The sequence below is a fragment of the Eucalyptus grandis genome, chromosome 11, assembly GCF_016545825.1.
Source record: "Eucalyptus grandis isolate ANBG69807.140 chromosome 11, ASM1654582v1, whole genome shotgun sequence".
NCBI lineage: Eukaryota > Viridiplantae > Streptophyta > Magnoliopsida > Myrtales > Myrtaceae > Eucalyptus > Eucalyptus grandis.
Window position 1 is genome coordinate 9,464,270 of NC_052622.1, and position 68,735 is coordinate 9,533,004.

Sequence of the window (68,735 nt, forward strand, 5' to 3'; positions counted from 1 at the left end):
ATGGGGAGATGATGATGACGGGTTTACAGCTGTGCCGACCTTGGTTTAATTTAATCTTGTTGAAAATCGACTGTACCTACCTAATCAATGTTCAACTATACATACATAAACAATTTACAAAGAGCATGCTTCTCTTTTCTTTACGTACAAACTAGTCAAAAGCAACATAGGGCACACGAAGTCTACCGTATTAATAAGAAATATAGATTTTGACCAATTCATTGTTACGAATAATAATCGAGACATGTGGTGATGGATGATAACATTACCAAAGTCAAAAGCGGGCTAAGCCATTTGCCATTTGATTGATAAGCGCATTGATCAAACCTTTATACTATTGATTTAGGGTCATATTAATTATACTTTTTAAGTCCACGGCGCACTTATGGAGAAGTTCTAATCGAGCTCTTATACTGTCAATTTAAGTGATGATAAAGAGATCCGAATTTCCGTTCTGACATTAGGGAATAGGTGGAAATGTTGTGGAGACATAGATTCCGATTTCCATTAACATGGCCCCCTAATATCTACTTCAATTTGACAGATCTTCTTGGACTGAAAATTCCTCATCTTTTTTTCTTATAAAATGATTATTTTGACAACCTTGTGAGCTGTGAACGGTAAGCCAGAGAAGAAGTTGCCATTAAAGGTGGAACCAGGCAAATGGGCAAGCAAAATAAGGTCCGAATAATCATAAGTTAGCTGTCTAATCAGATGTAAAAAGAGATCTCATCGATCCCTAGGTGGCCATAAAAGGAGGAGTGGGGGATTCGAATTACACGGGTCAACCGTTGACTTCTAGATGGTACGGAACGCTCAGAACCAACCAAGGTGATGATTTTCATTATTCTACAATAGCTGCTTTTATTCTCCTTTATTGTTTTCTTAGGTCATGTGGAATAAGAAGGTCAACTTCAACTCGGGTGGTTAGATTCCGTGTTATCTTTTATGCATTAATTTTATGTAATAAATAATTCATAAATTCATTTATATACAATATCTTACACTATATATATGATAGAATTTCGAAGATCAATAATGTAGATTATTTATGAAATCCTCCACTTAATGATATGCTATCTCAATAGATCAAAAACATATTGGAGTTATAATTACAACCCCACCTAGTTTCTTTTTCTTCATAACCTACATAAGTCTTGTAATTCACGATCCTCGCACGACCACGACATGAGAAGGTTAGTGGGGTTTGACCATATTGGGTCAGTGATAAGATCCTCAAAATCCTTCAATGTGGACATCCAAAACGTTGACTCTTCTTTTCCCCCTCTATGTCGCCCACCATGTTAGCAAGATTCACATTCAAATCGATCTTCCCTTCTGTTTCTTTTCTTATCTTGGTGTGGTATGTCGTCCCTTTATTTCACACGCACGACACGAATTCTCGTAGGGCATGATGACGGCTTTGAAATCACTTGATAATGATGCTGACTTTAAACTCTCTTTTATATGAATGGTAGGATGGCTAGGAGTAGGAGTTTGTAATTTAGAGAAATGATCCAATGATTAAAATTAGAAGTGCTTTTCTTTTCTTTTCTTTTCTTTTTTTGTCAAAAGTAACATTTTATTCATTTCCACAAGAAAAGAAAAACAATGCAATTCAATTGCAAATCAAGACAAATCACAAACAATTTTAAAGTGAAACAAGTTTTAGATAACAAGATGAATTATAGAACAAAGTTAGTAGTCACAGGCTCAAAGAGTAATTCTGTGACTTTTTAAATCAAAATCAGTGATTGATCATTAAATTTGTTTTCAATAATAAGCATGTACCAAGAATTCCATCTGTTGTTATAGCTTTACCCTTTGGCGGTGTGCTTCTAGATTCAACATTTTCAACACCATCATTACTTAGAGTAAAAAGGTTAACCAAACGTGGATTTGATTGTGAGACCAAAACCTTTATGAAGCTGCTATGATCTCTTACGATATTGGACTTGTACAATAACGAAACTTGGGGAAAGCGAAATTCCAAAACATAAACACAAAAATCCCTATATCTAAACTAGCTCGAGATGGAAGTCTTTCAGAAATGGGAGAAAGAAGTTTCTAGATCTAAGATTAGATCAAAAGGGAAAATCTCCTCCAATGGGAATAAAGTAAGGAAAAGAAAATAGAGAACCGAATTAGTCAAAAAAAAGAAGAAGGGAGGGGAGTGTGAGATCTAGTTCAAACTCTTTCCTCCATTGAGGTTGAAGAAGAAAGTTGCGTGGAGATGAAAGGAAGAGGAGAAGAGGAAGTTGACGGGTAGGGTTTGATGCAAGATTTGACCTAGGTAAATGAGAATTGCTTAATTATTCGGAAAAAAAAAAACGCTTATTTAAAATTCGAATGGTGCCATGAGACTTTTTACAAGAAAGCAATATCCGAAGTTTCATTAGATAGAAACGAGGCAACTTTCGTCGGACTGCGATCGGCTGTCGCGAACCGATTCATCACGTGACAAGGCATATGACATCTCCATAGTAGTAGATACTGCCCGGTCGAAATCTTTCTTCTTTATTTTTTGAATCATTCTATTAACTTGTGCTGTGGATTTAAAAGGCGATCATGGGTCGGATGGGCTTTTGGGCGGATTCATGTACATGATTTAGGCAGAATATCCACCTAGACCCGATTGTGAGGTCCATGGATATGGCAAGATCCATACAAAATCCCACATAGGCCCGATAAAATCTAATCGGACTTGGATCTAATGAAGGAGTAGGAATGCAATGGGCACCGATATAAAACCGGATGGTTTGGGACTAAACATCTAGGTAGCACGACCTTTTTCTGTTCTTCTATTTTTTTTTTTTTTTGTTATTTTGCTCTCCAAAATAAAAAAAAAACAAAAATCCGTTTGGTAACGTCAACTAATTTTTCTATTTTCGAAATAGAAAAGTAGTCGGGGAATATATTTGAAATATAAACGAGAAGTAGAATAAAGTAATTTTTCGTTCTTGGGAACAATTTTTAAAAATGAGTTTTTTTCCCCTTTTCTTTTCTTCTTTTTACTTGCCACTCCCCGCGGCTTGCCATCCACCGGCGACCGATCACTACCATCGCCAACCATTGGCCGCGACCGCCCGACCGCTGCTCGGTGTCGGTAGCTAACCACCGATGCTCACCGTCGACCAACGACGCCCATTGTCAATTGCCACTTGTTGCCACCTCCAGCCGATGGCAACAGTTGGTGGCAAGCATTGGCGAGCATAGGTTGGCGGCACTTGGCATTGGTATGCGACAATTGGCATCGAGCGACGGGCGATGGCAATGATCAAACACGTTAATATTTTTTTGTGAATCGTACCAAATGTATTCTTATTCCTTTTGTATTTCTAAGAATAGAAATTTTGTATAGTTACCAAACATATTATTTTACTCAAAAATAGTTTCGAGAAATAAAAATAAAAAAGAACTATTTTTGAAAATAAATTATTCTCCAAAACAGAAATGTTACCATTTACCCCCTAATTTCATCGTTCAACCCCACTTAAATGAGTTAGAGTGGGGCTTATTCAATCCAAAGTACGGTGGACATGTCTAAATAGGCTTTTACTTTTTGCTGTTTTTGGTTTAATCTATATTTTGTGATAAGATATTTCTCATGGTAGGAGCTTTCGAAACTTTATTGACACGTAAATTACATTTAATTTTTTCAAAAACTCTTATAATTTGAATAGTATTTGAACTTTGGGTGAAATTTCCAAAAGACGCCGGCCAGTATTCGTATGGGCGAAGATCCTTTGCTCCTGAATTCACTTTGAAATTTCCCGAAACATGATCCTTTCGAGGAAGTGTAAAAATCTCCTTTTCATCCTGATATGAAGTTTAAAAATTCATCGAGCCCCAAACACATTGAGCGGGTTTGGATTGACATTTTTATTTTCTCTTTTACATAATCAAAACAATTTCCGATACAAAGGAGAGAGAATAATATAGGGAAAATTCCCTAATTCCAACTAAATGTACAAGGTGCTATCATTTTTTTTCAAATAAAAGTTGACTCTTTGTCAAATAAGAGTTTAAAGTGACCATAATAGTTTTAAATAAAGTCTGACCTCACCGGTTGTCGATCAACTAGATATTCTAGCTAGTCAAGAGCATTTTCATCAAAGGACAACTTTAATTTTAAATTTTTTGTCTTTTCTTTTTTCTTTCTAGTGAGGGCCCAATGACCCTCTATGATATCCGTTCCCAACTGTTCTAACAATTTAAGTTTTTAAAACAATTGGCAGTGATACCACAAAATCACTAGAGGTCCTAAGTTCGAATATTTCTAGACTTCATTTATCTTCCAAATTAAATTTCCATGCTTAGTACTAAGCAAAAAAGGACCAAACTAAGCGTGATGCTAGTCTTGGGACTCTCTCATCACAAATTTTAACTTGAAAGGTGACACTTTCCCCCACCCTCATACTTATAAAACAATCACTACTGAACAATCTTCCTCTCACACATTGAGTTTCAGTTGGAGTCACGACAACTTGTAACTCTCTTATGTGACTATTGGATCCAAATTTGTTGGCAACTTAGGCGCTGATATCAGCGTTCGATTGTCTTGGGCCTCTCTTATCTCAAAATCTAGCTCAAGAGTTGAGGCTCTTCCTCACACTTACAAATCAACCATTAATCCCCCCTCACACATAAGGCCTTGGGTCAGAGTAGCAACAACTTGTAACTCTCCCATTTGACTGTTGGGTCCAAACTTGTTGGCAACCTGGGCCTTGATACTAGCCTTAAAAGATAACTCAAAGGGCGAGATTTTCTCACATTTATAGATCGACCATCAACCCATTCCATAATTGATGTGCAACAACTTCAATACCTTGAATCTTACCTAAATCTGATGAGGGTTAGCCTCTCTTGTGGCCTTTGAAGGCTGCCTACCCGGAGGCGAGGGTGGTGACCCTTGCCCCACCCTCTTTGGGCATCGTCAATGGCCAACCATCGCTTGAGATTGGCCACGGTGGAGAGAATAGATAAAATTCAGAAAAAGAAAAAAAAAAAAAAGAGAAGAAGATAAATGATGAAAATACATTTGACCAACTGAAAAGTCAAGTCATTATTTAAAATTGACAGTCATTTAATACTTTTATTTGAAATAAGGTTCACTTTAAGTTTTTATTTGAAAAAATGAGGCTACTTCATGCTCTTATTTGAAATTTTCCCAAAAATATATACATCACCACCAAAGTAGTACCGACACCAATATGCGACATGCAACATGATACGACATGACATAATACGCTAACATGTTATTTTTCAAAAAACAGAAAATTCTAACATGTTGGGACATGCAATATATTAAATATATATTTTTATGTATACATAATAAATCATCTTTTTTATGATTATTTCAATCAAATTAATTTGATTCAAATTCACAAATAAATAAATAATAAAAAAGCCTAGAATGAATTTGCATTAAAAAAATTAATCTACCATTTATTAATACCATTCATTATTTTAATTTGAAAATTTTAATTTCATTCCAATAATCCATAAAATTTAGAGAAAAAAATGAGCAATTGACACTTGCACGTCAAACGTGTTAGAGGAAAAGAGAAAAAAATTTGGGAGATAAATCGTATATCACGAGAAGTGAAAGTTAAAACATAAGAGAATGTTATGTTTTTCTTCTTTTGACATTTATTATTTTTATTATTGTTTCTTATTTTTTAACATATATATTTTAACCCCTCATTTGTTAATAATTTTTAAAATTTACCTCACTGTTGGAATTACGTGTCAAAAACTCGAAGTCAAAATTCTGATTCGAGTGTTGGAGAATGCTAGGAAAGTCAATCAGGTGATAAATGTTTTGACATGTGTTGACCAATTGTCCAAGAATGTTTAAGAATGTAGACACATATCAAAGTTTACGATATAATATGAAGGGTCTAGAAAAGTATCGGTACTTCTTAAATTGCTGTCTCGTCCTGAAGTCCAAGTTCCAACCGACTTCAATATGAAAAGGAAAGATTGCCGACCGACGGAGCGGCTAGCCGGTTGGCTTTCTCATCATTTTCAAGGTAAAAGATCGTGGGCATCCTTTTCTATATCGCGTGGCTAAAAAGTAAAGTCCCACTTTGACCCAAACTCTTCCTCAGCGATTTAAAGAAGCCAACTTAGATTTTTTTTCCTCTTCAAACCCAAAATCAATATTTATCATTTGAAAACAATGGCCACCAAAGATAAAATCGGATGGTTTGGGAGTTGGGACTAGACACCTAATTTCAAAGCTCGAGTAAGGTTTATTCTACCCCAAAATAGAGTCGGCACGTCTAGATAGACCCTTACAGGCAAAAAAATTTCCTCATATCCGGAACTTCCAAAACTCACATTGGATATATATTGCTGTGTAGATTTATATAGAATTTTTCTCTGCATGAATTTCTAAAATTCAAATAGTGCTTGAACTCTGGTGAAATTCCTAGATACCCAAGTATTCATACGGGTGCAGAAGGATCTTTTGATCTGAATTCACTTCGAAGTTTTCAGCAAAACACGATCCCTTCGAGGAAGGAAGTTCACAAATCTCCTTTTTTTTAAGTCTGACCCGGCGCCATTTCTTCGCACCGTGGCCCTTACGGATGCTTTCCTCGATCCATCAGTGGCTGACAGCGCAAATCCAAGTCGACCCGGAATCCAAATCCAACTCGCAAAGTCAAAGAACAAACTCATTTCCGACGGCGACTCGTCGAGAAGTGGCCGAGAAAAGACAAGACAAGAGGGAAGAAAAAATCCCCCCCACCGCGATCCGGCTCTTCTCTTTCTACGGGGAGCCGCGCGCGTCTCCATCGGCGGTCGTGGCGTGCAAAGCGGACCGAGCGGGGTCTCCTTCACCTGATCTCAGCAGCGTCGCGTGGGCCATCGACGAAGCTTCCGACGCAAATCGCACGTCCTTTCGGTGCTAGGAAAAGGGCATTACGTTAAACAAGGGCTGTGATGTGAGTTGTCATGAATCACGAGCCGAACAATCTGCCCTTAACCCACCGCACGGGTCGAACTAAAAAGGGAAAAAAAGACATAGACGGTCCATGAACTTTGTTTTGGTATTATGTGGCCTGTGGATTTTTTATTCGTTTGATGCGGTTACCGAACTTTAGTTTGGTGTGCTATGTCATCACTAAACTTTTAAATTACTCTTAATATATATAAGGTTTAGTCACTAAACTACATGAAAATATTTAATGTTATCTTTGAATTTGGATAAATTGAAGGATAATATTAAACATTTTCATATAATTGAGATACTAAATTGAAAATATATTAAACAATTTAAAGATCACGGATCACATTGCATAGTAAAAAGTTCAATGCCCCATATTAAACAAACTAAAAGTTCTGACCATTCATGTCATTGTCCCAAAAAATATGGTACTTTCCCTTCCACTTGTCACATTTCAGAGGAGCAAAGACCCCATTGTGAAAGAAAGTTCTCTGCCCCTTTCTTGCTAAGATAGGGCAATATTGGATGGCGGTCCTTTCTTTCCTTTCAGTAAGTCTCTTACTCGACCGGATTTCTTCGATTTAGCGTCGACCTTTGATAGAAGAAAAAGAACAAAACAACATTCATGGAAATTCCGTGATGCAATCTCTTTTGAACCGAAATTGCTTATTACGTGATGCATCTCTTCTTTGCATCTCTTTTTGCCTCTTCCCGATATTTGCCCTCGATTTTAAGAATGAAGGAACGTCGCCCAATTGCCAATACTTTTATCTCAATAATGGCAATCACATGCACGAACATTGCCATTCCACCGTTTGTCAGCACAAGGCAAGTTGGCATTCTTTATTTGTCGATAGGAATCGTGGATCAGTCAAGAACCAAACAGGAGTAATGTAGTTTCATGACCAGGAACAAAATGCACACAGGTTTGAATTGGGCGATAAAGAAAAAGAAGGAAACTTCGAAACAATAATTAATTGCGAAAGAACTAAAATCCAAGAAAAATGCATCAGATTAGTAGATATAAGAGATTTTTCTTTCCATAGTTCATGTTACGAATAAGGTAGTCTCGTTGCTTTCAAAAGAATTTAAAGAGTTGCTTAGTTATTGAAAGCTCGTCTTGATTGACTTTCAATTATGATTTAATTCAAATCTTGCTGCTCAGGGCACTTTAATTATTGTCAAATCTGACTCTTCCAAAAAGTTTCATAATAACACGTAAACAAACTGGATTAGGTAAAGTTCTAGGATTTAATTCTCGAGTAAAAAAAATTAAATATTAAACATTTTCCCCATTATGCTAAGACAAGAGATTTAATAACATAATATAAGCAGAGGAGAAATAGAAGTGAAGGGAGATTTACGAATAACGCGCTAAATTAAAGGGCAAAAAATTAAAAACATTGAAAATAAAATGCTGACGTGATTAATTTAGGGGATCACAGTTTCCTTATAAGACAACAATAACCAAAAAAAACGAACTCTTAATAGATAAAGACGCCGAACAAAAAGTCAACTTTCGTGTTCTCTACTCTTTTACAAATATATACTCGCAGCATCTCGAAAATTTCGTAAACCAACAAGCGTGTAACCTCCCATCGTTTGAATTCTTAGAGTTTCTCTTGATCAACTCGGTTTTTTCTTGTTCGCCATGGAAGCTTGGAAAGAAGAAGACGAAGAAAAAAATTGCTTTCCAATCATGAGGAGGAGGAAGCGCTGGTCATTGAATTGGGAGAGCTTGACGTACCCCGGCAGAAAGAAGAAAGCGGCAGTCCCGAGCCCGAGCCAGCTCTCATCGAGGGGTGGCCGAGCCTCCACGACGTGGAGGCGATCCTGCAGTACACGTTCAATGACAAGAGGCTGCTGGAGGAAGCCCTCACCCACCATTCCTTTGCCGACAAGTCGTTCTGCTACGAGAGGCTGGAGTACATTGGCGACTCGGTGCTTAACCTGCTGTTTGCCAAGGAGCAGTACTTCCAATACCCGGGCATGCGATCGGGTTTGCTGACCAGGCTCCGGGCCGCCAACGTCGACACGAGAAACTCGCCCGTGTGGCGGTCCAGCACGGGCTGCACCGCTACCTCCGTCATAGGAAGCCCGTTTTTGAGGAACAGGTAAAGCCACATATATACAATCTTTCGATTAGGTAATTACGGATATTATAAACATGGGAGAAAAATTGGCGTAGGCAATTATTTCCGTAATCTTGACCGCATCTCAAACGATTTTATTTCCCATCAAGCACGTCGCCTTGGATTATATATTAAATAGCTGAAAATGTGGCAATGGAGGTGGTGAGAAGCCAAGTCAACACTTAATAATCATCTATAAGATTATCGGTGCATGGATGGATTTTACAAGTATCTTTCTTTTCTTTGGTTAATTAAATTTAGGGTGTTTCCCCAGATTGCAGAATTCAAAAGGGCTATTCTAGATTATCCATTGCATTCGAGCGGTCTGATTGATGTGCCCAAGGCCCTAGCCGATATTGTTGAGTCGACCATCGGTGCCGTCTTCATTGATTGCAATTTCTCGTTGGACATCGTGTGGAAGGTATAAATTCAAATTCTCATCTCTCGGACCATTTTCGTGCGCTCTATGTTCTCAAGTTTTGTCGAAAAAAAAATTTCCCTTGATTTATTTTGCTTATGATATCTCGGGTTAGGCCCGAAATTTTTGTGCAAGTGGGTGGGCCGGGCTTGCTCTATTCTAGAGCTTTTGTGAAGTAGAGTTTGCTATTCTTATTTTACTTATTTAATTTTAGACTTATACATTATTATTTTGCTTTCTGTACTTTTTACTGATCTACTATTTTTCAAGTTTATATAAATAAGTTGGAAATATCTACATTTGGCCCGTGTGGGTGAGGATGGCATGCCCTTGTTTTTTATGGATGGGCCTGGATGCTTGAGCTTGGGCCTAGTAGGGCCACATAAAATTAGGGCTGAATCGGTCCAATCAGGCTTGCTTAGGCCCACCCAATCTTTGCTCGTCCAATATAAAGAAAAGAAAAGGTGGTTTAAATATTCATTATTTTTCTTTTTGTTAATCCAAGTTGTTTTTGTGTTTTAAGACTAACTACTTGTGAAGTCCATGAAAATGTTGCTAACCAATTTGATGTTGTCCCCATTTATGGTTCGATAGGTATTTCAAAGGTTGTTGGAGCCAATAATTAGTCATTCAGCCCTTAAATTGCATCCGGTCACCGAGCTATATGAGCTATGCCAGAAGAAGAGTTTGAAGTTGAGATTTGGAGATCTATGGAATGAAAGCTCGAGTTTCATTGTGTTTGTGAACGATCGGCTTGTGGGAAAAGCCACGTACAAGCCCAAGAAGGACATTGCACTAAATAGAGCCGCCAAAGATGCTTTAGAGAACATTGGAAGTTTATTTGGCAAGGAAGAGAGTACCTATGAAGATGATCGTGGTTTGAAAAAACTAGAAAAAGACAATGAATTACAATGATCAAAATAATTGTTGATAAATGTCATTTCATTTCTCCTCGCTACCATAAAATAGGTAAAAGGAAAATGGCCAAGATTGTTCATATTAACATAAACTACCGTCTCAAATATTGTTTAGCTCGATGTGCTAGGGACGGTGAACAAACCGTTGCCTGTTGTCTCCTATAAGCAAGCCCCTACTAGTATATAGAAATTGTTTTCAATTAGCTGAATTACTTTAATATTTGACTAAAACAAGTTAAAGACTAGCTTTCATTCCTCGTAATTTATACCATCACTTAGGCAAAAGAGCTTTGACCACATTTTTTTAAAAAAAAAAGGCGAAAGAGCTACGAACCTTATGTTATCTCCAAGGAAAAGATGCACGCAACAGGAGAGACAAACTAAGAAGATCTAAGATCCTTCAATTCCATATTTTAGCTTGTAGTTTAATTGGACTCAACAAAAATAAACCCAAAGGAATGGAGTTGCAAACAATGTCAAATTAAGCTAGAAAGAACTTCCTATATGGCACTGTCTTCCTAACTCCCAACCCTAATAAATCATCAAATCTAGATTGGATTGCATTTAAACTTGCCCCAATTACCCTTATGATAAGCTTGTGTACTTTACCATGATGTAAAAGGTTACTCGGAGATATAGCACATATCAAATAATACCGGAAATTTAAAAGGGCTTAATGAAAATATTTGTTTGACAAGTGGGCATAACATGCTAGGGCAAATGCTACACTTGAAACCTCAAATCGATGAACATATCAGGGCGGAAATACTAGATATATGATGCGCAAAGTTAATTTCTTCAACTGATTCGAATTCCACAGCTATGGAAATTTAGATATATTTCTATATTGGTTCATTTCATGCTTACCTTCTTGGAATAAGCTCCTTTGTTCTCATTTGAACTCCAGTCGAATAAACGCCAATACAGCCTAGAAGATAGATGGTGGGTATAGCTGTCTTACAACTAAAATAATGCGTCTTGACCAACCAAATCAATAAAGAAAAATCTTGGATTTTCACAGGTTGAGGTACGTGTACGTTGTAAAATAAGTCATCAAAGAGCTCTTGACGCTAAATGTTGTCGACTCAAATGGATGATTTGGAGGTGTTTATTATGAGAAAGGTCGCATAGCTATTGAGCGAGATTTTGTCATATGGAAATTCAAGGGTGTGGTCTAAATACAAATTTAGATATGGTACACTAGACTTTCCTTACTAGTGGAATGAGTCATGTTTCTTTTAAAATCCCATAAGATATTTTACAAAAATTATGATAATTATGATTAGGCCACTAATTCAGAATCAACCCTATAGAGATTCAAGTAGATCCCATGCATGGTCACCTACGTTTAGCAGTCGAATAAACGCCAATACAGTCTACAAGGTAGATGGTGGGTATAGCTGTCTTACAACTAAAATAATGCATCTCGACCAATCAAATCAACAAACAAAAATCTTGGATTTTCAATTTTACTGCAGGTTGAAGTACGTGTACATGGTAAAATAAGTTATCAAAGAGCTCTTGATGCTAAATGTTGTCGGCTCAAATGGATGATCTGGAGACTTTTATTGTGAGAAGGATCGCATAGCTATTGAGCGAGATTTTGTCATATGGAAATTCAAGGATGTGGCCGAAGAAAAATTTAGATATAGTACACTAAACTTTCCTTATTTGCAGAATGAGTCATATTTCTTTTAAAATTCTATAAGATATTTGAGAAAAATAATGATGAGGCCACTAATTCAGAATCAATTCTATAGAGATTCGAGTAGAACCCACGCATGGTCACCTACGTTTAGTAGTATTTTAATCAAATCATTGGCACTTCCATTTCAATTTTATAGCCACCAAAGTATAGTGGTATTTTGACATTATGAAATTACAATTAGAATGTATACCGAGTAGATTTGAGCCTCTGATCTGAGCTCTCATGCCACGCAATCAATATGTAAATCCGTCGAGTGATAAAATGGTCGCTTTGGCTTATCTGTAACTCACCTTATAAGATGATCTTCTCTAGCTACATGGAAGATACATGAGTAACGGGGACTACAAAATATGCCACAGAACAGGAGAATAATCAAGGCACGTCGCCTTCTTCCGTTCTCTATTGATCGTATCAACGCAATGAGTTCACTCTTGAGTCAATTCAGTACTTAGCAAACATGTCACCGTCCTTAATAGCCTTTACATATTGTTTTCGGGTCGGTCGCCGGTTGGATTACTGGTGGCAGTCAAGCAGCCGTGGCTAAAATGTAGCTATTAGGGACGGTCATCCGTCCTTAAAGGACTTAGACAATGTGAAGCAACAGCTTCTAAGGAACTCCTCAATGAGGATGCATTAGTAAACTGATCCAACTCCTTTCGCAAGGCAACAGAACTTCGCAACCACAGTATACACAAGCACAACTCTTACCACATTGAATATACCATACAAGGATCGCATCACTCGAATCACATATCAATTGAATTGGCAAGTCAAAGCTGGTGGAAAAATCGACCAGAACTTCTAATTTAAATAGTAGCATAAGATATCCTCAAACCCTTTTTGACATTGAGCAAATTCTCAGATTAGAAAGTAATGATTTGATCTTTGGTCAGCCACGGTTTTCGGCATTGCAAAATCTTGACCAGGGAGTGAGCCATTGAGCTCTAAACCTTTTCATTTGTAAACATGGATCGAGACTCCTAAAATTCTATGAGTTCGTATGGCAGGATCCCGCATCTATACAAACTCACCATAGTAATAGAAATAAAGAGGAAATACTAACCTGACTATCGAAACAAAAATCAAATGACCACGAAAAAGCTCTCCATCCTCAGAGCAATGGCATGGCCTCAATCAGTACCTCCTTCCGGGTCCACCGCGGCCGAAAGCCTGGGCGGGCATCATGACCTGCGGCTGGACCTCGACGAGCCCCGGAATGTCGGACATGCCGAGGGAGGCGAGCATGTCGAGGGTCTCCTTGTCGACGTTGATCTCCTCGGTCTTGATGGCCGACACGTCGGGGACGAAGTCCATGCGGCGCTCGCGCTCCTCCTCCTGCAGCTTCAGCGAGATCCCGCGGACGGGGCCCTTCTGGATGCGCTTCATCAGGTGGGTGGAGAACCCGGCGATCTTGTTCCGGAGCCTCTTGGAGGGGATGATGGCGACTTCCTCCAGGACCTTCTTGTTTGTGTGGAAGTCCAGGGTCATGCGGGAGTAGTACCGCTCGATCACCTGGCGGGAGGACTTCTTCACGGTCTTGGTGCGGACGCGGCCCATGGCGGCGGCTCACCTGTTGCGGCGTAAGAAACCGGCGAAGTCAGATCCAATACAGGGACCAGGCTTAACTAAAAGGACATTGACAAACGCGAATAACCCATGAAAACCAAAGTCGCAGAAACCTCCGACCACCGCAAATTTGCAGTGGAATATAGCGAGAAGCAGCACGGGCTTACGATATTGCTAGATTATGCTCAGGCTGTCGGGAGGAGATGAAGAGCGAAGACGACGGTGGAACAGCGGAAGAGCAGCACCCGGCGACGGCGACGGCGACGAAACTGTGTTTGTACTTTGTAGTTATGAGGGAACGAGGTAGGGTTTCTTCCTATTGGGGTGGTTGTTATCAGGTGCGGCCGGTCTTAAGATAGGCTTGCTCCTAACGAATGGGGTTCTGCCACGTCCATCCGAGGGTTTTCCCCTTTGCTTCCTTTGGGTTGACTATTGGCTAAGCAACGGTTCTGATGTAAGTAATTCCTGATGCAAACGGGCTGGGCGGTCGGGGAACATTTTGGGCTCTGGTGGAATAAATGGGCTTGGCTCCTTTGGGCCCAGTATGTAGGCCTGGCCCTAAAGAAGAAAAATGGTCTTCATTCCCATCTGTATTTGCGTAATATGTAACTGATTCCTGAAGCAACAATTTCCTCCATTCCTATCTGTATTTGCATAGAATAATAAAATACCGGTAATTATCGTAAGTGGCTGGTTTGTATTTTGAAGCTCGACAATGTCCGATTAATTTGGAATACCATGTCATTAAGAGTAATCACATCATTGTGCATGAGATAGGATTTGCATTAGCTTTTGATGTCGAACCTGTTTTGAAGGGAAAAAAAATTCAGATATCGTACACTAAACACTCTTTAAAATATTTGAGAAAAATAATGATAAGTAGGGCACTAATTTAAAGTCAACCCTACATGGGTCTGAGTGAATTCCATTTATGGTCAACGAAGTTCAGAATAAATTTTTATCAAATCATTGAACTTTGTGATTTCAATTTTACCCAATGATTTCTAACTTTTAATTTTGTGCAATTGATGCGCGTTGACCAAAATCCAACCAATTTTTGATGAATAGACGATGTGGCAAATCACGTGGCTAATTTTAAAAATAACCTACAAATGAAACTCTAACGTTATCAATACGAGAAGCAATTGTGCTCGATTTGACAAAGGCGAAAAAGTTTCACTTTACAAACGAACTTTTAGGTGGAGGAAGCGCGTGTCCATCCCATCACAATGATTAATTAATAATTGATCATTTAAAAGACCATTGCTATACGATTAGACATAACCATGTGATGTACCACTGGCCCGAAGGCTGAAGATCCCCTCACTATCAAGCTTAAGGGAGCTTCCACGGGTGTGATCAACTTCATTTGTAGATTTTTACCCAAAAAAAAAAAAAAAAAATTCATTTGTAGATCACGCAATGTCCCCACTCACATGCCTATGGAATTAGAATCCTTACCTAACTACGGGTTGGGTTTCACTTTGCAAATGAAATTTAGGTAATAATGCAAATGCTAAAAGCCACAACCCTTTGATGAAATGCAAATTGTGTTTGGCAAAAAAAATTGTAAAGAGACTTTGGATTCAAGTAGTGTTTGATAAAAAGAAATTTATAATGAGCTTTAAATGTTATATATATAAATTTAAAACGACCTAAACTCTTCGTCAAAACCGACAAAAGGCTATAGTCACTGACGAGCTAGAACTGGAGGTGGTGATTGTCGGCCGAGGCCGCTTGACCTTTGGCGAGAGTCACGCGATTTAGGCAAGGTTTACCTAAGGTTGCGTGACCATGAGGGAGGGTCGCTTGAGGTCACAAGACCTAAGTGGTGATCGCCCAAGGTGGTGGTCGCTTGGGCCATCCGACTTTGGCTAGCCCTTCGCCAGCCACTTGCTAGCCATTCTCACATGAAGAAAATGAATAGTTACAATAAGGGGCAAAAAAAAAAAAAACTACAGGATTGGTGAAGGTAATTTTGGAAGGAAAAAAATATTTTAATCCTAGTTTCAACATTCCATAAATGCTACTTGGGGAAGTTGGGTGGGAGTAGCATTAGACTTTAAGTATTCTCAATGTTAGCATTTGGTCGAAACCTATTTCAAAATGCTTGTTAAATGCTTCAACCTTTTCTCGAGAGACTTTAGAGGCTGAAAGCCTCTTGAAAAAGATATCGAACGAACCCAAAGTGATTTGACGTGAATGCAGAGACCATTTTCTTAATAAAGACACTTCAGGAGTATTTTGAGCAGATGGATTTCATTTCCTCGTAAATAACATGATTCGGCATGTTGTGACTTAAAGAAGGAAAAACAAAAGGAACTGACATTTATAGTACAATACCAAACATAATAACTCAACCATCATGTTTGAGATATTTAGCATTTTTATAAGATATTTTTCTATGTTGGAAATAATTATAATATTTATGTTAATTATCTTTATCCGTCAAAATTACACTTCTATTTGCCTTTGATTGTGCATTTATTGATTTGATTGCCTTAAATAATCATTTGATAAAATCTATAAATAGGTTCGTTCTCTGTATCGGATTTCATATTCATCTCTTTCGCATATTTACACAAATTTCATATTCCTCTCTTGTATATATTATTTTCTTAGCTTATATATATATATATATATATATATATATATATATATATTTTTTTTTTTTTTTTGAGTTAGGATGACTTTTTACTGTAATTACTTTTAGCAGTCAAACCCATACATAGGGAGTATTTTTTTTTTTTATGTCAAATCATTACGCTCTTATGAGATTGTTGTGTGTACTTCCCACTGAGATAGAGTAATACTTTTCTTTCATTTGAAGTGGTCAATCGACAACTCAAGCAAATTTGTGCTTACTGAACTTAATCCAAATTGCGATCGTCCACAAGTCATAAATCAACTCGTGTCAATTACTAAGCTTCTCACGGCGACGCACCATCCCAATCATATAACAGTTTTTTTAGTAAACTTGGTCAATGAATGACGTGACAAATAAAAATCAATGACAGCCCATGATGTGCATAGGAAAAACTTTGGTTTTTTTTAATTAGAGCTAGTTCAATACTCAAACTAGTTTCTATGTGCAACCACCTTATTAAATAAAATGTAAATATTATAAGGGTGTGCAAAACGAACCGCCTTGATCGTGAATCGTCCAAATTGGACCGGTCAGTTTGGTCCGGTTTTCAGGAGAGTCATTTCGATATCAGATTGGACCGACTAAATATACTTCTTTATTTTATTATTTCTTAAAAAAGTAAAATGTAAACTAAATATTATCTTGATCCAATTTCAAGTAATGGGGAAAACAGTAATGGAAAACAAATAGTGGGAAAAAAAAAATGATCAGTTTCATTAGATTGGATTGGACCGATAGTTTGCTTTGGTTCCCAGTTCTAATTATTTTGGAACCGGTCCTCCTAGTCCCATTTTCACCTTGGAATCGAACCGAATGAAGAATTGATTATCCGTTATAATATCCTCAAATGCTTATCTATTCAACAAAAGTTCTACAAAAAGTGCCATAACTTTTTCGAACTATTTAAGTGTCATAATTTCTAAAAAATTAATGGCTTTTAAGTAATCATTAAAAAATTAATGATTGTAAATACAAGTTACGACATTGGATTGAACTCGTATATTAATGACTTTTAATTGATCACTTGAGTGTCATTACTTTTAATACTTAACAAAATTAATGGCATTCAAGTAATCGATTGGAAAATTAATGATTGTAAATAAAAGTTAACTCTATATATCAAACAAGTGTCATAAAAAAGTGGTGGGACTAATGATTTTATTATTATTGTTGGTTAAGGGACGTGCACGAGTAGGAGTGCTCAAAATCCTCGTTCCACTCGGACTTCCGAGGACGGGACCATAATAGTGCAATCGCCGACCACGAACTAAAAGTCAAAACCCATGCAAAAGCGGAGAGGAGAAAAGGGTCCAAAGACAAAGCATCCGTAACCCATTCGTCAAAGCAACCTCCCCCACGGCCCCACCTCGTACGATTTTCAACTCTTAAAGGAAAGTAGCCGTTACATGTAACCCTCCCCCTCCTCTCACCTCTCTTCTCCTTCCCCAGTTCCCACTACTGTACTCACATGGCCTCCATTGCCGACAGCCATTCGTCCAGCTCCCTCTCTCTCTCTCTCTCTCTCTCTATCTGGGCATCCTTAAAGGCAAGACCTTCCCCCCGCAACATCATCAAAAAACCGAACTTTACCCAATAATTTATTTGCACCCCGCAATTGAATGCGTATAATTTAATGAGCGAATCCAGGAGCCCAAGAAAGGAGCGGAAGGGAAATATAATAATAACCGAAAAGCAGCCAATGCGAGATGCAATGCGACTGTTGGTTACCAAAAGATAAACGCCACTGTAATGCCATCGCCACCTCGACCCATCATCTATCTCGCTTTCGTTTCGTCTTCGATCTATTTTCCTAGATTATCTCCTTCTCCCTCTCTCTCTCTCTCTCTCTCTCTCTGTGCTCTTGCGGCACCTGACGACTGACCCTGTTCTGGGCATCAATCTTTTTGGCTTCCTGCTGCTGCCTTGTGCCTCAAAGGGTGCGTTTCTTGCTGTTCCCTGCTGGGTTTTTCGAGCTCCGGCCGTGTGCGAGTGTCGCGGTGATCGGGGAGTGAATGTTTGACCGTTGAGCCCGGGTCTCCGTTTGTTAATAGCATAACGAAGGCAAACACCGGCACACCGGCTAGAGGTCAAATTTAAGTTCTTGTGGTTTGCTCTTTTGTTTTTGGGCAAATGGAATCACGTTCCTTTGTGGGTTCCGAATTTATCGTGTAGCTGTGAGAATTTCTTTTAGGCCTTGTTGATTTCCCAATTCCAGGAGTTTTTAGGCGATCCGAATAGAGGGATAGTTATTTCAATGTGCGGCTTTAAGCAGACATTATGTTGCAGTAGAGTCTCCGCAAGTGCCTTATCGACCGATCGGTGGGGCAAAGGAGATTTTTTTTCATTGTGAAGATTTACTACAGTTGCATCTGGGATCTTATGTTCTTCTTGCTGTCAACTAGTGGACGTTTCTGTTCTCGGTGATCGCTTTGTTTTAGTGGGAGTTTCTGTTTTTGGTGATCGTTTTATTTTCTGTTCATAGTATTATGCAAAAGTACTCGGGTGTCCATCCAATTTGCCAGTCTTTTTTATTATGTACACTGCTTTTTATGTGTTTAGTGCACTTTGGCCTGCAAAGATCTCGCTAGGATGTCCAAGCTTGAATTTTAAGTCGATGATGCAACGGCGTACACTTCAACCTCTGAGAATGAGATGCGTTATCTGGCACGCCAATATTAATTTATCGTGATAGGGGAACATTCCACTTAGTCGAGGATGGCCTCAATAATCTTCTAGAAATTCTTCACAGATTCCCTTCTTCTTCTTTTATTTTTATTTTTATTTTGTAGATTACTTTAATTGATGCCAATGGTTCACCTTTCGATATTTATATTTTCCTTTTCTCTTCCAGGAAATTACTTTACATTCTTTACTTTGAAGACCTATGGCTACGCTTAGTGATATAGGAGTTGCTGCTGCTATCAACATCCTCAGTGCATTTGCTTTCTTCATAGTATTTGCCATCGTCCGAATTCAACCTTTCAATGATAGGGTCTACTTCCCGAAATGGTATTTGAGGGGATTAAGGTGCAGTCCATTACGCAGTGATGCCTTTGCGAGCAAATTTGTGAACTTGGATTTGAGATCGTATCTGAGATTCCTAAACTGGATGCCTGAGGCATTACAGATGCCAGAACCTGAGCTAATTGATCATGCTGGACTGGATTCCGCTGTTTACCTGAGGATCTACCTGCTTGGGTATGCTTGCATGGATCCCTTAATATGCCTTTTGTAGTTGTCCTCTGCAATATGTAATTCTCTGATTAAGAGTGACAGTTTCTTGAGAAATCAATCGATTGTTTCACATGCAAGCTTACTGTTGAAGAGTTAAAATAGGAGTTGTTCATCCGTGTCAACTTGTTTGATGTCAACGATATTTGTGTCTTTTTGAGATTAATTTGGCATTGCCATACGTGGCTTGAGATCTACTACTATTAATTATGGCATTTGCAGTCGAATGTTATTTTGGCAACTTGTTTTTTTAGCACGATTAGAAGATAATTTTCTAATTTACTAAGCAGACAATGTATTTGGCAGGTCATTTGTGGATTTATATCCAATGCGAATTTTTCTTTGTTTCTTGATCCAAGCTGATTATCACATTTTGGTAGGAATTATCTTGCATCTTTTAAAATTTGGAAACAACTGAGTGAAAACAACTGCAAACATCAACTACAATGCTTTCTAGTGTTCAGAAACGGTTTGGAAATGGTCCTGAAAATGACCCTCTAAACAAGCTTATAGAGTTTTCTGTTTGAATTTAAAAAAAAAGAAGAAGAAATAAAATAAAGCCATTTTCCTTAGGACCCTTATTTTTTTGTCCTCATACAGTGACATTATTCTATTCCTGTTGCAGGCTGAAAATTTTTGTTCCCATAACCATTCTTGCATTTTCTGTCATGGTTCCTGTCAATTGGACCAATGGCAGCTTGGAGCATTCTAAATTCTCCCACAGTAACATAGACAAGCTTTCTATCTCAAATATACCAAATGGCTCACCCAGGTATGCCATGCTTTCTGATGCTTTCTTGTTTTAGTTGCTTCATGGACCTGTCAATCATTAGCCTGAGTTCTTCACATTGCTAATGTACATCTCTCTCTTTTTAAAATAGATTCTGGACCCACTTGGTCATGGCTTATGCTTTCACTTTCTGGACGTGCTATGTCTTGAAAAGGGAGTATGAGATTGTTGCATCGATGAGACTGCATTTTGTTGCTTCAGAACATAGGAGGCCAGATCAATTCACGGTCAGATAACTATTGTGCTTACTGGTAGCATGATTTTTGAGGATTACTAACTTGCCTGTTGCTGCAGTTCGTCTCCTAGTTATCTCACACATAGAGACTCCTAGATTTTGGGCGCATATATGCCCACTTGTGGTGATTGTGTATATCTGGTGTTGATTTTGCATATGGATGTGTTTTCATACAGGTAATTGTAAGGAACGTGCCTCCTGACCCTGATGAGTCAGTTTCTGAGCTTGTGGAACATTTTTTTTTGGTCAACCATCCAGATCACTATCTCACACAGCAGGTTTGATCATAATGAAAAAAGCACTTATGGCCATCCATAATTCTATCAGACTTTGTTCTTACTGTCCATGAAATCTTTGTATGGAGGACATGCTGATTTTGTGCCCTTGTCTACTGAAGTTTCGTCACTTTTGTGTATGAAACTTTTTTATTTCTCCTGATCAGGCCAACTTTATAATTGAATTCCATTATGTCTATCTATATCGATTTATTTTGCTCTCTTTTTTGGGCCATAATGTAGATTGAACATAGGATAGAGGTGCAAGACATGGAGGACACCAAGAATTATGCTCAAAGGAGCAGACCCTATTAAATTAGTGAACCACTTGTCTTACAACTTGTGAGATATTTGAGCTGAATGTCTAGGATAGAGGTGAATCACCTTTTGCTGCACTTCCACGCCAAGTTATCAACTGACATGGTGTGCACAAGTCGACAACATTCTCTGAAGGTCATAGAACCCGAATTTAAGATCATGAGGAAGTGGGCCATAGGCAGACTTCAGACTCCACATGTCTCTGTTTTTCACACAATGTTACTTGCTGTCATCCCATGCGACAATGGTCTAGTATCTTTCTTTGCAGAGGAATTCTTCAGGGATATTTTGTTCATCAGTTAGCATTCTAACTTTCAAATGATTTTTATCTTTCCATCTTTCCAGTTATTGATGATGATTGACTACATGTAATCTGGATATAAGGCAACGTGCACTAGCAGTGACAATTCATTTGCCCGCAGCTTGCTCAAATTAGAACTTATGGTGCAGGTTGTGTACAATGCAAACAAGCTCTCAAAATTAGTTGATGAAAAGAAAAAATGGCAGAACTGGCTTGATTACTATCAACTTAAGTACACCAGAAATCAATCCAAAAGGCCTACCACAAAGGTTAGGTCCTCGATAAGCATCCCTTGAGTTTTTTTTATTTTAATCTTATGTCTTTGACAACTCGTTGATTATGCTTGGTCAACAAGAAAAATGATCTCTTTCTTTCTCTCATTCATTTCTACTTCTTTTTTTATGCGCAGACTGGAGCTCTCAGTCTTTGTGGAGAGAGAGTGGATGCAATTGATTTCTATACTTCCAAAATTGAAAAATTATCCAGAGAAGTAAGCTGCCTTTGCCAGTTTCTGAATCCTAATGCATGTTATGTTTTGCCGCCCAATTCAAGTTAGTTTGTTAAACAATCTTTTCTCCCAATCTAGTGCCTCATAAGCATCATGCCAATGGCTGCATGACATGCAATTTTTTTGTTATCTCAAGCTTGCTGCTGATATCTTCCCCCTGCATTGCACTTGTCTGCCGAAGCATCGATGCGCATTATTTGTGCCCTAAGAAGTTGCTCAATATTTCCACTTAGAACCTGTGTGTGGATAATATTCTGTATTATAAGCAAAGTCATTGCTACTTTATATGCCCAAGAGTATGATCTTGCCTCCATTTTACATAACCTGTCCGTATCATCAGTATTTCCAGAGTTGTAAATTCACCTACAATTCTTTGCTCTAACCTTCTTATTATCTATTGCCTTTCAGATAGCCCAGGAGAAAGAGAATACTATAAGCAGCTCTAAATACATCATGCCCGCATCTTTTGTTTCGTTCAAGACACGCTGGGGTGCAGCCGTTTGTGCACAAACCCAGCAAACCCGTAATCCAACTGTATGGTTGACAGAATGGGCTCCAGAGCCGCGTGATGTCTATTGGGCTAACCTAGCAATTCCATATGTCTCCCTTTCTATAAGGAGGCTTACGGTTGCAGTTGCATTCTTCTTTCTTACATTCTTTTTCATGATTCCCATTGCTCTTGTGCAATCTCTAGCTAACATTGCAGAAATTGAGAAAGCATTACCCTTTTTAAAGCCCATTATTGAAGTGTGAGTCCCTGCTTGTTTCATTTTTCAACAGATGACAAATTTAGCTTTCAGTGCTTGTGATGGCTCATCTTCATGATAATATTTATTTGTCTCTAACATGTGACATGTCAAGAATAACTTTGGTCCTTAGTTTCTGATCGTTATATTTTCTTTGATTTATGATTATTCTATTTTTTATTCCATTTTATTAGGTCAAATACCTGAATTTTTTCAAATGTCATATTTTTCTAATGTGCATGCAAAAGGATCTACAGTGTTATAAAGTCATTTGATTACAAATAAAATGATAATAAAATGCTGCATTTTCTTTGTTCTTCTTGTCAGTCTGACTTTGGCTATACCTCTGCCTGATGGGTTGTTTGTTCTTCTGTTTTTTAAGTTACATTTGTACTAAACAACGAAAGCATTTTTTTCTTTATTGCAGGAAAGTGATAAAATCATTCATCCAGGGTTTCCTTCCTGGAATTGCTTTGAAGATATTTCTCATATTTTTACCAGCAATTTTAATGGTAATGTCCAAATTTGAAGGACTTATAAGCACATCTGCACTGGAGAGGAGATCGGCAACAAGATATTATCTATTTCAATTCATAAATGTATTTCTTGGGAGCATAATTACAGGAACTGCATTCCAACAGCTCAATAACTTTCTCCACCAGTCAGCAAACGAGTATGTTGCCCTTGTCATACATACAAACGCTTTGCCAGATTATGTATTTTGTTGCTGGGCAGAGGGCAGATTAGATATTAGGCTCTTTTATACTACTTCTGATAGGATACGTTGCTAATCTCATAATTTGGTGATGAGTACATTCCTGGTATGAATATACTAATACTGGTAGGAACAAATTGCTAATCCTGTTATGGCCGCTTTGTCTGTAATTCAGAACATAAAAATGATGTCGCTTTGTGCAGGATTCCCAAGACAATTGGTGTCTCAATTCCGATGAAGGCCACTTTCTTCATAACGTACATAATGGTTGATGGCTGGGCTGGAGTAGCAGCAGAGATACTAAGATTGAAACCCTTTATAATTTACCACCTGAAGAACTCGTTTCTGGTCAAGACTGAAAAGGACAGGGAGGAGGCAATGGACCCAGGAACTCTAGGTTTCAACACAGGGGAACCTCAAATTCAACTCTATTTTTTACTTGGCCTTGTGTATGCTGTGGTGACTCCAATCCTTCTGCCTTTCATATTAGTCTTCTTTGGATTGGCCTATGTTGTGTATCGCCACCAGGTAACTCAATGTGTAATTAGAATTAACATTATACATAATAAGGCTCTATTTCGGGGTAAAGTAGAGGAACTAATGAGGCAATCCAATGTTTAGAACGGATTTCTGCTCACCTATTTAAGTATGGATAAATAGAGTTAGTTCGGAAAGAAGACAGGAAAAGCCTAGTCTGTTCCTTTATAGTTCCAGATTTTTCATATTTGAAATTTCTAGTGTTTATGACATTGTTATTGCAATAATGATTTCTTACAAATTTATTGCACCACATTGCAGTTATGTCGTCATATGTAACTTCCCATGCATAGACAGGCAAAGCAGAAGTCTCTTAGTACATTCACTTGAATATTTTAATCCATGATGAGTGGGTGTGCCGTATACCTCTTTCTTCCTACTATTTATTTCTTGTTTCTGTGAATCTGCAGATCATAAATGTGTACAATCAAGAATATGAGAGTGCTGCAGCTTTCTGGCCAGACGTTCATGGGCGCATTATATTTGCGATGATCATTTCGCAATTGCTTCTGATGGGCTTATTAAGTACAAAGGAAGCTGCTCAATCGACTCCTCTTTTGATTACCCTCCCAGTGTTAACCATAGGGTTCCACCTGTTCTGCAAAGGTCGCTATGAGCCTGCTTTCCGGAGATACCCATTGCAGGTTTGTCGAATTCTAATACATAACATATTTTCATTACATGCGCGTGGTTGCATTGTTTTGGGCGACTGGTCCTTCAAATTTAACGCATCTTTTCCTGTTATTGTACTAGTTTTTTCGTCTCTCTAGATAATAGATATCATTAGCCAGGACTGTTTCTGGTTTCGAGAGATCTTGTTGCAAGACTTCTGGCTTTAGGTGCTCAAATTTAGCAATTCCTTAGGGGTTTCTGTTTTTGATTTCATTTTCGACGTAATCCTTGGAAAGGTGATTGCTGTTTAATTCAACACTTTCCCCCAGAGACAAAAGCAACTAAAAAAGGAGGTCATGCACATATCATTTTTCACCAACATTCTCTTTCACTTCCCAAGCACTCAGGACCAGCATATTTCCTAGCACCTGTCTTTCTCTCTCGCGTGAGCTTGTGCGTACAACATGACGTAGATATAACCTGCTTTCATATTACATTCTCAATTCTTATTATGGGGTTTCAGGAAGCTATGATGAAAGATACATTGGAGAAGGTGAGGGAGCCGAACTTGAACTTGAAGGGTTTCCTACAAACTGCTTATATTCATCCAGTTTTCAAAGAAGGAGATGACAGCGATAGTGATTCGGCGACTGACGAGATTGTGGAGGAACCCGTGCTCGTCCCGACAAAACGACACTCTCAACGGAGCACACCGTTGCCTAGCAAACACAGCGGCTCATTATTGTAAGGGATTTTCCCTTATGCCTTCCACGAGTTTTTGTTGTACATTGAGGTTGTCATGAAGGGTTCAGAGTAAACGGTCGGATATATGTGAATAATAGAACAGCTGCAGAGTAGGTACATGACATAAGGTAGATATACAAAATGAGATATGGCGGGCGAGGAAAGAACTTTAAATTGTGCGTTCTTGTACTTCCCCGGTCGTTTTGGTCCTGTCGGAAAAGCCAAACGTGTGGCCAGAAGTGATCCTTTTGTTATTAGATCAGAACTCCATACACAGATTCAATGTTCTTCCGTGACCGTCATGGTTGCTTCATTTCGACTTGTGCTCGACTCTACCAATTGATTGATGATGTTGAATTTGAAATCCAAGCACTACACGTTTCGGCTCGGCATAGTGTAAAGTTTGGACTGATTCTGTCGTTCTCATGTCGGCTCGAGGCATGGAGACCGATCACGGGCCTATCGGGTTATCGGCTGCGAACCGGCCATCCAAATCATAAACCCACCACCGATCCAGAGTCTCCCCCAGTCAACTTGTTTCGTGTTTGGGTCGGGTCGGGTTTTTTTGACACCCCTATCCCCCGCAGAACTTTGATAAAATGTTCCTCGGGAGTCATTTCCCCTTTGCTTTTCCACCGAGAAAATCACGACTTACAAGCGACTTTTGCCCAGATGTTTGAACGGCAGAATAAATCGTTGTCAACATTCCTTTTTTTCGATAGAAGAAAGAGACCATCGGTATGTCTGTCACCCAAAGTTCTTTACTTTACTTCATCGCCCTCCTCCATTATTCTGTCGCGGGAAAAGGTCCGTTCCATCCAAAAGTCAACTCTCCTTCGTCTATTGTTGTTGTTAATTCTCTTTTTAAAGAATCAATACTATGAAAAATCTATACACCCATAAAGTATAAATATTTTGGGCAGTTGATTAGTTGGTTTAAACAATCGGGTGTTTGGAAAAATATTATTTTTCATTAAATTTTATCATTAAATTATCGAGTTTGGTAATGCATAATAGTCAACGGATGTACGACTTGAGTTTTTATATTCTATTTGTGGTTTATAATTTTTCGTGGTATTAAGGGTATTAATTAAATTTATAAAAACTAATAAATGATAAATTTATCACAAACATAATAATACTTTTTTATTAAATTTTATCGTTAAATTACCGAGTTAGGTAATATGTGGCAGTCGATGGATATATTGATTTGAAATTTTACCCTCCGTTTGTTGCAAGAGTACCGGTTTATAATTTTTTGTAGTATTAATCAAATTTAATATAAATTAATAAATGATAAATTTGTCACAAACTTAATAATTTGAGATTTTTTATGATAAAAAAATTCATATAGGATAAATTTCTTATAAATATATCAATTTGAGATATTTTATCATTAAAATTTTAATTTAGATTAAATTTATCATAAGTGTATGAATTTAGGTTTTTTCATGGTATTATTTCTTATTTTAAGCAAAACTCGTGTTGAACGTTGATCGATTAAGAAATCGGACAGAGGAGGCCCACTCGCTGACGCAGCACGGTGGGCCCACACGTGCTCCTTCCTGGCGCTGGGGCGCGGGCCCCTTCTGTTTCTGTCTCTCTCTCAATTTCTAGGTAAGCGGTTGCGCCCTCCAGGTCCAGCTGGAATCTAGAGAGAGAGATAGAGAGAGAGAGAGGTCTTCCTTGGGCGATCGACCGGAGCGCGTCTTCTCCGCCCGGGATCCCCCGCGCCGGCGATCGAATCCGGCGGACGCGCGACGAAGAAGAAGAAGAAGAAGAAGAAGAGAGAAAGCGGGGCGCGGTGAGAATCGATGGACGAGGTGCTCACGGTGGCGGACGGGACCTCCACCTCCTCGGCCGCCGCGTCGGGCGGGGAGGCGGCGTCGCTCCTCCCCTACAACCTCCCCCTCATCTCCGCCTTCCTTGCCTTCGCCCTCGCCCAGTTCCTCAAGCTCTTCACCACCTGGTCCTCTCTCCCTCTCCCTCTCTCTCTGTTGCTCGATCTGTTGTGCTTTGGCGCGATTCGTTGTTCCTGATTTGAAAGTTGTCCTCTCTGTTTTTTTCTCTTTTTTTTTTGGAGTTTGCTTATGGACGAGCGAGCAGATGCGTCGAGCGATCGGGATGTGTTTTTTTCTGCGTCGTTAGAAGATGTGGCGTGTTAGGTTGTGTTCAGTGTGCCGGATTTCGCGATTGACTGCTGCAATTCGACGATTGCTTAGCTTGATTTGCTCTCTGATTTTGTAATCGGATCTTCGGCAGTTCGTTTCTGAAACACGGAAAGATTCGCATCATCGTTCAATCGTTTATGGTAGTGTCGATAGGTATATTTATTTTCCCTTTCCCAAGTTTCCAGAGGCGAAATCCAGCTTGGTGGAACACCGCCATTTTCAGCTGTTGCTAATAGACAGCATGGTGCCTGTGTGGTTTTTGTTGTTCAGGAATTATTTTGACAAGGATCTCAACAATCTGTGATCTTGTAGAAATCGTCACTTAACCTATAGGCCATCCATATTCCATTGATATAGAAGTGGCATATGTTAGGATATCTCTCATTTGTCTCTCAGCTTCAATCGCATGTCTTGGCGCGTTAGTTTATATGACCCTGTCTTTAGAAGATTAGTTGTATCTTTTGGTTTGTGCTGAATGCCATTTTTCACATGTTTTCCTTTCTTCTGTGTCTGTCCAGAATTGCTGAAAAGCTTCAGTCCTGCATCATCTGACTAAAAATGAAAAGTTTCGATTTTGACCTCTAGATAACAAAGAAGGATTAGCCCACATATTAAAATTGAAGACTGCAAAGCAGTTTTATTTGTAATCCTTTCTGAATTTGAGGTATACATAGTTCTATTTCCTACTATAGTTTGTTGCCTATTGAGGGAATAGTTTTGTTACCTGCAAATTTTCTCATCATGTCCTTGATGCATAAATCGTTGGGTAGTATTCTAGATGTTGTAAATGTCTTCAAATATATGAACAGTTCTTCATACATGCAATGATTATCTTAGTGCATTACAGTAGCTCACTCTTTTAATTGCATTTCTCTTAGAAGCTCAGGTACAAGGAAAGGAGATGGGACTCCAAAAGACTGCTAGGCTCTGGTGGAATGCCATCATCTCATTCTGCAACTGTCACTGCTCTAGCAGTGGCTATAGGTCTGCAAGAAGGAACTGGAGGATCTGCATTTGCCATTGCAATTGTCTTGGCTTGCGTTGTACGTTCTCTAAAACCTCATGTTTCCTTTTATGGCTTCATACCCATTCTCTTCTGTTAATCATGTGTTTTTTAATACTTTCGGAGACTTCAAGCGGATTGATACAATTTTAAAATTACTCTACCTGAGAGAAGCTAGATTGTCACTGTTGTAATTTATATGTAGGTGATGTATGATGCCTCAGGTGTGAGACTTCATGCTGGTAGACAAGCCGAAGTATGTTCTCCTGCCACAATCATGTATTCTGTCGTTTGTTGCTTTAACACGTGTTGCAGCATATTCAGAGTAATCATTGATTGACGATTTGTTATCTGTAATCATTTTTGACTGCAGTTATTAAATCAAATCGTTTGTGAGTTTCCTCCAGAGCATCCGTTATCCAGTGTTAGACCTCTACGCGAGTTACTTGGGCATACACCACTTCAGGTATGTTGCAGTTCTACTGCATCTCCTGTGATACATTTTGAACGACAATCTACAGTTTTTCTATTGCTTGAATCCCTCTCCCTCCCTCGTCTTCCCTTTGGCCTTTTTCTAAAGAAAAATTATGAAAGATTGCATTTCATGTATTATAAGGAGTGAAAAGTAAGTGTATTGTTCTGGTCTGAGAGCTCTTCTCTTCTGAGGTTCCATTTTTCTCAAGGGTCATGGGTTGAAATACTGCTAAATTGACCTTATCTTCATTTCAGTGCTCCATACAGCAGAGATTAAAGACCTCTTCAATGTTTTGAAATTGATTATTGCAGTGATATCTATTGTTCGTGTCCAAAACATGAAGCCCTACTATTTTAATTTTCCTCTTAAGCTCATCTGTGCTGGATCTGGGGCAAGCAATTATTCAGCATCTGATCTTCATTGCATTTGGCTTGGTGCAGGTTGTTGCTGGTGCTATTTTGGGATGTGTTGTCGCATACCTGATGAGAAATACTAACTAGGAAAGGGTTGACAGTATAGATTCTTTGTACCACCATTCATAGGATGATCCCAGAGAGAGGCTAATGAAGATGTGTTTGAAGCTTATTTTAAGTGTATTATTAAGTCGTGGCAAAATAGTGGTTGCATATGCATGTTTGCTTGTAAGATACGTTACTTCTTCATATCAATGAACCGTTTCTCCAACCTCCTGTTGATGGTGATGATATTTCTGTCTCTTTAGGAAATGAATTCAAGAAAAGGGTCGAATTTGAAAGGCAAGTAGAACAAATGAAAGTTAAGTAATTGTGATAGGTTGATTCAGGTTGTCAAAAGGATTCATATTGTACGTCAGTGTGGTTTGAGAATGACAAAGCTGGCATTTTGTCACTGAAGTTATTCTCTCACCGAAATGTTTGAAGAAAATCGGCAGATACTAAGGTCACGAATTTGAGTCCGAATGTCTGCGTTCTTATATCTGATGGTCAATTCCGGGTAGGAATAAGCGCTTGGCAGGCCTTAGTTTTGTGAGTCACATACGGGCACAGGCACTCGCAAAACTTGGAAGAGACTCCAAACCATTATTTGCTCTTTTCTCCTGCACTTTCTTTGTTGCTTATATATTGATCAAACAAGAAAAAAGGGGGCCGAAATTATTCTCTGCTATGGTTTCTGAGACAGAAATGCGGGCCGATGTCGTAAGCTGTTACTTTCTACTGCTTAAAAAGCTCTTTTACCCCTCAGTGAAGATGAAAATCGGCACTATTGGCGTAGGACAGTGAAAATCGCCACGTGAGACGAGAGCTCACTTATTAACTCATGACAGAACATGTTCCTAATCATTACATTCATTTCCTCATCAATGTCGTGATTTCATAGCGCAATTTAAAACGTAAGCGCATTCTTAACATCCCTCTCTCTCCCTCTCCCTCTCTCATTCAGTTTCATCTCTCCCTTTAAATTCTTCCCTCTCTCCATCTCAGATACTTTCAGTCCCTGCAAATTCTTCTCCCAGCATTACATGAGAACCGGAACGGGAAGCCATGGGCAAGAAGAGAGCTTCTCTGCCCATACGCCAGTTACTAGTGCTCCGCTCGAAGCTGGTTTTCTCTATGTTTCTCCTGTTCTGCGTCTTCGCCTTTGCAAGGCTCAACTGGCCCAAATCAGGATCAAGCACCAACGAATCAAGCAATGAGGAAAAATCAAAACTTGAGACTAACCCAAAAATTGCTTTCCTGTTTCTTGCCCGTAAAAATATTCCTTTGGACTTCATGTGGGGTGCTTTCTTCCAGGTTTGCATTTGGTCATATAATTCGATAGCTAGCATGAAGTTCTTACTTCTATATGTGCCTTTGTGATGTTGGTATGTTGGAATTTTTTTGCAGGAGGCTAATGTGAAGAATTTCTCGATTTATATTCATTCAGAACCTGGGTTTGTGTTTAATGAGTCCACTTCTATGTCCCCTTTCTTTTACGGATGCCAGTTAAACGATAGTGTTAAGGTATTCTTTCATTGTAATTATGTTGGACATGAAATATTGGCCTGTTTCTAGCTTTTGTGTAACTCTCTTTGATTAATTAAAATTAAGGAAGCAGCTGAAACTAAGAACGCAGTGATGTTTTTGAAAAAAAAAAACCTATGATTCTCTCTTTTCGATACGTGGTCGCTTTAATGGAAAAATAATTTTGATCCATGTCTTCTCGCCGACGGTATGTCTGATGTATGAGATACTCTGTAGACACGTTAGGGCTTGAGATAAGCTTTTTTTCCTTTTGTGGCCAAAACCAGATGAATTATCTGCTCCCATGGGGTTTAGATGGATTTTATTTATGAGTCCTTTGTTTACTATGAGGCAAAAATATTGCTAATAATACGTAAACTTTGTTCATTGTAAAAAAACCGCTGCTGCAGGTAGCCTGGGGAGGATCAAGCATGATAGAAGCAGAGAGGTTGTTGCTTAAAGTAGCTCTTCGCGATCCTGCTAATCAGAGATTTGTTCTCCTTTCTGATAGGTTTGCCCCCTCAAAGCAAAGTCTGAATAAGTTCTTAAGCCCATGTTACTTTACCCCTTTTCTTGGTATGGAATGACAAACTCAAATAAGCACTTGAAAACTTGTTTGCTTTTACTTGGTTGGAAAGTTCGTAGTTAAATACGCATTCTTACTCGTAACAGTTTTTGATGTTTGATTTGACAGCTGCTTGCCGCTGTACGAATTCCACGACATTTATAAGCATCTGATTTCTTCTCCAACAAGTTACGTGGAAAGGTAGAGTCCGTCCAGTAAATTTCTTCTTTTCAGTAAGAAATGTCCTTTCTGGTATTACACGATGACATTTTATAGGGAATATGAGCTAAGTCCTCTATTTTCCATGTTATAGCTATTTTGATTTTGAGGATTATCGCTATGATCCAATAATGTTATTTGCCATACCAAAGGACAAATGGCGGAAAGGATCTCAGGTCTTCCCATCTTCCAATTATCTTTCCTCAATTTTGCCTTCATTAATGAGTGCAGCAACCCTAAAGGATTGTGGTTGGCATAACAACAATTAGCAGAAGAACTAAAACCAGCAGACTTTATTGTATCTCCTGAACTGGGTCATTGTATGATATAGTTATGCCGTTGATCTCAGTGGTTCACTTTAATCAGAAGACATGCCCAAATTGTTGCAGATGACGATGTTGTTTTCCCCATCATCAAGAAATCTTGCAAGGTATGCAGGAGAATTTGCTACATTATGTCTGTCTTTCTCCTCCTATTCGTTTGGTTTAGGTTCTGTCTCAAATGTGATGGTAGCACTCTCCATGATCATTGTTTTGCACTTTATCTTGTTTGTCCGCAATGAGCACATTGAGTGAAATGGGAGAACCAAGCAATTCCTTATTGTCCTCTATTCCTTCATTGCAGTGCAATAAAGGCACCGGTAAGTTAATTATGCAGAAAAAGCTAGCAACTACTAAGTCATAATCTCTCTTATCTTACAGAGACAGTCAAATGCAAGTGTGAGTGCAAGAAGACAGATGCTTGTAAGTCCATGCTTTCTCTTAATTGTTAAATGGCTAGAATAGCTTCCCATCCCAAAACTTTACTATGGAGGTTCCATCTTATGCGATAAGGAATATTTTGTTACTGAACATATGTTGCAGGATATTCATAAGATGCAGGACTGTAACCCGGACGAACATTATCTGCAGACATTGCTGGCAGTGAGTGACCCAATTCTTTACATTTCTGTTCTGGATACAATTGACATGTCGCTAATGTGCAAAACAACTGAACGGTCCTGCTTCCTGCTCTATTATTTAGTATTAGACAAAAACAACCTTTTCAGTACCCGCGACGGTGATGGCAGTCTAATGATAAGGATCAGCATTTCCAGAAACGCCAGGTCATGAGGTCGAAAACACTCACGGAGTAGTGCATGTATCAAGCTTTGTGCAGATGGGTTTTGGACCTCTAGCACGCCGGTGGAGCTGCAAGAAAGGCTCACTAGTCACAAATCTTTAGATCATGGAGGGTGCTGATTAGATGCAACTAAAATTGAACATTCCATAGTGGGCGCTAAACTCTTTTGATAATGTCCATAGGAGATATCCCAGTTGCTCACCCCTCCTTATCCTTTCACTTTGCATGATTTGCCCACTCCCTAGAAATGGTTCATTAGGGAATGCCCTGCCGATACATTTGCATTCAAATTTCTACTGCTCTCAGTTTTTTTTATCTGTCACGGTGAAGCTTTACTTTTTGCTCAGTTGCTTCTGTGTTTCTTTTGAAGGTGAGTGGGCTCGAAAATGACTTCTCCCGAAGATCATTGACCTTCACTCTGTATGATCAATCAGCTACACAAAACGATAAACAGTGGCACCCTGTCACTTTCGATTATGCAGATGCAAGCCCTCAAAGTATCAAAGAAATAAAGGTGAGTGATGTTGCTTACTTTGGAGATCTGAACTTTTAAGATATCAGTCTGTGGATGTGTCAAATATTTGATAAACCATCAGTTTTGCAAGCATACATCAGAATTCTGTAGCATTCGATACACGTAGACTGCACACATTGGATGGATGACGATCACATGCTCTGTAGTTTACAATGAGCCGTACTTTTACAACCATATTCTAAAGTTCAGCATGGACACGGCTTGAAACTTTTGCTCTTCTTTGTTGGTTTACATACTTTCATAAGTAACACTTTCTCAAGTTTGCTTCTCCCCGTTCAATCACGCAGGAGATCGAGGCAATCTACTATGAATCCGAGAATCGGACTGAGTGGTGTCAAATCAACAGCGCACCCTCTCCATGTTATCTATTCGCCAGGAAGTTCACGCGCGGAGCAGCTGTCCGCCTGCTGTCCGAGGGACTGCTGGGCCCGTTCGATCCCGTTCCGTTTCTAAATGCTACCGGGCGATTCTTTCCGGTTAAACATAGAGAAACAGATGCAACATAGAGAGCCTTGCGAATTGGAGGACATGTTCATGGATAACCTTTGAAAGTTGCATTCTACTTGGTATGAAAATTGCCCGTCTTCACAGTTCGGAAACTCCGACCGCCTGTGCCGTCATCATTCCATGCTCAATGTGCTCTTCCTAGCTTCTTGAATCTCAGTACGTCCATGCCCCCCCGCAAAGCAGTTCGTTTCTGAATTCTACACTTCCGCTCCGTCTCTCAAATGCACAACCAAGACATTCGCTCTCGCGGCGCCGCCCTCGTGTAGAAAAGATTGGTAGAACAAGTACCTCGATGCAGGATCTAGTCTCGTGAACTGTGTGCGCGTTTTCGACATTATCAGCAACTTCAAAAGAACAAGCTTTATTATTCCTTTATAATTTTATATCCAATGAGAATTTGTACTTTGTCGACGCGCACCTATAGTTAGTCTCGAATCTTTGTACAAGTTCGATTTTTTTTTTGGAATGATTAGTGTCATTTCGCTATACTTTCCTCATCACTTCGTTCATCCGATCATCCAAAGTAAAATCGCCTATTTTTTTCACCTTGATAGTGAAAAAGTACTCATCCGGGGTTGGATTCCTCAATGGCGTGTAACACGCATCGGCGACAGGAAGTACCGATGGACCAGACGATATCATCACCCCGTCACGTCCCTCTCCGTGTCGATTGGTCCAATGATGGCCCCCCCCAATCGTATCGCCCCATCAATGCATAATGCAATCTGAATCCATTATCACCGTCCATGCGTTTGGCATTGTCACGGGGCCCATAGAAAATTATTAAAATGGAATCTTAGACTAATTGTATAGAAGATCAATTCAGTCTTAAATTTTTCAATTTTGTTAATTTATTCCTAAAGTTTTTGATGATTTGTTAATTTAGCCATATCGACGTATTATGATCGTAAATTACTAATATGAATACCGGTTGTTTTATATGACACGTGTTAGAATTTGGCCCTCAAATACAACGAAATAAAGAGTAAAAGTAAGAAAAAAAAGATCGAGACATGAGATTTATCTTGATTCACCATTGAATTAGAGCAATATCTAGAAGATGATTCCACTAAAATTACATATCCCACATCTTTCTTACAATTCTCAATTACAAGAGAAAGAAATTATACATATCTAATAGCTATTCATGGACTAAAATCTAAACCACCTATGAGCTCAAAATATAAAAATCCCCTGGCAGCTTAAGGGTATTCCCCCCTACAACCCTTGCCTACTCACTGGGGAGCAGAACCCCAATGCTTTTCTATTGATGGGAAGTATATGCCATACCCTAATAATTTATTTGGTCGATTATCGAGCCTTAGCAATGGCAGTGACTTTATGGCTTTTTGGACTATCATCCAATCATCTCTAGATCTACCAATTCTTACCGTCCATGCATGCAAATGAAGCATACATGAATCACTGTTCGAGATGCGTTGGGAGGCACCCATTTGGACACCAGGCCCGTTTGGTTCAACTTTGGGAAAATTGTTTTGCATTTCCGCAAATATCTTTGACTGAATTGGCATTTTTGTGAATACTAGTGTGTTTGGACACTAAAAAATGTGTATATTTTGCAAAGTAGCTTTAGATTGAAAAGAAAAGGAAAAAAAGAGAAGAAAAGAAAAAAGGGAGGCGATCAGCTAGGCGGAGAGGGGAAATTCATGGGGGGAGGTGGCTCTACAGTGGTGTTGGCGGCGGTGGGGAGGCGGTTAGTGGAGGCGGCGGCGATGGCGCTTTGGGGGGGAGGGAGGGGGAGTGGGGTCGCACTAACCTTAGGCAAGCCTGGGTCGCGTGACCTAGGTGATGCCTGAGGTCGCATGGCCTCCGGTGACACCACCTGAGGTCAAGCAACCCAGGCAATGATGCCGCGACCTCAAGCGAGGTGGCTTGAGGTTGGGCGACCTTGGGCATCGCTTGGGTTGCTCAACCTCGGGTGGCATTGCTTGGGTCGCTCAACCTCGAGTGGTAGCACTTGGGTTGCGCTACCCAAGTGACGCCCGAGGTTGCCTGACCTCAAGCAACCTCGCCTGGTGGCCAGATTTGGCCCCTCGGCGGCCAGTTCTGGCCACTTGCGGCTGAGTGCTGCTCATCTCACCCATCGATTGAGCTTCACAGTGGAGTAGCAAGGCTGAAGAAGACGATGAACGGTGTCTTATGAGGGCCAAAGAGCAAAACACAATTATAATAAGGGCAATATTAAAAAGAAAAAAAAAACTCATTAAATCTTGTATCAGCATTCCACAACATTCCAAATGCTAGCATTTGATCAATGACACTTTCAAATGCTGAACCAAACGTTTAAATTTTTCTCAATGGGCTTTCAGCTTCGAAAGCCCGTTGAGAATGTTGAACCAAACGGGCCACCACCCCCTCATGGTTTTTCTTTAACTTCACATGCAAGGCTATCCCGGCAAGTCACGTCCTTCCCCTTCAAGTCAAGACGGTACAAAACATCACCTCCCACCATAAATAATTCAATCGAGGACCGCTACGAGAGGAGGAGAAAAAGTCGTAACCTGGCGATGATGTGTGCATCTGGTTGAAAAAGGGTTTTCTCCTAGTTCCTACCCGGTCCTGTGTCCGAGGTGGAAACGAGAAACATGCCAATCGAAAGGAAAAGCTCCAGCGATTGGCGGGGCGGCTCGTTACGACGAACCGTCTTCTCGCTCGAGATCTTTCGTGCCATCCCGACGGCACGGCAGCGAAAGCTCCAGCGGAAGAGAAAGTCAAGACGGCAACGCTCCACCACGCGTCGTGGGAGGAGAGGAGATGGGCGACGCGTGCGTTTTTACTGTTGCCCTCCTCCCGACTCGTTTTCAATGTGTTCCTCGACCGCGCAGTCGATGACGGTGTCGGTTCGAACTATAATCGATGGTGTTCTCGGTTGTAAAAAAACACTTGGTAATCGTGCGCGATGGCACGCCTTTCACGATTTCGAGGTGGCCAAACCGCCTGTCGTCTAGGCATCCTATGTTCGGAGAAACAGGTTAGGCATCATCCCATTATTAGCGACTTCGCACCATATCTGGTCGATTATTTTCTAACCATGTCTGTCCAGCAGGTTTTGCACCGAAAACGTGGTCGTTTGCCATATGAGGCGACCGCGACTTGCTTAGACACAGCAGATTTCCGTAACCCTGCTTAATTATCTTAACCGCTTACGAAGCTACCACTTCGCGCATAAGATCTACTCGGATTGGATCGACCGGATCGTAAAGGATTGACAGCCCCATCGGCTTAAGGCGCATGCTCGAAAGGGCAGTGTCCCTCTTTCTTCTTTGGACTTAGTGAATCGTGCTCCTGTCTCTTGTCACGGACGACATGGGCCAGAGCTTGAATTTGCAATGTACTTCCTTTCGATAAAGATAAAGTTTTCTTTAACCTCTACCTCGGCGTTTTTGTTGGTCCCATGAAACCCTACTTATTTGTCATTTTCCATCCATCGCAGATCATCCTCCGATCCGCTTGAGACCCTAGTTATGCAACTCTAACATTGCAGATAAAATTCACGATTTTTGCATCCATCACAAATCATCCTATGCATATCCAAAGCATCATCCATTTTGGTTTGATCCCCAGTTCTATTGAAACTCTAGTTATGCAACTCAAAAAGTTACAGATAAAATGTACAATTTGTTGTCAATTGCAAACCATTCTTTGAACCTCAATTCCATTTAAACCCTAGTTACACAACTCAAATGCCACAGATTAAATATGCGACTTTCCATCCCTTACAAAATCAACCTTTAATTCTATTGAAATCCTAGTTATATGCAACTCGAATGTTGCAAATAAATTCATGAGTTCCATCCATCGCTAATCATCCTATGCATATCAAAAGAATTATACATTTTGGTTCGATCCTCAGTTCCATTGAAATTCTAGTTATGCAACTCAAAATGATGTAGATAAAATTTGCAATTTTCCATCCATTGCAAACAATTATTTGATCTTTGATTCCCTTGAAATCCTAGTTACACAACTTAAATACTGCAGATAAAATTTACGATTTTCCTATCACCGCTAGCCATCCTTTGATACCATCGAAATCCTAGTTATGCAACTTAAACATTGTAGATGAGATTCGTGATTTTTTATCCATGTTAAATCATCCTAAGCATATCAAAAGCGTTATCCTATTTCATTTCCCATTATCCTTGAGATCTATGGAGTTGAGTTGCCCAATCAATTGGACCAACTACCGAGCCCCACACGGCCTCTCTTTCGCCATACCCACGAGGTCCCTGCCATCCATTGTCTTTACCAGGTTCAATGGCCCTAAAAATCTCATCGGCACGTGGTAAGATTTCCAACGTATTTAAATGGAAAGGCGATGGGCAAAAAGAAATCCCAACGTTTCTATCAACGTTTCAATCGTTTGCAAAGTACAGGAACATCCAATTTATATAGATAGTAGACTCGACAACCTTTGCTCACCACACCCCTGTGTCCCTAGATACACAGCACAGATCCTTCAACAACCCTCAAAAGATCTCCCAACACACACATAAACAATCGCCGCCGGTGACGATGGCAAGAGTCGTGATGACCAACATGTCGCCAGCCATGTCATCCTCTCCGCCGTCGTCGCCGACCTCGTCATCTCTCTCCCCCCAGCCGTCGGTGGTGCCGCTGTCGACCGCCATCCCGGTGCGCACGATCCCAGGCAGCTACGGGTGGCCGCTCCTCGGCCCGATGTCGGACCGCCTGGACTACTTCTGGTTCCAAGGCCCGGAGAAATTCTTCAAGAAGAGGATTGAGAAGTACAAGAGCACCGTGTTCCGGGCGAATGTGCCCCCGTCGTTCCCCTTATTCGGGAACGTGAACCCCAACGTGGTGGTCGTCCTTGATTGCGAGTCCTTCTCTCACTTGTTCGACATGGAGATCGTGGAGAAGAGGAATGTTCTCGTCGGCGACTTCATGCCGAGCGTGAAGTACACCGGCAACATCCGGGTCTGCGCCTACCTCGACACTTCCGAGCCTCAACACGCTCAGGTACGGTCGTGCCGCGACTTGATGAACTAGTCCTTCTGATCGAAAATGAAATTACATTCACATGAGAGGCTCTTACATCCGCTTGCCAAAACTGATGAAGTTTATATGCTTGAATTTATGCCTTTTGCTTACCAACATGTTTCTCACATGAACGGATCTACCTTTTTTCACCTAGAGTACTACGGATGTTGAAAATAGATGACATGTAGGCTGCGTTTGGGAATAGCTTTGGGATTGGACACCTAAAGCCTTTTTGGCCAGATATTGGGTGTTGGGGTAAAATTTTACAAATTCCTTCACAGGAAAGTTAGCCTTTTAAAAGTCGAAAGCCCTTTGGGGTGCCTTAGGCATTAACCTTATGGGCATGTAAATATTGACTAGTTCATCTTCTCCATTGACTGTTAATCTTATTTGCTGAGGGCTGCCAACGAGGTTGTGCAAAGCGATGAGGGGCTGGCGACAAGTTAGAGGGAGGTCGGCAACCTAGGTGACTGTCGCTGAGGAGTCGCGGTGACCTCCGCACCATCTGGGTCGTAGCGACCTTCTCGAGGGGTTGTGCGATTTGGGTCACCGTGACCTCGCCGAGGATCGCTTGACCCTGGCGGCCCTTGCTAAGGCCGCGTGACCTTGCGACGAGGTTGCGCAATTTAAGCGCGGCCCTTAACTTGGGTCGCATGACCCTTTGTGGGCTTAAGGTCACACAGCATGACCCTCGGTGAGGTCACGTGACCCTTGGCGCACTTGAGGTTGTGCAGCCTTTAGTGAGGGTCACCTGGCGTCGCATGACCCTAGGTGAGGTCACGCAACCCCCAGCGACGATCGCTCAACCCCAGGCGACTCTCATCAATGGTCTCTAGGGGCAGATGCTGATGATTTGGATCGCCAGCGAGCCAACTATCTTTTTTTTTTTTTAAAATAATAAAAGTCATTTGTAAATATAAGTCCTCAAAATACTATTTTACTTAAAAGGTACTTCATAATGGATTTTCAGATTATAATTTACCAAACATAATTTATATTTTGAAAATTTTCTTTTAAGTTAAAGCCCTTTGCATTTTCTTAAAGACTTTTTATAAAAGTTCGACCAAACACATCCATAATTTTCTTTGGATTGGCTAAGTTCACGAGATTTACTAGCACCATACGAATGTGGTCGATCGAAGTCTCAAATATCAGTCATTTGAGGGAGCTGCACGATCACATAAAAATTTCGTCGGTTATGGGAGAACAGTTCAGCAATTTTTGTCCTTATTAGTAAATATCTGGAGTAAATCAAGACAATTCCGCAAAAAAGATTGGAGTTTATAGGGGAAAGTAAAATTGTACACACCCGAATCCCGGTTTCGGGGAGGTAAAAGCGTAATTAAACCTAAGAATTGAAAATAAGCTCTTTATTTTTCCTAAATGGCTCTACTCTTTTTGGTTTATGATTTTAGCTAAATTAGAAACGTTGCCATGCTCCTTGCAAATTTTTTTATATTTATTTTCTCAAACGTTGGGAAAAGATATTCATTTGCCTCGATCCCAAAAATGAAAGTTGCGAAACTGTAATTTTACAGGGTATTTCAGGTTTTTATTTTTTCTACAAGCCACACCACACACCCTAGACAACCTTAAAAAGATTTACCGTTTTAGTGGGCCCGAGGAAAGCGATGGGAATTGCCTACTTTTCCTTCAATAGAAATAGGACATTATGCATTATTGTCTTTGACAGAACCTCGTTCGTACGAGTACAGCCAAGAGCTGATCTTGAGCCGTCGGTTTCTTGTGTGGTCGCCGTTGGAACTTGGGACCATCGTTTTCACCGTTGATGGTCCCCACTCCATTCCCGGAGATTTCATGGAAAAAGGATCTGTGGCTGTATCCCCCTCGCCCAGGAATCTGGTCCCTGCCCTTCCATATATGGATCTTTGTTCTTCCATATATGGATCTACAAGATATTTTTAGGGCTATCAATGTGATTTTGATCTTATATTTGCATAAAACATCAATTTTCTTTCGAACAAACTACCTTGTTCTTAAAATTATGATGTGCATAATCATTTAGCATGGTCTCTTAGAGCGATGCATGGGAATTTTAGTCGCAGCAGATTTGATAATTTGGAAATATATATTTTTTTAAATTATTATACAAAAATTAATTCAATTTTTAACTTTTCATTTTAATTAATTTTATCTTAATTTTTTTTAAGTATTTGTCAATATAGTCATGTCAACTAATTTGATCGACGATTATTAATGTCAATGTCAGTTGTCCTATATGATATGGAATTTTTTTTTGCATTATCTTTAAAATTTCAAAATTTTGATTTTTTCATTTTTTTTCATTTTTCCTTTCCCAACAACTATGCTTAGTTTCTTTTCTATTTTTTTTTCTTTTCTAGGCGATGGGTGAGAGCCCCATCAGGAGGTTGATAGAAAAAAATTTAGAAAATTTTTGAAAATTTGCAAAATATGTCTACTTGTCAATCAATATAGTAATATTGGTTGGAAGGACTATATCAAAAAATTGTCAAAAGAGTTCAAATTAAATTTATCGAATTAAAAAGTTTATAATTAAATTGATAATTTTTATAATAGATTTAAGAAATTTTGATAATCCTCTGATTTACCGTTTCCTTGTCAAGAGTTTGAGCACTCTCAACTCATTGTACTTCCAAGTAAGATTTGTACTCCTCCTCATTAAGTAGCATGAGTTACGATCAAGAAGAAAATACATTAACTTAAGTTTTCATGTTGCAAATTAGCAATCATCGAAAAATTTCTAACATTTTTTTGTTGCTCATTTTATTGAGTAATTCCTATAATTTTTATTGTTATTTTCTCTCAATAATTACAATAGTACCATTTATTAAAGATAAAATATCTCAACATCACATGACAAAATTTTCTTAACTTTCATCCCATTTCTGAAAAAAATTCATGCCCACGCGATGCACGAGTATGCCACTAGAACGCGGAAACTAGAAATACCGTTTCTACATATTGCTAGGTTGAAATTGGGGATAAAAAAGACATGAGAAGAAGAGAGAATATGCATAAGGAAAAATCAGAATGCCATGAAAAAAAAAGTTCTTAAAAAAAAAGTAAAGAAAGAAAAATCAAAATAATATTTTCACGAAGCATAGAAATTCTAAAATATCCATAGATTTCAATCGAAGATGGCATCTATTATTTCCTATTGATATATGATTCTTTCTTCTTCTTTTTTCTAATTTTGAATTTAATAATGTGATCATTTCTTCAATTATGATTATATTTGCAGGTGAAGAACTTTGCGATGGACACACTCAAGAGGAGCTCCAAAGTATGGGAGAACGAAGTGATCTCGAACCTGGACACCATGTGGGACACCATCGAGTCCAACCTCGCCAAGGACGGCAAGGCCAGCGTCTTCTTTCCTCTCCAGAAGTTCCTCTTCAACTTCCTCTCCAAGTCCATCATCGGCGCCGACCCGGCCGCCTCGCCGCAGGTGGCCGAGTCCGGGTACGCCATGCTCGACCGGTGGCTCGCCCTCCAGATCCTCCCCACCGTCAACATCGGTATGGACGGGGCGAAAGAGCGCGCTCCCTTTGTTCGTAAAAAGAAATTCAAAACGATAAACACGTGGAAAAATCGAAGATAGTGTTGTTTAAATTTAATTGTTGAAACTAAAGGCAATGTTCGAATCCTGGTGACTTGCAGGCATACTGCAGCCTCTAGAGGAGATCTTCCTGCATTCATGGGCGTACCCTTTTGCGCTCGTGAGCGGGGACTACAAGAAGCTCCACCAGTTCGTCGAGAAGGAAGGCCGAGAGGTGGTCGAGAGGGCGAAGGCCGAGTTCGGACTGACCCACGAGGAGGCCATCCACAACTTGCTGTTCATCCTCGGCTTCAACGCCTTCGGCGGCTTCTCGGTCTTCCTCCCCACGCTGCTGAGCAACGTGCTCGGCAGCGACGCGGCCGGGCTGCAGGAGCGGCTGAGGAAGGAGGTCCGGGAGAAGGGAGGGCCGAGGCTGGGGTTCGAGGCGGTGAAGGAGATGGAGCTGGTGAAGTCGGTCGTGTACGAGACGCTGCGGCTCAGCCCGCCCGTCCCGCTCCAGTACGCCCGGGCCAGGAAGGACTTCCAGCTCAAGTCGCACGACTCAGTCTTTAACGTCAAGAAAGGTGACCATTTTCCCGCATCTGCACAACCTTTTCTCGAACCTCAAATTCGACACCAGCGTTAAATTTTTTCACGGATTCGCGTCTTCATCTTCTCTTGTTTATCAGGCGAGCTGCTGTGCGGGTACCAGAAGCTGGTGATGAGAGACCCGAAAGTGTTCGACGAACCGGAGAGTTTCAAGTCGGACCGGTTCGTCCAGAACAGCGAGCTGCTGAATTACTTGTTCTGGTCCAACGGGCCGCAGACCGGATCGCCGACCGGGTCGAACAAGCAGTGCGCGGGCAAGGACTACGTCATCCTCACCGCGTGCCTCTTCGTCGCCTACATGTTCCGGCGGTACGATTCCGTCAGCGGAAGCTCGAGCTCGATCACGGCGGTTGAAAAGGCCAAATGAGTTGACGTGCGTTTGTATGCATTTCGGGCTTTGTTGGGCTTGAGGCCCGGCCCATATATTTATACAGAGTGATGGCCTCTTCATAAATTGTCGTGATAAATCAACATTCAAATTATTTAATGTAGGAAGTATAAGTGCAGAAAACTTCATAATAAAGAAAAGGACTTGCTAGTAGGATAGTCATTGTGGTACTATACGAATAACAGTTTATTACGAGGTACAAATTCTTTAAGAAGTGGGTCTCATCCATAATAATTTATAATAATTTATTATTAATTTTTTATGATCAAGAATAGAATATTATTTTAATAGTAGATTAAAAATGTCATGCAATCTCTTATCTAAAGAAGAATCCTTTTTGAGAAATCATTAATGAGGAGAATAGTTAGTTTTCACTTATTTGTTGATATGTGATTGAAAATGTTTTTTAATTTTTGTTATTTGTTCCATTCTAACTCTCAACTCACTATAAAATTGTCTATTTACAGAACTAATGAGTCGAATCCCATATTTGAAACTAAATGTCCCCATCCTCAACTCCTCCTAAGAATATAGTGAGTTGAACCTCTCATCTCCCTCCTCTCATTAGGAAATGGTGTTTTTGGGTGTTTGAATTGCATTTAAAAAATGCTTGCAACGGATTGAGTGATTGCGCACTTTGGAAAAGTGGAGAGTATCGATTCCACAATGGATTGATCTTATAAGCCCAAGTTTAGGGACTAAGGAAATGAAGAACCTTCATTTCTTCTCTCTCTCTACACACACATTTCGCAGATCTCATAATTCCCATATCCATGGTGTTCCTGGACGATTCCAGCTCCTAGAGGGTAGTCCTGGCAGAGGTAGGGCTGAGGGAAGAGATGATGAATGGGAAGATGAGTAATTTCAAAAAGTGCTTTCACTATTTAAGATTTATTAATTTACTTTCCTAATTTTACGCATGAAATTTTCATTGTTTAAAAAGCGTTTTCGGTTGATTAATTATTTTTGGTAGACCAAATAAGTGATGATCTAAAAAACTAATTTCTAGAAAACACTTTCATTGAAATAAACACATCGTATAATTCAATCTGGCCCAAATGATGTATTAATTATTAACAAGAACAAAGTGATGGTTTATGTTGTACATTACAAAATGATTTAAATTTCCAATCATTGAAATTTGGTGGGTCATATATCAAAAGCATGTGATTTACCGAATTGCGATTGTGGCTAGTTGATCGATCCGGCCAATGTTAAAACATATTTCCTCATAAAGGACCACCTAAAGAAGAGCAGGTCTTCAGCAGATTACAACCCATCGATTGCACAAATTCCTCAAAAATCAGAATTTTCATATGACACCAATTATATAACAAGTGATAAGATTATCATTTAAATAAAAAAAATGATACATATGGTCCAATCTCTTTCTATATTAAAATTTTAGTTTATTCAATACGATTCTCAAATTATAATCTCATGTACAATATTGTCCCTATACTTTTATTCCATTCAACATGGTCTCTGAATTTTTGGTATATCTTTAATTTAGTTTTCAGAATATGAAAATGTTTAATATTTTCCTTTCATTAATTCAAGTTCAGGGCCAACATCGAATGTTTGTACCAAAATTTTAGAGGAAGATATTGCACATTAGATTATAGTGAATGAATTATTTTGAACAAATTGAAAGTTTAATAATAACATTACGTGGTAGTCATTCCTCGTTTAAACATAACCAACAGGCCCAATCTAACGGCCCGAGGCACGGACACATGGGCCGGATCGCTTTGGGCCTGGCCCACATAGATACAGGCGGCCATTTCATTGATGGGCCCAATAATCACTTCGTTCGGCGTTTTCTCTCTGTTTCGTTTTTGTTCTTCCGCTGTTGTGTCTGCCCGACAGAGGAGAAAACAAATGGAGGAAACCTGAAACTTCGTCGTCGTACAGTGTCATCATCTTCTTCACTTCACCGCATCTCCCCACGACGTCGCGACCACCTTTGACCGCACCGCGCTCCGCATTGATCTGAATCCCCCGGATTCGCGCCTCCGCCGGTTTCCCTCCCTTCCCGATCGGCCGCCGGCGGCAATGTCGGTCGACGTCCCTCGCGACGCCATCCGGCGGCTCCAGATCGCGCTCCGGGAGGAAGCGAGGATCCCCTCCTACGACCCCGACGACCCTTCGATCCCGCCGCTGCGCCCCTACGAGGAGTCGATCGCCGAGGTCGACCCGTCCCCGCCGTACCTGCGCTGCAAGCATTGCAGGGGGAGGCTCCTCCGGGGCGTCGGCTCCGCGTTCTGCGTCTTCTGCGGGAAGGAGCAGTTCGGCGATGTGCCCCCCGATCCCATCAATTTCAGGTCCACCCGGGGTTACCGGTGGGTGCTCGACTCGCTGCAGCTGGATGGATCGGTGAGGGTTTCCGCATCTCATATTCGGTTCAAATGTCGGGTGCTTCAGCTCAGGACTATGCGTGAATTTGGGGGAGTTTGGCGGGATTAGGGATTTGATTGTCTTGTCTAGATTTCGGTTGTTGTTTCTTGTGCTCATTCTTGGGATGTGTGTTCGAAGGTACATTCGCTGCTCTTTATTTGGCGTACTGATTCCTCTAGCAATCTCCAGCATAAAGTTAAATTTTTTTTTCGATAATTAAGTACTATTATTGCTCAAAACATCAAACCTTAGGACTTAATCTCAATTCAAGATGTCAAGCAAAAACATCAAACCCGGAATTTCAGTTCCCCTGTTACTAAACTAATACAACCAAAGCATTATAGCACAATGAAACAGACAAAGTAGAGACAAATTATTCTCCTTAGCACTTTCAGGTATCAATATGCCCCAAGAAGCTCCCAAATCTTGATCAAAGCAGCTCCTTTTCTCCTTCAGTGAACTGGCAACCTTATGCCTAATCACTAAAGATGGTCTTGAAAACATTTTCAGCTCAAGGAATTCCACCACCATCGTGAACCTTATCATTGAAGTTCCACACAGCTCAGCCTGAATGTCAACCAGATCATTTGATCTAGCAGAGGCCAAAACCACTCACTTCCTTTTATGACAGCCGAGACCTTAGCATTCCTATCCAAAGCAGAGTTATAGGTAACCCTACTAGGATGAATCTCAGCCAAATTCCTTTTGGGATGCCGATTGTCATGCCAAAGAGAGCATGAAGTTCATTATTCCGTATTATGTTTTATTTTGCATGTGGAGTCTTCTGATAAGCATTAAAGGTTCAGGTTTAAGAGTTGGCTCACTAAGCATTTGGACTCTCGGTTATAACTTTGCATGGTTCTTTTTACTTTGGCTCTAATTTTATAGGATTCTATTATGTGTACTTTGTTGTCAGAGAACTATGGCGCAGTTACTCAATCGTAGTCTTTGCAGGGCTGAACCATGGATGGTTTCTTTTGGTACGAGCATGGTTTTGGGCATCCACTCTGTCATTATTGATTTTCCTAGTGGTTTATTTGACTGTTTATGATATTGGCTTAATTGGTTGAGAGCTTTTATTTTTAAGCTATAGACAAGAAAATGTCTGTTCCACACTCTGGTTTTATTTCTGATCATTATTGTCAATAAGTATATGCCATGACTATTGTATAAATTGGCTTCCAGGAGACTGTTGAACCATTTTCTGAAGGAAACGAGTCAAATAGAGGGCGGAGTATGCCAAAAGAATCAATTACCCTGTCCGACCTGCTTAATTTAGAGATCAGATGGTCTTCTAAGTCAGAGAAACCTGGAACTATTATTACCAATGAGTCAAGCCTCGCAATAACTTCTCTGAATCTGGCTGGGCTTGACCTTGACAACTTTTTTGGGGAAGTGAAGACAAAAATCATTCCAAATGAATCTGAAGAGCAGCTTGGAGCAAGCAAGCAGAGGGGAAAGGCAGAAAGCATTGCTTTCCATAGTTCTGAGAATCTAAGTTTGTTTGAGAATCTGCAGTCTTCCGCTGAACCTGTCCAGTCTCCTGAACATGGGAACTACAACACAATGTCTTCATGGGAGCCAGAGTTTCAGTCCGCTGATTCTGAGGCCTTTGCTAAGGATTCCAGATCGTTGGATCCTTTCACAAGTTCTACAGTTGATCTTTCTACCCATATGGATACTGTCTTTGGATCTGGAATAGAATCGAGAGGCACTGATGCTGAAGATGGTGCACCTTCTTCTTCCAAAATGGATGACTGGTTCGAAGATGATCCGAGGAGTTATTCTGTGTTTGGGTCAACTGGCTCTACTGAGGGTTTTAAAGCAAATGATAATGTGGATACAAGTAAGGTCATCAACACTGCAGAGAGTTCTTCAACAAGAGTTGATTGGGTTCAGGATAATCAATGGCCAAATGATGGCAACATTGCACGTCATGTTGCAAGAGTTGATGAGAATGATGATTCTAATGATGCTTGGAATGATTTTACAAGCTCCACTAATCCAGCAGATATTAATACTTGGAAACCAAATGATGACCCTATGATGCATTCTGAGCAATCTTCAGATATTAACATGTTCAAGCCGGGGAACAACTCAGAAGATATGGATTTTGGCAATCTTTTGCAGCCTGACCCCTTCTTTGGATCATCTGGCATTGCAAAGGGTTCAGTCAATGAGAACTTAAAGCCTGAAGCTTCTGGCTTAGACAGGTACCCTTGGCCGCTTTTTTCTTTTGCATTCATGAGCACCTCCTTGCATGTGCATGTTGCCTCATTTACACATTCACTGATGACATTGCTATTATAACTTTCTATATTTACCTTGCTTAACTCCTACGCTTCTGTCACCCTTACCATAGTGATTGCTGAAGTCAGTAATATATTTATATATGACGAGTCGCAGGCACAATATTGTTTGGGACAAAGGATGGTACCACTGTGGGTTAGGGATGGACTCATTGTACTCTGTCTTGCCCCGCGAAATAAGATGCTACCATTGATGTATCCCCACATTGTGGGTTCTTTTACAAAATTGCATTCCTGACCTAGAATCATCCATTTTATCTTATATCTTCAAGCAAAGTTTCTAAGCAAAACGAACTCAATTTATGATGGTAGAACCCAGAGATATATCAAATAGTTGCAAACTGTGAGTTGTAAATAATTAATCATTAAATGGGAAAAAGATATTTCATTTACGTTTGAGCATTGTCTGCACATTGGGACATAATAACTTTTCCCTCTGTCATTTGGGGACTGATAGCATATTTGTGTAGTAAATTTGACATAGACTAGATTATTTTCTTGTTTCTTTTTTGTTACTATTACAATCTTTGCAAGCCAAATGTCTGTCTCAGATGTTTGTTGCTGTTCAGCTTGAATCAAGTTGGTCTCAGTTCTGATATTTACTTTCATTTAAATAATAAAAGATATATATAAAGGGAGTTTATAGGTAAAGAAGTTCAACTATAGGGCACCTAGGGGGTGCAAAGCCATATACAAAAGAAGCCCAAAAATTAAAGCCACATGCAAAACAGCTCTCGAAATCATAAGGGAGCTCAAATACACGATAAATAATCAGCTATATCAACCAAGGCATTTACGTACACATGCAGGTTTCCACCATACTTAATGGGAAAAGAGCTATGTTTGGCACTAAAAGAAGAAGAAAAAAGAAGCAAGTCAAGGACAATTATCTTAGAAGTGACAATTCATCAGAAGAATGTGGATCGAATTGCTCCATAACAACTTTTAGTCCTACTATCAATATACTTTTAATAATATATTCAAGAAGTAAAAGAAGAGGAAGGCAATAGTAAAGTAAGAAACTCTCTCTCAATAATGATAACTTGAAAAGAAGACGAAGAGTTTTGACATTCCTAGAATTGAGTCTCCAGTTACCTTCTTTTTTTATAATTTAGAATTTAAAAAATATTGACTTTTGAGAACTTCTTTAGTGAAGCAAAGAGAGAAATCACTCCAGCTGAATCTGAAGGGCAGTCAGGAGCAAACAAGCAGAGTCAAAGTGCAGATGGCAATGCCTTTCAAGGTCTGGATGATATGAGTTTCCTTGAGAATGTGCAGCCTTCTGCTAGAACTGTCCAGTCCTCTGAATGTGAGAATGACAACTCAATGGCTGCCTGGGATGCAGAGTTTCAATCTGCAGATTCCAGTGGTCACGCCAAGAAATTTGGATTATCAGATCCTTTTGCAGGTTCTGTAGTTGATTTTTCTGGCCATATGGATGCTGTGTTTGGACTGGGAAAGCAATATGCAGGTGCAGATGCTAAGGATGGTCCAACTTCTTCCTCCAAAATAGGTGATCTGTTTCAGGATAATACGAGCAATTCCGGTTTTGGGTCAGATAGCTGTTATCAGGGTTCTAAAACGAGTGATAAAATTGATGACGCTTTCATGGGTGCCCCAAACATTTCTTCAAAGAATATTGATTGGGTTCAGGATAATCAGTGGCTCACGGGTGGCAGCATTTCACGTCACAGTGAATCTGCTGAGGAGAATGATCGTTCTCTCGATGTTTGGGATGATTTTGCAAAATCAACTAGTCCGGCTTATAACAATTTGTGGAAAGCAAATGATGACCTTGGAGTGCCTCCTCAGCAATCTTCTGAAATAAAGTTGTTCAGCTCAGAGAGTGGTTCACAGCAGATGGATTCTCGCAATGCATCGAAACCTGATGTCTTTTCAGGATTGTTTAGCAGTTCTAATGATTCTATTGATGAGAAAGCGCATTCAAATTTTTCTGCTTTAGAGAGGAATCGGTAATGGCCTTTTTGTTGAAAGTGTGAGCTTATGCATATGCATGTGATGTGCATGTGGGGGCATGAGTGTCACCTGTGTATGCGCACACATTTCTTGTGTTTTACTCATTTTGCATCTGCAAAGAATTTGCTTCACTTTAGTCAAGCCCGTATATTACTCACAGCGATTCTTTAATGAAGAATTTATGTTCACATATCATCTATCACCTGTCTTTTGCAGGGCATCATCTGTTTTATATAGCCACTTTGTTGTGATAGTGACTCCGGTTGAAGTTAGTGCTCTTTCGCTTTTAAGTAGTGGGTAAATAGCGTTGCTTTTTGCTGAAGGGAGAAGTTATTGTGGGATCCCTTATGTGAAGATTTTGCTGTGAATTTTTAAGTGCGGTGTCAAGTAGGATAAGTACCCATGGCCCTTCGATGATGATGCACTTGTCCAATTCTTGAAGTGTCTTTCCAATGTTCTTTTTAAGTTCAATCTTTTTCCATGTGATACTTGCCCTGGCAAAATTTGCAGAGTATCTTTATGTATTATCAGGCTCGAAATTTTCTTGGTTATTGCTGTTCGAAGTTGGAATTTTGGCTTTCTCCAAGCTCAAATGTTGTAGTACATGCTAGCAGTAGATGTTCTCATTTGTCTCTTTGCCTTTTGCATATTTAGGATGGACGATCTGGATTCTAAATATGGAAGCGCAGAAGGTGGTGCCAAAGGTGAAGATATAAATAGAAACGCGAGAAAGAGTGATGATGCCAACATGCTAACGTCTCAGATGCATGATCTCTCGTTTATGCTTGATAGCAAACTATCAATTCCCCCAAGGTTAGAAAGGTCCCGTTCTTCTCAAGATCGAGATTAGTCTCTGAAATCTTTTTCATTCGTTTTTGTATTGTTGTTCATATCTTTTAGGCATGTCCATCTCTTCTCCCCTCCCATTTTTGGTAGACCTTAGGGCTGTGAAAATCAGTTTTCCTTTGAGTCAATTGTGATTGTGAAGTCCACGAGATTGCTTAAGATTAAATGATAAGTTCTATTACAATTTTTTTACCTCTGGTTAGTTGAATCGTGTGTGAACTTTGTGAGAAATAAGTATTTATCATTTCTCTGCCCTACTGGATGAATCAATGAGCTCTTTTCTACTTGCCATTCAATATGACACATTGCTATCTTTGTGATTTGAACTGTGATAAGCAGAACGCTCTTTCTGTGGTTGTAATATATGCTTGTAGTTCTTCACCATGCTTCATTATCTAGTTGGCAAGAGGGGAATTTGTGCCATTTTTACCCTCTGGACCTGAGATATAGCATTCACTCTATCACGGAACTCACTATGTAGCTATTCTGGGATCTTTAAGTTAGAACGAGAGAGATGAGGCTCAAAGGCTACATGTTTACTTAAATTTTAGTGAAAGGGTACAAAGACGGCACTATATATATAAAGCATAAGATACCCTAACAAAACCCTAATTTCCTTATTTTTGATTATCTACGAACTACTGACTAATATTCATAGATATATTTCAATACTTGGAATGTGAAAATTTGCTGTTCCGTAAGAGTTTCCATAAAAGCAATGAGAATATCTCTTCTTCAATCGGAAGCAAAGGGCACGATTAATTTTACAATCATGCTTTTAATTTTGCAAATACAAAATTCAACAATTGCAGCCCTTATCAACTTGTGGATGTAATTCTACATAAGTAAACTACAACACTTGCTAGGATGGCTCCCTTCATTATAGTAGTGGAAGGAATCCCATATTTTCCTTTCCCAAATAGCCCCCTAAAAAATGGCCAGAAACACAACACCTGCCATACAGTACAGACCACCTCTCCTAAGCCAGAGCCATTGTCATTGGATGCTTGTGGGCGCAACCCTAGCAACATTGTAAGTACTGCGGTCAAGTGCACCAACAGGAGAGTAGTGCCCGGTACAAAAACTGGGGACCCATCAAAGGTGAACCTCCCAAGTTCAGCACTACTACTATCACTAGATGCAGATTGTTCCTTCTTGGTTACTTCAAATACTGTCTCTGATAGCCCCAAGAGCTTGAGTACAACACTTAAGAATCCAAATGACCAGGCACATGTAGATGTTATCTGTTGCATTCTGTGGTTATTCCACCATTCAAGTATTGACAAGTTAGTCATGAAGTACTCATGCAAACAGTATAAGTTGTAGATGACGAAAATAGCAGCTGGAATTACGGAAGCTGGTTCTTGTCCCTGCGATTACACAAGATAGAAAGATAATGAAGTAAATTCTTGATAACAAAGAAGTGATATTTGTTTTAGTTTCGTCTTACCTTAGGCAAGAAGTGGGAGTTGGTCATGATACAATAAGCTGGTATGAGAGCATATAAGAACTCAGGTATCGATCTAAGTGCTCGAATTAGGAGCCAAAGGTACGCCAAACATTGCCTGAAATGGAGCTGCACGAATAGGGTGCCATATATTGGATTCTTTTTGCTTACTAGAACTTCGAGTAGGCCTGTGGCCCATCTCTTTTGCTGGGTCATTGAGGCAGGCCCACCAGATGGTGCGCAACCTAGAAAAGCAGGTGGATTTGGTGAACAATAGACTGATTTCCAACCCTTGGTTTGGATTGCCAGTCCCGTAAGGATATCTTCTGTCGTCGATCCGTACATCCAGCCGATCTGCAAGAAGACACGTTCGAAACACATTATCACTCTAGCAAACTAATTTTTGCCAGTCTTTCTTATTGTCACAAAACTGCTTGAACACAGCACAGTGCTGTGAATCGTGTGGCAAGCAATTCGTGTTCGTGGAAAAATCATAGATGTTTAGGTTAATGGTAGTGAGCTTATGGTGTTTGTAGTAGTGAAACTGTAGAGTTGATAACGATTAGTTGATTAATCTTGGAAAATACAGCTGGATGTATGTATATCTAAACATGTATAATGTCCGAAATCAGTGTGGACACGTACTGACCTTTTGACCCCAATCAGTATCATATTCATAGGTGCAACTAGCAACTTAATGGACTGTTTCAAGAGAGCTCGAAAGATCTTCGAGATGATTTGAATTGCCCTGTAGAGCTTGAGCAGCAGAATTTATGAACTGTTTTGAACTTCCAAATTCGTTTAGCAGGTTTTCCTTGGTTAATTCTCCTGTAAAAATCAAATTGGTAAACGAAAGAATATGGTTTATTATTAGGACTAGGCAAATAGTCTGTGCAGTTGACTGCCAAACTAAAACACATACCGTTTGAGGTAAGACCGCTATTTTCAGTCTTCATGTCATCTGGCCATGATCCATAGATCACTTTTCGACGATGAAAGCATCCCGTTCCTGAATAGAAAGGTCCTTGAATTCCCACTATTCCTCGTCCCATATACTAAAATCAACAGTGTCATAGGTGCATATGCTAATCAGTAAATAAGCTGCAAATAGGCTCCAAATGAGACTTGACTGCGTAGTAAAATGGCACGTACTTCGAATAAGACCACCATTTGATTTCCAAACGGGTCATCCTTTAGTCCATCATAGAAGATCTGTGGACATTGAACATATGCGCAGTCTCTCTCACGTTTTGTACCGAGAAGAAGACATAAAGCATGAAGAACAATTTGTGGATTGTTGGCATGCATGTCGCAGTCGACATTAGCATGAATGGTGCATTCGTCATGAGTCCTGAAACTCTGGTCTGTTCATTCATCAAAAAGACATGGGAGGACAAGAATTATAAGATTGTTTTGCTCGACAAAGATCACACTTAGGGCTTGATGGAAAGTCTTACACACCAAGACATTCATGGCTCCTGCATTGTAATGATGTGGTTGCTTTGGCCGCTTTTCTCTTGATATATAGATCAGATGCGGCAATGCATCTGGATGACCTTCCTTATTTTCCAGTATGATCTTTTTGTCAAAATCACAATAGACACAGTGAGCCTCATATTAAAAAGTGTTGATGTTAATTTGGTGTGCCGTATTAATGGTCGAACAATTTTATGCAAACCTGGACAAGGATATTTTCTCAGGGATTTCACTGTACCTTAATAATACTGGGATGATTACTACGTTCTGTGTTAGAGAAAGCCGCAAACTCCCCAGTAAGATCAAATGGGACTGAGCCTTGGGACGCGTCTTCTATCTTCCTGCTCAGCTTCTCGTACTCATCCTGTGAAAGAAGATAAATTTGAGCATTTCGACATCCGTATCTTATACATATCCGATCCTCTCTCTCTCTCTCTCTCTCTCTCTCTCTCTCTCATATTTCACTTCCCTACAAAGAATCACCGATCAGTGTGACCGTCTCCAACACATGAACACTAGATTCAAAAGATTGAGCATCACCTTCATTGTGTCCCGTGCTTGTTGGAATTCCCAGGAGCAGTCTTCACCAGACAACGTCGTCACGTCACCAGCGAAGTACCGGAATGGGGCTCGCAATTGAATATTGTACTTCTTACAAAACGGAACCCAGAGCTTTGCGAACTTGGCAGCTTCCATTAGAGAGTAGAAGATCAATGGCGAGCAGCCGTCGTCAGAGACATAGCACGCTAGCTTATGAGCTGGATAGTCTACCGCCATTAAAGAGAGGACTGTGTTCACTGTGATGATCGGTGGCTCTAGCTGTGGATCCGCTGTTGTGACAAAGACGTCCACCGGAGGAAGCTCAGTTACCCTAAATGATGGATATGTGAAAAAGAAAAGATAATCAGCAATAAGGAACTAAACCTAAAAAGAATAACTCGGTTTGACACTACAAACTTACAGAACATACATAATCCGAAATCCACCGAGAACATACGTGAATGTTATTCGATACAGGTACTTCTGTCAGAACTCATCTTCTGAAACTGAGCTCAATGGTATTGTAACTTTCCAAATTTAAGTTCAGCACGTTCGGTGCAAGTTATGATGTCCAGTGAAAGCATAAACTTGGATGCGGAAGGATGACAAATATTTTCAGAAAATTAGTTCTTCGCAACCACAATTCTGTCATTAAAAACTCGGAAAGGAAAACCATGCTAAGGAGTATTAGAGACCAGAGAAAGAAAGTAAAAGCGAGCTGTAATAGTTGCTGTAGCGCTGTGGATTTTGGGATCGAGGGTTCGTGACAGAAACAATACGGTGATACTGAAATAGTTGAAAAATCAAAGCAAAGCAAGTAATGCGAAAAAGATGGTTCTCGTTCTATTGTCATACCTTTGCAAGACACGTTGAGGGTAAGTTTGGTAGTCCACGGGGCTCCATTTGGAGCTGACCACGAGAACCCACACGAACGTGAACCACGACTCGCACACGAGCGCGACCTGCCACTCGAGTCCATGGTCCTTAAGGTGCACAAGCCGATATGCGAGAAGGGAGACAAGAAGGAACAAGATGAAGATCTCGACCGCCCTCTTCGCATTGCTTTTCAGGCTTATTTTCTCATATAGAGGAGTGGAAGTGGATTGGATGGCCATTGGAGAAGGCTTGTGTGTTTGTGCACACACCAGCTCTTGTTTTTGCTGTTTATATTCGGTGGTTTTGCATAACTCAAATGGTGGTGGCTACTTATATATATAGAGAGAGGTCGAATCCCAGTCATTAACTTAACTGGATTGAAGAAAAATGCTTATAATTTGATGAATTTAAGTATTTCAAACATATACCAATAAAAAATATCCATATTAGCGTCAGCTATGCTTTATAGGACACCCGATGTCTAAGTTAGCAATTTCTAGCAAAAGTTGATCGTTTAAAAGATTCATATCTAAATTGACATAATTGAAAGATTTATGATTAAAATGTTCGTTATATATCAAATATATAAATTTTTAGGTAATTACTCCTAATGCACTAGCTTTATAGAGTGGACATAATATTCTTCCTTGTAAAAAGGTTACTTCTTTAGATTTTCTTCTTTTATTTTTTGTTTCTTATATTCTAGTTGGACCTTTTTGTCATCTTGAGTTGGATTTTAGCTTGGCGATCAATAACGAGGTGCTTCTCGGAACCGTCCAAAAGCGGAGGATTCTCGAGGTATATCGTATCCAATTACAGATTGGCAAGCCTTGGGCATCTCTTCATTTTCTGTCCCAATGTCGCATTAGGGTTTTAGTCCCCAAGAAACACACGGACAGTCGGTCAAAGATCGGGAAGAACCTGCCAGTCAAGGCTAAAGAAATCGTACGCTACTGTATATATACATGCATGCATGCATGCGCGTACGCATCGGTAGATGGTGATCGTTGTCGATGGAGAAATTCCGTCTCAATGCCGTAATGCAAGAAAGATAAATATTCATCAACGACAAAGCTTAATATAGAGAAAAGAACGTGATTGATGCTGAAATCGCGTAAGCAACGGGGGGTTGATAGAGTCCAAAGGCGCTTTTGGAACTAGCAGCGATTGATAGAATTTAAATTGCATTAGGATTAGCACATTGAGTCCAATTATATATAATCTTGAAGACATGTTCGAATAATCACTCTTTCTTTATTGATGAGATTAACAAAATCTTATTGAACTTTATTAATTTATGACTCACATTGAATAGTTTCATGTTATCTATCGCGGTCAACTAGGTTTAGCACATGATGTCCAAATGAATTTATAATACAGGGTATGGCTAGATAGAAAGGGAGAAGGATAAATACAATTTCGCGACCCGAGTTTAGATCCGTAAAATTTGGTTGTTGTCAACTTTCTGTTTCATTTAATCTTTTTATTTTTTGGTCTATAGAGTTCATGTCTGCGGCGATGTAAAAATTAATCTTGTGATGTTCGGCTAATGGCGAGGGCTTGAGATGAGCCACTAAGGCCTGTTTGGTTGTGTTTTTTTTTTTTTTTTTAAACACTTTTTCTGTTTTTTTGTTCCTGGGAACAAAAAAGAAAACGCACTTAGGTGCGTTTCTGTTTTTTTTTTTTGTTCCCCGGGAACAAAAGGAAAACAGAAATAAGAAACGCAAAATTTGTGTTTTTTTATTTCGAAACACATTTGAAAACACATTTGAGAAACACATTTTATTTTATTCTTCTTTTCTTCTTATTTTCTTCTTCTTTTTTTCTTTCGCCGGTCGCCGGCCCTCGTCAATCGGTCGCCAGCCATGGCGAGGCGGCGACCGGCCAAAAGAAGAAAAATAAAAAAGGAAAAAGAAAAAGGAAAAAGAAAAAAGAAAAAAAGGAAAAAAAAAAGAAAAAAATAGAAAAAATAAAAGAAATAAAAAAATTATACAAATTTACCAAACGTGTTTTTGTTTATTTTTTATCTCCTAACAAGTTTTTACCAAACGCGTTTTTTGTTCAAAATTGTTCCTCGGGCAAAACATTTTTTTTTATTTCATTTATCAAAAACAATTTTTAAACGAAAAACGCAAATAAACGCACCCTAAGAGAAAGCGATATTATTCCATCACGAAGGAAGTTTATTTTATGCACCCTAACTTATTATAAAGAACATTGGCGGCGCAATGACGCATGCCATGATTTCGGAGCTCAGCTACCGTTCTCCGCCACCAAGTTGGATAGGTACAAGATGAAGAAGAGCCGCCACACACAGGCTTTGGGAATTTGTCACCTTCAAGTTGAAAGGTAAGTGTTCGTCGGGGCTCGTCGGGGCACGTCGCGGGCACCCATGGCAGCGGCCACGTGAAGTGGTGACCTATACCCTGTCACGTCTTTGCGCTATCAGCATCACGGACAAAGCAAAAGAGTCTCTGCCCCGCGAGGAGGAAAGATGCATGATGCCTCCTAGTCTAGTCAAGTGCAGTCCAAACGGGAAATCATGAGAAATCAGAGACCCTGAGCGTACGAACACTGAAAACTGCTAAGAGAAAGATGTTCCTACTTTTGTTTTTGGGACCAACGACGTGAAGCAGTTTGATAGAAGTATTGAACAACATTAATTTCTTCTTTTAGAACTGCGCAACGCTTTTGGTTGTTTTTAGTGTGATAATTGGCAAGATTTAAACTGACATTCAATAATTCTTTTTTTCTATTGAATGAACGGGCTAATCCATTGCTTCGCGAATGATTTCATCATGTGCCTACTCGACAAAAGGATGGAGCAATTTTCCGCTGTCTTTGGCTAAAGGCATACTTTTTAGTTTGAGTAAATATAATGAAAAACTCCAAACTAATATATCCGTGATAAATTTACCTCAAATTATTTCTTGACCACAAAAAAATCTCAAACCGATACACTTATCGTAAATTTATTATTCATTAGTTTTCATTAAATTTTACTATCAAATTTCTGAATAGAATGACATTTAACAGTTGACAAGTCCACCAATTTCGATTTTTATTCTTTATTTATCACATATGTACCAATTTATAACTTTTCGTGATATTAAAAGAATTTAATGAAAATTAATAAATGATTAATTTATCAGAAATATACCACTTTGAATTTTTAGTGATCAAAAAAATTAGTTTTGAATAAATTTCTTACGAATGTACTAGCTTAGGTTTTTTGTGATCAAAATATTAATTCGAGATAAATTTATCACAAATGTATTAATTTGAAGTTTTTCGTGATATTAACCACTTTAGTTTTTAGTTAACAGACCAAACCACTCTCTCACACCAATTAAGTCAGGTATGAATTAGTATCCACAGTAACTTTATCTAGTGCAAATTTTTAATTGATTGATTGTCACTTTTTATCTTGATTTACTTCAAAAAAATTTTCTTTATACTCGTTTGACCCATAATAAATGACTTTTTTTTTTATTAGTATAAAGAGGGGAAGAGCGTAATATAATGAGAAATTTAGCCGGGATCACTAATTGATACTACTCTAGTACTATTACAATAGAAAAGAAGGTGGTTGTTATAGATTAAGGGAGAGCAAACTTAACACTAAATTCATCAATGAGGAGAAGATTGTTGAGGCGCATATGTAAATTATATTAGACAAGTCCTATATTGAGAATTGGTGTGGTGTGAAGCCATTAATATAATTATCAAAATTGACTTATAACTTATTGGTTGAAGTTTTTGAGTGAATGTAATTCCAACTAGATATTTTGATGGAATCCTTCTTGATGATCTCCATTGGTGAATGCATTGGATTTTTGCTTTGCACTCCCAACATCCCAAGTGCATTTATTCAATATTTTGCAGCAAAACTTTAGTTATGACTACTAAACATTTTCTGATTTTATGAAGGGTTGCAAAGGAGAATAAAGGGTACGATTTGGTACGATTTTGTCCTTTGGTCTTTTACATATTTAGGATGGATGATCTCGATCCTAACCATGGAAGTGAAGAAGGTGGTGCCAAAGGTGAAGATACGAATGTGAACGCGGGAGACGGCGATGTCTCATATGCATGTCTCTCGTTTGTGCTGTATAGCAAACTATCAATTCCACCAAAGGTTAGAATGGTCGAATTGTTCTCAAATCGAGATTAGTCACCTGAGCTTCATGCTGAAACTTTTTCATTTGCTTTTCTATTGTCGGTCGTATCTTTTAGGATTGTATATATAAGTTTTCCTCGAGTCGATTATGATTGTGAAGCGCACAAGATTGCCTGTAAGTTCTATTACAATTTTATTTATTTATTTATTTATTTTTAACTCTGGTTAGTTGGATCATGTGTGGAATTTGTGAAAAGTAAGTCCATGGATTACTGCTCTTATCATTCTTCTGCCCTAATGCCTGGATAAAACAATGAGCTCTTGTCGGCTGGCCATAAAAAAACAAAAAAGACATTGCTATTTTTGTGATTTGAACTGTGACAAGCAGGACTCTGTTTCTATGATTGTTATTTATGCTTGTAGATCTTCACCTTGCTTCATTATCTAGGTCGTAATTTCGTGCCATTTCCTACCCTCTGGACATGCCTGGACATGACTATGTAGATATTCCAGGATTTTCAAGATAAAGTGAGAGAGAATAGATGGCTCTTTTTAGAGCATAAGAGACACTCACAAATGCCTTAAATCTTTACTCATGAGCACCCCCTAACTATTGGCTAATATTCATAAAAATAGTTCGACACATTGAACATGGAAATTTGTTGCTTTGTGAGAGTATCACTATATACAAGGAGAGCATCTTGTCTCCTATCAGAAAGAAAAGGCAAGACTAATTTTACCACCATGCTTTTAAATTTGCATATGCAAACACCAACAATCTGCAGCCCTTACCAACCTGTGGGCATAAATCTAAATAGGTAAGCAAAAAAGGTTGCTAGGATAGCTCCCTTCATTATGCTAGTCGAGGGAATCCCATATTTTCCTCTCCCGAATAGACCCCTAAAAAATGGCCAGAAATACATAACCACCCACACAGTACAGATCACCTCTCCTAAGCCAGAGCCACTACTCCCGGATGCTTGTGGGCGCAACCCTAACGACATTGTAAATAATGCTATTAGGTGCACCAGCAGAAGAGTAGTGCCTGGTACAAAAACCGGGGACTCATCAAAGGTGAACCTTCCAAGTTCAGCACTGGTGCTATCACTAGATGTAGATTGATCTTTCTTGGTTACTTCAAATACCGTCTCCGATAGCCCTAAGAGCTTGAGTACAACACTTAAGACTCCAAATGACCAAGCACATGCAGATGTCATCCGTTGCATTCTTTGGTTATTCCACCATGCACGTATTGACAAGCCAACGGCCAAGTATTCGTATAAACAATATAGGTTGTAGATGACGAAAATGGTGGCTGGAATTATGATAGCTGGTTCTTTTCCCTGTATTTACGCAAGAAAGGAAGATAATGAGACAGATTCTTGAGAATAGAGGAGTGATATTTGTTTTACTTTCTTCTTACCTTGGGCAAGAAGTGGGAGTTGGTCATGATGCAATATGCTGGTAGGAGAGCATATAAGAACTCAGGTATGGACCTCAATGCCCAAATTACGATCCACAAGTACGCCAAACACTGCCTGAAATGGAGATGCATGAACAGGGTGCCATATATTGGACTCCTTTTGCTCATTAGAACTTCGAGCAGGCCCGTGGCCCATCTCTTTTGCTGGGTCATCGAAGCAGGCCCACCAGATGGTGCGCAACCAAGAAAAGCCGGTGGGTCTGGTGAGCAGTAGAGTGATCTCCAACCCTTGGAATGGATGGCCAATCCCGTAAGGACATCTTCCGTCGTTGATCCGTACATCCAACCAACCTGCGAGAGGACACGTGCACAACATTTCTCATGCCGAAGATTAAATTTATACCATCGTTCTCATTGTCACAAAAATGCTTAAAAACAGAGCACTTCATACCATAAATCATGCGTCTATTGATTCGTGTTCATGGGAAAATCATAGATCTTCAGGCCAATGACAATGAAATTTAATGATAGTTGTAGCACAGTCACTTTAAAGTTTAGAGCCATGATTAGATTAATCATGTATAATGTGTGAATTCAATGTAGATATACACTGACCTCTTTACCCCAGTCGGTATTGTATTCATAGGTGCAATTAGTGACTTGATAGGCTGCTTCAAGAGAGCTCCAAAGATCTTTGGGATTATCTGAATTGCCTTGTAGAGCATAAGCAACAGAGTTGATGAATTGTTTTGAACTTCCAAAGCCTTTTAGTGATTCTACCATGGTTAATTCTCCTGTAAAAATCAAATTGGCAAATGGGAAAATATGGTTTACTATGACTTGGCACAGAGTCCCATGAACGCGCAATAGGCGACCAAACATACGCACATACCATTAGAGGTAAGACTTTTCTTTTCAGTCTTCATGTCCTTTGCCCACGACCCATAAATTACTTTCCGACGATGAAAGCATCCCGTTCCTCCATAGACAGGTCCTTGAATTCCTACTATTCCTCGTCCCAAATACTAAAATCAACAGTATTATAAGGTATAGGTACTGATCAGTAGATAAGCTGCAATTTGGCTCAACTCAGGACTTATTTTGTAGTAAAATTGCACATACTTCGAATAGGACCACTAGTTGATTTCCAAATGGGTCATCCTTTGCTCCATCATAGAAGTATTGTGGACATTGAACAAATGCGCAGTCTCTCTCATATTTTGTGCCGAGGAGGAGACACAAAGCATGGTAAACAATCTGCGGATTGTTGGCGTACATGTCGCAATCGACATTTAGCATCAATGGTGCATTCGTCATGAGTCCTGAAACCCTGGTCTGTTCATCCATCAACGAGACACGAGAGAAAAGAATTATAAGATTGTTTTGATGTCAAAAAGTGACCACACTTAGGTCTTGATAGATAGGTCTTACTCACCAGGACATTCATCGCTCCCGCCTTGTAATGATGCGGGTGCTTTGGCCGCTTTTCTCGTGATATGTAGATCAGATGTGGCAATTCATCTGGATGACCTCCTTTGTTTTCCAGCATGATCTTTGTTAAAATCACAGCAAGAAACAGTGAGCTTGTAGATTTCGAAGTACAACACTTTTGATTTTTTTGGAGGATAACACATACTCGATGTCAACAGAAGAATCTAATGTTAGATAGATCTGTGGATTGTCATTTTGGTAATGTAATGGAGTTGACCACATGACCGATTGTGGGAACAAATGTACTGCTTGACTCTGAGTTCTTTGGGATTCATATGGCGCTGAGACGAAGGAGCTATCTGACATATACGAGTCTTTAAAGGGGTAGCATGGTCCCTGGTGTAAAAAATGAGAGAGACATGCTATCTAAGGTCTTTCTAATTTTCAGAAATATAAAAAAATAGAAATAATTGTGTTATAATCCTTAATATATTGTGAGAATAATGGTTTATTTTAAACTACAAAAAATTAAATAATAAATGATTATAAATTGTTATGAAGCCTTCTTATTCAAGAATTTAAACATTTTTTTTAAAGGATCTTAAATTTCTACATATACAATCAAATCTTTCATTTAGTTTATATTTCAAAATAGTAACAGATTAGGGGGAATTTAATTGCAATTCAATCAAGAATAACAATTATTGGATGACAAAGTATTTGGATCCTCAATTTGTGACGTATATAAGTTGATTTGTTCTGCCATATTAACCACAGGAACATTTTATCCAAAACTGGACAAAGATATCCTCTCAGTAATTTTACTGTACCTTGATAATTGTGGGGTGATTTTTGCGTTGTGTGTTAGAGAAAGCGACAAACTCCCCAGTAACATTAGATGGGACTGATCCTAGGGACGCATCTTCTATCTTCCTGCTCAGCTTCTCGTACTCATCCTGTCAGAGAACAAGACAAGCTTAGGGAAGGCCGCATCCATCCATATCTTGAATCCTCTCTCTCTCTCTCTCTCACATATTTCAACAAAGAATCACCGATCACCGTGACCATCTCCAACACATGAACACTAGACTCCAAAGATTGAGGATCACCTTCATTGTGTCCCGTGCTTGTTGGAATTCCAATGAGCAGTCTTCACCAGACGATGTGGTTGAGTCGCCGGCGAAGTACCGGAATGGGGCTCGCAATTGAATATCGTACTTCTTACAAAACGGAACCCAGAGCTTTGCGAACTTTGCAGCTTCCATTAGAGAATAGTAGGTCAACGGTGAGCAGCCATCGTCGGAGACATAGCACGCCAGCTTATGAGCCGGATAGTCTACTGCCATTAAGGAGAGGACCGTGTTCGCGGTGATGATCGGAGGCTCTAGCTGCGGATCTGCCGTTGTGACAAACATGTCCACGGGAGGAAGCTCGCTCACCCTATATGAAGGAATTGTGAAAAACAAGAACAGCAATAAGGAACTAAACTAAAAAATATAACTCAGTGGGTCAGAACCCGTTCATAACCCGAAATCAATGAAGAACATGCGTGAATATTGTACGATACAGGTACTTCAGTTGAAAGATGTCGGAAAAACTGAATGGAATTGTTACTTCTCAAAATTCATATCAGCCAGTTTGGTAGAATTATTATGTCCTATGAAAGTGCAAAAGTTGGAAATGAAAGGAAAGAGGACCAATGTTATCAGAAAATAAGTTCCTCGCCATGATTGTAGCGTCACTAGAAACTCGGAAAAGAAAACCATCCTGAGTATTCGTGGTGATGGAAAGAAAGAAAAATCGAGCTGTATCAGTAGCTGTAGCGCTAAGGAGTTTTGGGATTGAGAGCGCATGACGAGTTGAAGATTCAAAGTTAAAGCAAGCCATGTGAAAAAGATAGCTCTTGCTCTATCGAGATACCTTTTCAAGATACGGTGAGGGTAAGTTTTGTAGCTCACAGGGTTCCATTTGGTGCTGATGACGAGAATCCACACGAACGTGAACCATGACTCGCACGCGAGTGCGACCTGCCATTCAAGTCCGTGGTCCTCAAGGTGAATAAGCCGATACGCAAGAAGGGAGACGAGAAGGAACAAGATGAAGATCTCGACCGCCCTCTTCGCATCATTTTTCAGGCTTATTTTCTCATATAGAGGGGTGGAAGTGGATTGAATGGCCATGGGAGAAGGCTTGCCTGTCTGTGCACACACCAGTTCTTGTTCTTGCCGTTTCTATTGGGTGGTCTTGTGTGTACAAAAGGTGGCGACTTAAATAGAGAGAGGTTGTGCGCCGGTCGTTAAGTTGGCGCAGTGATTCCAGAAACGAACCTGTGCATGCCTATGGTAATTCCACATAAACGATAGGTGAAGGAAGGATAAAAACATCTAGTGCATATGTGTTGCGACAAGTTTACTTGGCTCCATCAGAGTAATGCCAAGGTCCACAACATCGGCATACTAATACATGGACTATTTTCACTTCTCAATAATAATATGTCGTATTACCTAATACCCTAGTTTTATAAGCGGTAATTATATACCTAGTGGTAAAGGAATGCTTCTTTCGTTCTTCTTTTGTTTTTATTTATTTGTTTGTTTTATTTTTAATATTAAAAGAGAGATTGGTAGTCCAAAGCCTCTAGTTGGACTTTTTGTCATCGTGTGTATGTCTTACTTGTAGGAATGTGTGGCAATGAGTTGGTGTTTAGCTAGGGATAGTAATCGTGAGGTGCTTCTACGAACCATCCCAAACAGAGGATTCTCGACGTCACTTCGTATCTAAGTACACGTTTATCTTTGTTCATTGTCCGCCGCATGAAGGTTTTTTACTCTCCAGAATTCACAGACAGTCGGTCAGAGATTTGGAAGAACTTGCAAGTCGAGGCTTAAGCAATTGTACACTAAGAAGAGTGCGTTTCGTAACCATTATGCTTTGGGGAACAATTTTTGATCAGAAATGATTTTTAATTTTGTTTTTGAGAACAATTTATGAGCAAAAAAACGTACCAATGTATCCAAAATTTCTATTCTTATGATAGAAATGCGTTTGATAAGATTCTTAAATTATTTTGTTATTTTTTAAATTTTTTTAATACTTTTATTATATATATATATATATTTTCTTTTTATCTTCTTCTTCCTTCTTCTTTGAAGCCGGTTGCTGGCCAGCACCATGGCGACTAGCTAGACCGATGGAATAAGGAATAGGATAAGCACAATCTCTCGACCCTATTTGGACCCATGCCATTTGGACCTTATTTACATTCCGCTTTATTTAAACTTTATGTCTATAGAGTTTATGTTTTTGATGATGTGAGTTAATTGCACGAGCAATAATAAAATCATAGCAAATGTATGCACGTTATAAACAGATTAAGATTTTTGTACTTCAAGACCGTCTGTGTCATAAAGCTTTTACATGGACAGTGTTGAAAAATATAAACGCGTTACTTGCTTAGGCATTTGCTTTTCTAAGCTAGAAATTAATTTAAAATTTCTTTCCAAGAATTTTCAAAATATAATTTCCTTCACGTGAATTTTCTAAGAAATCGATGGACACATCATCCATCAAATTATTGGAATTCCCTTAATTATCCGATAGTTTTTAGCTCCGCTAGTTTTCTAAGAAATCGCCTGGTGCAACTTCTTATTGCACCACAAAGACGTCATCGTATGCGATGGAAGAGAGGGGCAAAATGAACTTTCTAATTGCCCAAGAAGGTCATTATCGCAATCAAACCCAGGCTAAATCAACCTTTTCCATTCCACCCCCAGACAAAATCTGCTCGTTGTATGGCTTGGGTAAGCCCGAACGACGTATCAAATTCAGAAGTCCGAAAAAGAATGGTTGATAGTGGCTTGAACAGTGACTTTGAACTGGAAAGAATGTGCCTAGTGGATGTAAAAGCCAAAGAATATCGAGATCATTCACGATCATCAAATAGACTCGAAATGGCTTTGTTCAATACGTGCGCGAACTTGAGAAAAATGAAATAACACAATATTAGAATGAGATAAACTCTTTAACTCATATGCCCTCATTTTTTACATCCATTTCGTGTTTTGCTCTTGTAAATTAAGGATAAAAAAGAAAAAATCATGCATTCTAGAATTGCAATCTATGAATTGATGTGATACTCCTGGTGTCTCGCCTATGAAAAAACCTCAGAAATGAGGAAAAAGATGAGAGAGAGAGAGAGAGAGAGAGAGAGAGAGAGAGAGAGTGCTATTATAATTGAGTAATCCACTGTACATTGACAAAAAAGATTCAAAATCAATGATTGCAAACAGCACCAGCTCTTCCTAATCATGCTTATGATCGCCGTCTTATTGACGTAATCACCCTAATGACACCACCAAGATCTTCTGCAAGAAAATGCATTGTTTACAACTATCTCCCAAAAATCATCCAACTTTAACTTATCATAAACAATGCTCGTGACCTAATGACGCATGCCATGACTTCGAAGCTCAACTACCATTCTTCACCATTACGTTGGACAAGTACAAGACGAAGAGCCACCATTTTGAGAGAGAGAGAGAGAGAGAGAGAGAGAGAGAGAGAGAGAGAGAGTAAGAAGAAGCTTTTGGAACGTTCTTCTTTAAGACGAAAGGTCAGTCTTTGTCGGGGCACGTCGTGGACATCTCTGGTGGCGAATATATTCCCAGTCATATCTTTGCGCTATCAGCCCCATGGATAACCCAAGAATCTTTGCCCTACGATAAGAAAAGATGCATGATTTCTAGTCCAGTCCAAACGAGATATCAGAGGCAACGAACGTACGAACACTGTGAAAACTACTTTCGTTTCTTTGCGAGGGAGTTAAACAGAAAGAAGACGCAACGCAGTTTTCTTTCGGGGACCAACAATGTAAAGCAGTTTGATAACAGTTGAATTTTGAGTTCTAAATAATATTAGTTTCTTCACATAGAACTATGAACACTTTTCTATTGAATGATTTCGCAAGTGACTTCCTTATGTGCCTTTTTAGCCATAGAAGTGAAGTGTGTTGTACCATAGAAGTGACTTCCTTACGTGCCATAGCTGAAGACTTCAGCTGAAGTGACTAATCTCGTTTATGCTTGATAGCAAACAACGAATCCCCCCAAGGTTAGAAAGGTCGAGATCTTCTCAAGATCGATATTAGATACTTTAGCTTCATATTGAAATCTTTTTCTTTTGTTTTTGGGTCGTAGTTCGCATCTTTTATGGCTGTGAAAATCAGCTTTCCTCGAGTCGATTGTGACTGTGACGTCCGCAAGATTGCATGAGGTTAAATGCCAAGTTCTATTATTAATTTTCGTCCACTGTGTAGAAGGGACGGGTGTGAATCTTGTGAAAGACAAGACTATGGATTACTGATTTAATCATTTTTCTGCCCTAATGCCTGGATAAAGCAACGACCTTGTCTGCTGGCCATGAATGATAAGACATTGCTATTTTTTTTTCATTTGAACTATGAAAAACTATCTGTTCAAAAAAAAAAAAAAAAAACTATAAAAAACTGAACTTTTTTTTTTCGATGGTTGTTGTTGTTACAAAATCGCATGTTGATTCTAGAAAAATAACGCTCACAAACAATTCATCAAGCAGAATATAATAATAAAATAATAGAATTAGATGAATACGCTATAAAATTTGTTAACGAAGTTCACCCAAACCTAGGCTATGTCTCCGCTTAGAGGCACTTTTCGAATCCATTAGACTTTGAAAAATATTGGAATACAATGATGATCTGCTCTCAAAATCAGGGCACAAAAAGATTGAGAACTCTCATGAAGAAAAAACTCACTTTTTTCTTCTCTCTTTTTCTTACCTCTCTATTTTCTTTTTCAGCATCTTGACAGCCAGCGTCTTGCCGTTACTAATATAAATATGTCACTTTTAACCTAAAAGAAAATCTGATAGAAAAGACCAAAAAGCCCGTAAAAAATATTTGGCTTCATCTATAACAATCTCCCATTTGAAGATAAATATACCAAAGCACCAAGCAACTTTGTATCCATCTTCTCTAAAAAATAGTAGTTGAAAAACTTGTGCCTCTGCGATACTTTTTGTAGTTGAGATACCCAACTCACTACTATACCTGCAACTTTAAAGACATATTTAGTGGTACTCTTACCACTATCTCAATCACTTGAATGATCTGCATCTACATAACCCTGCAATTCTAGAGATGTATCACCATAACAAAGTGAGTAATTGGAAGTACTTGCTAGATATCTCAATATCCATTTTACTGCATTCCAATGCTCTTTGTAAAAGATCTATGGCTAGTATGTTGGAAGGGGCTGCATATATCGACTCACAACTCAAACTGCCTGTCTCGGAAGAAATAATCAAGTGCAATATCTAGTCTCGTGCTTACCATGTCATACATCAAACTCCCCATTCAATATCGCA

The 68,735-nt window shown here is 39.5% G+C and overlaps 9 protein-coding genes and 1 long non-coding RNA gene across 14 annotated transcripts; 7 read left to right on the forward strand and 3 right to left on the reverse strand.

Annotated features, from left to right (window-relative positions):
* Positions 1–8,581: 8,581 nt before the first annotated feature.
* Positions 8,582–10,631, forward strand: LOC104427148 (ribonuclease 3-like protein 3; the record flags this gene model as incomplete). The annotated part of the gene is given in 4 exon segments (XM_010040291.3): positions 8,582–8,987; positions 8,990–9,069; positions 9,362–9,508; positions 10,100–10,631. Coding segments are annotated over 4 exon segments (954 nt in total), but the record flags the coding sequence as incomplete, so codon positions are not given.
* Positions 10,632–12,907: 2,276 nt separating this feature from the next.
* LOC104424738 (40S ribosomal protein S17-4-like) lies at positions 12,908–14,019 on the reverse strand. Its single transcript, XM_010037236.3, has 2 exons — positions 13,864–14,019; positions 12,908–13,700 (listed from the first exon to the last, which is right to left on the reverse strand). The coding sequence occupies exon 2, from the start codon at positions 13,685–13,687 to the stop codon at positions 13,265–13,267; it is 423 nt and encodes a 140-aa protein (XP_010035538.1). The 5' UTR covers positions 13,688–13,700; positions 13,864–14,019; the 3' UTR covers positions 12,908–13,264.
* A 3,818-nt stretch (positions 14,020–17,837) lies between these two features.
* LOC104424739 (CSC1-like protein At3g21620) lies at positions 17,838–25,676 on the forward strand. 3 transcript variants are annotated; one of them, XM_010037239.3, is made up of 12 exons: positions 17,838–18,429; positions 19,195–19,541; positions 20,200–20,346; positions 20,456–20,591; positions 20,776–20,877; positions 21,643–21,762; positions 21,903–21,983; positions 22,410–22,750; positions 23,175–23,420; positions 23,666–23,990; positions 24,410–24,643; positions 25,135–25,676. In XM_010037239.3, the coding sequence occupies exons 2-12, from the start codon at positions 19,228–19,230 to the stop codon at positions 25,357–25,359; spliced, it is 2,271 nt and encodes a 756-aa protein (XP_010035541.2). In that variant the 5' UTR covers positions 17,838–18,429; positions 19,195–19,227; the 3' UTR covers positions 25,360–25,676. The 3 variants fall into 3 exon arrangements, with proteins under 3 accessions (XP_010035541.2, XP_010035539.2, XP_018720131.2); XM_010037237.3 differs by having other exon boundaries at positions 17,838–18,280; XM_018864586.2 differs by having other exon boundaries at positions 17,838–18,089.
* Positions 25,677–27,027: 1,351 nt separating this feature from the next.
* LOC104424740 (uncharacterized membrane protein YuiD) lies at positions 27,028–29,708 on the forward strand. Its single transcript, XM_039305539.1, has 5 exons — positions 27,028–27,324; positions 28,413–28,569; positions 28,735–28,785; positions 28,903–28,995; positions 29,445–29,708. The coding sequence occupies exons 1-5, from the start codon at positions 27,170–27,172 to the stop codon at positions 29,502–29,504; spliced, it is 516 nt and encodes a 171-aa protein (XP_039161473.1). The 5' UTR covers positions 27,028–27,169; the 3' UTR covers positions 29,505–29,708.
* Positions 29,709–30,320: 612 nt separating this feature from the next.
* Positions 30,321–34,391, forward strand: LOC104424741 (glycosyltransferase BC10). 2 transcript variants are annotated; one of them, XM_039305538.1, is made up of 11 exons: positions 30,321–30,373; positions 30,465–30,773; positions 30,867–30,983; positions 31,394–31,494; positions 31,678–31,749; positions 31,862–31,943; positions 32,117–32,197; positions 32,469–32,510; positions 32,631–32,690; positions 33,260–33,403; positions 33,712–34,391. In XM_039305538.1, exons 2-11 carry the CDS (start codon positions 30,525–30,527, stop codon positions 33,928–33,930), a joined length of 1,167 nt encoding a protein of 388 aa, XP_039161472.1. In that variant the 5' UTR covers positions 30,321–30,373; positions 30,465–30,524; the 3' UTR covers positions 33,931–34,391. The 2 variants fall into 2 exon arrangements, with proteins under 2 accessions (XP_039161472.1, XP_018720200.2); XM_018864655.2 differs by lacking the exon at positions 30,321–30,373 and having other exon boundaries at positions 30,384–30,773.
* Positions 34,392–36,451: 2,060 nt separating this feature from the next.
* On the forward strand, positions 36,452–37,324 carry LOC108956132. Its single transcript, XR_001982228.2, has 2 exons — positions 36,452–36,923; positions 36,999–37,324. It is a non-coding gene; the product is annotated as an uncharacterized LOC108956132 (long non-coding RNA).
* A 961-nt stretch (positions 37,325–38,285) lies between these two features.
* On the forward strand, positions 38,286–43,649 carry LOC104424742 (fatty acid hydroperoxide lyase, chloroplastic). The gene is made up of 4 exons (XM_010037242.3): positions 38,286–38,932; positions 42,198–42,474; positions 42,617–43,078; positions 43,184–43,649. Exons 1-4 carry the CDS (start codon positions 38,468–38,470, stop codon positions 43,468–43,470), a joined length of 1,491 nt encoding a protein of 496 aa, XP_010035544.1. The 5' UTR covers positions 38,286–38,467; the 3' UTR covers positions 43,471–43,649.
* A 1,691-nt stretch (positions 43,650–45,340) lies between these two features.
* Positions 45,341–51,275, forward strand: LOC104424745. Of its 2 annotated transcripts, none has more exons than XM_010037246.3 (4): positions 45,341–45,867; positions 47,074–48,101; positions 49,349–50,170; positions 50,829–51,275. In XM_010037246.3, exons 1-4 carry the CDS (start codon positions 45,547–45,549, stop codon positions 51,022–51,024), a joined length of 2,367 nt encoding a protein of 788 aa, XP_010035548.2. In that variant the 5' UTR covers positions 45,341–45,546; the 3' UTR covers positions 51,025–51,275. The 2 variants fall into 2 exon arrangements, with proteins under 2 accessions (XP_010035548.2, XP_010035549.2); XM_010037247.3 differs by lacking the exon at positions 45,341–45,867 and adding an exon at positions 45,881–46,026.
* Positions 51,276–51,713: 438 nt separating this feature from the next.
* LOC104424744 (cellulose synthase-like protein H1) lies at positions 51,714–55,651 on the reverse strand. Its single transcript, XM_010037244.3, is given in 10 exon segments — positions 51,714–52,390; positions 52,471–52,821; positions 53,117–53,295; positions 53,390–53,522; positions 53,620–53,792; positions 53,795–53,831; positions 53,929–54,045; positions 54,182–54,307; positions 54,484–54,814; positions 55,339–55,651. Coding segments are annotated over 10 exon segments (2,259 nt in total). The 5' UTR covers positions 55,599–55,651; the 3' UTR covers positions 51,714–51,838.
* A 4,421-nt stretch (positions 55,652–60,072) lies between these two features.
* Positions 60,073–64,588, reverse strand: LOC104424743 (cellulose synthase-like protein B4). The gene is made up of 9 exons (XM_010037243.3): positions 64,254–64,588; positions 63,443–63,773; positions 63,164–63,289; positions 62,338–62,454; positions 62,025–62,237; positions 61,795–61,927; positions 61,518–61,696; positions 60,903–61,253; positions 60,073–60,822 (listed from the first exon to the last, which is right to left on the reverse strand). The coding sequence occupies exons 1-9, from the start codon at positions 64,511–64,513 to the stop codon at positions 60,268–60,270; spliced, it is 2,265 nt and encodes a 754-aa protein (XP_010035545.2). The 5' UTR covers positions 64,514–64,588; the 3' UTR covers positions 60,073–60,267.
* Positions 64,589–68,735: the final 4,147 nt, after the last annotated feature.

What these genes read in the sequence shown, in the direction of transcription:
- LOC104424742 (XM_010037242.3), top strand. Translation starts at nt 38,468, where the DNA reads ATGGCAAGAGTCGTGATGACCAACATGTCGCCAGCCATGTCATCCTCT. An exon ending in CCGAGCCTCAACACGCTCAG is followed by an intron (nt 38,933 to 42,197) that starts GTACGGTCGTGC and finishes TTATATTTGCAG; the next exon opens with GTGAAGAACTTTGCGATGGA. An exon ending in CCTCCCCACCGTCAACATCG is followed by an intron (nt 42,475 to 42,616) that starts GTATGGACGGGG and finishes GGTGACTTGCAG; the next exon opens with GCATACTGCAGCCTCTAGAG.
- LOC104424738 (XM_010037236.3), bottom strand. Translation starts at nt 13,687, where the DNA reads ATGGGCCGCGTCCGCACCAAGACCGTGAAGAAGTCCTCCCGCCAGGTG.
- LOC104424740 (XM_039305539.1), top strand. Translation starts at nt 27,170, where the DNA reads ATGGACGAGGTGCTCACGGTGGCGGACGGGACCTCCACCTCCTCGGCC. An exon ending in CAATTGTCTTGGCTTGCGTT is followed by an intron (nt 28,570 to 28,734) that starts GTACGTTCTCTA and finishes ATTTATATGTAG; the next exon opens with GTGATGTATGATGCCTCAGG. An exon ending in TTGGGCATACACCACTTCAG is followed by an intron (nt 28,996 to 29,444) that starts GTATGTTGCAGT and finishes GGCTTGGTGCAG; the next exon opens with GTTGTTGCTGGTGCTATTTT.
- LOC104424739 (XM_010037239.3), top strand. Translation starts at nt 19,228, where the DNA reads ATGGCTACGCTTAGTGATATAGGAGTTGCTGCTGCTATCAACATCCTC. An exon ending in TTGAAAAATTATCCAGAGAA is followed by an intron (nt 21,984 to 22,409) that starts GTAAGCTGCCTT and finishes ATTGCCTTTCAG; the next exon opens with ATAGCCCAGGAGAAAGAGAA. An exon ending in TTAAAGCCCATTATTGAAGT is followed by an intron (nt 22,751 to 23,174) that starts GTGAGTCCCTGC and finishes TCTTTATTGCAG; the next exon opens with GAAAGTGATAAAATCATTCA.
- LOC104424741 (XM_039305538.1), top strand. Translation starts at nt 30,525, where the DNA reads ATGGGCAAGAAGAGAGCTTCTCTGCCCATACGCCAGTTACTAGTGCTC. An exon ending in TGTGGGGTGCTTTCTTCCAG is followed by an intron (nt 30,774 to 30,866) that starts GTTTGCATTTGG and finishes ATTTTTTTGCAG; the next exon opens with GAGGCTAATGTGAAGAATTT. An exon ending in CCAACAAGTTACGTGGAAAG is followed by an intron (nt 31,750 to 31,861) that starts GTAGAGTCCGTC and finishes TCCATGTTATAG; the next exon opens with CTATTTTGATTTTGAGGATT.
- LOC104424745 (XM_010037246.3), top strand. Translation starts at nt 45,547, where the DNA reads ATGTCGGTCGACGTCCCTCGCGACGCCATCCGGCGGCTCCAGATCGCG. An exon ending in CGCTGCAGCTGGATGGATCG is followed by an intron (nt 45,868 to 47,073) that starts GTGAGGGTTTCC and finishes ATTGGCTTCCAG; the next exon opens with GAGACTGTTGAACCATTTTC. An exon ending in TCTGCTTTAGAGAGGAATCG is followed by an intron (nt 50,171 to 50,828) that starts GTAATGGCCTTT and finishes TTGCATATTTAG; the next exon opens with GATGGACGATCTGGATTCTA.
- LOC104424743 (XM_010037243.3), bottom strand. Translation starts at nt 64,513, where the DNA reads ATGGCCATTCAATCCACTTCCACCCCTCTATATGAGAAAATAAGCCTG. An exon ending in GAAAAGTCTTACCTCTAATG is followed by an intron (nt 61,697 to 61,794) that starts GTATGTGCGTAT and finishes TGATTTTTACAG; the next exon opens with GAGAATTAACCATGGTAGAA. An exon ending in ATACCGACTGGGGTAAAGAG is followed by an intron (nt 61,254 to 61,517) that starts GTCAGTGTATAT and finishes GTCCTCTCGCAG; the next exon opens with GTTGGTTGGATGTACGGATC.